Source organism: Anomalospiza imberbis, chromosome 3 (assembly GCF_031753505.1).
Source record: "Anomalospiza imberbis isolate Cuckoo-Finch-1a 21T00152 chromosome 3, ASM3175350v1, whole genome shotgun sequence".
Classification (NCBI taxonomy): Eukaryota; Metazoa; Chordata; class Aves; order Passeriformes; family Viduidae; genus Anomalospiza; species Anomalospiza imberbis.
Window position 1 is genome coordinate 4,823,190 of NC_089683.1, and position 72,089 is coordinate 4,895,278.

General features: G+C 42.3%; 1 protein-coding gene across 5 annotated transcripts; it reads right to left on the reverse strand.

Annotated features, from left to right (window-relative positions):
- Positions 1-17,286: 17,286 nt before the first annotated feature.
- On the reverse strand, positions 17,287-50,809 carry TFAP2B (transcription factor AP-2 beta). Of its 5 annotated transcripts, XM_068183213.1 has the most exons (10): positions 50,584-50,809; positions 44,952-45,410; positions 39,845-39,905; positions 32,158-32,232; positions 31,674-31,893; positions 29,008-29,126; positions 26,138-26,279; positions 23,936-24,195; positions 22,458-22,520; positions 17,287-17,466 (listed from the first exon to the last, which is right to left on the reverse strand). In XM_068183213.1, exons 1-9 carry the CDS (start codon positions 50,662-50,664, stop codon positions 22,480-22,482), a joined length of 1,458 nt encoding a protein of 485 aa, XP_068039314.1. In that variant the 5' UTR covers positions 50,665-50,809; the 3' UTR covers positions 17,287-17,466; positions 22,458-22,479. The 5 variants fall into 5 exon arrangements, with proteins under 5 accessions (XP_068039314.1, XP_068039319.1, XP_068039316.1 ...); XM_068183218.1 differs by lacking the exons at positions 17,287-17,466; positions 22,458-22,520; positions 32,158-32,232 and adding an exon at positions 46,751-46,777 and having other exon boundaries at positions 22,888-24,195; positions 50,584-50,801; XM_068183215.1 differs by lacking the exons at positions 17,287-17,466; positions 22,458-22,520; positions 50,584-50,809 and adding an exon at positions 46,751-47,414 and having other exon boundaries at positions 22,888-24,195.
- Between the last annotated feature and the right edge of the window lie 21,280 nt (positions 50,810-72,089).

Sequence of the window (72,089 nt, forward strand, 5' to 3'; positions counted from 1 at the left end):
AGTCTTCCATCCCAGCACACAAGCCAGCTGCAAAGTAATTTTGCGTCTTTTTTCCCTGGTCCCATAAAATTTACATTCCTCCCTGCAGAACAGCCTGTGCCTCATGTTAGGAATGAAGGATAAGTCCCTGTTTCCTTCATTTTCCTCCTTTGCCCCAAATATCCTGCTCTAGAATAGATTTTGATGTGGAAGTTGCCTTCTGGACAAGGCAAAGCATGTGTTCTTCAGGACCATGATGTTTTAGCTGAACTCACTCTGGCAGAGTTAGGAACAGCCTGTGCAAGCGTGGCTTGGACACCTGACACCATGGATCAGGCACAACAGCTGACTCAGCAGGGACACACAGCCCCAGGTACATTTAGGGATAAATGAGATATGGACAGGTGGGAGGAGCTTCATAAACTTGGCTACAGCTGCGAGTGCAGGGTCAGGGGTGGGACAAAACCACCTACATTTTTCCTCTCAACTTCAACTTTTGGGGTTTCTGACTAGAACAAAATATAAGAGGGAGCTGGCACCCTCTCTCTTCTCCACTGACAGTGTTGGCTACTTCCCATAGCAGGATATTTAATACTTGGAGAGCCATAGGCACCTGTATGCTGAAAACAACACTGAAGTGCCTTTACTTCTAACTGAAAACCACTTCCCTTTATCTCTGAGTGACACTTTATGTATTTGCTTGCTTGGCTTCATCTGGCATTGCCAAAATACAGGCAATAGGATTTAGGTATTATCCAAGTGGTGGGAATTGGCCTCCTGCTCCAAGATTTTGCCTAATAGTGACAGCAAAAGGACAGATGATGGAGGACACTGTAGCAACATAAATAATGCTTAAAAACTTCAGGTGTACTAAAGTCTGAACAGGTCAAAGCCTTTGGCTTCTTTATATTTAGATTAGCAATCTAAAGTAATAAATCTCAAATGCTGCAGAAATTTATTCAGATTGGAGGTGTTCACCACAGGAAGAATGAATTTATCTCACCCAGCTTTAACCACCAGAAAGTCAGACATTCATCTACACTGTTTCATCAGTTCCTCTTACAGCCAGTGGAGAGACACGCAAACCTCCAGAAATGGTCTAATCCGTCCTACTATAAGGGAGATGAGCTGCTCTCCGGAGGATTCTGTCTGCTTCCATTGACTACTGAGAGATGATCATCAGCTTAGACAACCAGCTTGGATTTGGAAGCTGCCATCTAGACATGTGACATTCCATGAGACTCATCTCCCCCCCAGATATTCAGGATCCCTTTAAAAATCTCATCATGGGTGTTGCTGCAGTAACAAATACTGTTTTTTCATATTTATGCTTCCCAGAAGCAAGTTTTGATTTCAAGTGCATGTCTTTTTCTCCAACAATGATTTAGTCATTCTCCTCTTCCCCTGTTTAAACACACATATATGTGCATATATATGCATATGCACACTCTATAGATTAATTAACTGTATTTCATGCGTAATGCAACATGCATGCATTTTATGGCATTTGATTACACATGAAGGGAAATCTAACAAAGTCTCCAAATTTCTGCACTGAATTCCAGGCATGGAATACTTTTTGTATTAACTATTCATGGAATCATGGAATGGTTTTAGTTGGAAGGGTCATTAAAGCTCATCCAGTTCCAAATCCCCTGCCATGGGCAGCAACACCTTCCACTTATACAGGTTGCTCAGACCAGAGCAAGCTGCTGGAAATAAAAGCCTTACAAAATTATTATTAATTTTATATACTCAAGAGTTATTTTTAAACCACCTTCCCCCAGGTGCTGTAGTTGGGTTGTTCTGGGATACTTAAGTCATGTAAAATTTTGAACCACTCTCATCTCTTCTTCCAAACTAAAGTCAGCTGAAGCTTTTAAAGTTCACACTTAAAATTAACTTCTTGTCTGTTGAGTCTTATAAATGTTCTAATGTATAGCTTGTTCTTCTGATCTATAGACAGTGACTGTCAGATGCACAGTTAAAATAATCAGCTTTTATCATCATTTGAAGCCAGAAAGAAAAACAAACAAAACAAAACAACAACAAAATCCATACAATGACAAAAACAAAACAAAAAAAAAAAAAAGAGAAAAGAAAAAAATAAGAAAATACATACTCACTTTGTTCATATCCTAATAATATCAGATGGAGTTTTTATTTTTTTTACAGGAAAATAAATTACCAGATAAATAGCTTACTTGGATACTAATCAGATTGGCCCTTCATGCCATTTAAAGGGAGAAAACTACTATGTAACAGGAAAATTATTTTTGTATCTCCTATCTCACCTGGTGCATTTCCCTTCCATTCTACTGATAATCCCAACATAGTTTTTATTAAGAGCAATTCCAGACCCCATTATTGTTCCAAGTTCTGACATTCACATAGGAAATTAAAAACTGCCCTAACCTTCCTTCCTGCTCATAAAGTCCTGGAAGAGGTGGATAAGACTGCAGAATCTTTTGACTTAGGGTAGAGGGCTGGTTTTTTTTCTACATTTGCATAAATCCCCCAGGCAGGCAGGAAGAGACAATATTTCAAACTCAATCCCAAATATTTCATTTGGAGCGGTTATCTCATAATTACAGAGCTGCAGCCAATTAGCAAAAATAGAAACTTGTGGAATAATTCTGTGCTGTTAGAGATGGAGGAAGGGATGGAGCTTTTGGGCTTTAACATGTATTATATGCAGATCTACAGTCCTGGACAAAACCAGGCAGTCTCACAGAGTGACCAGTAATTCCTTTGCCTGGAGGGTACACACACCCTGGACACATTGATCCAAACACCTTTTCCTTGTGGAGTTTTCTGTTGTGAGACAGCCACTGCTGCCATGGTGATTTAATAAAACAATGAAATGTTATGGGCAATCTGAGACATTGGCTTTATTTGCCCACCAAAAATGCACTGAGAATTTGGAGAGAATATAATTGTCTTTGGCAGAGAATTAGTGTCCACATGCAGAACTTCCCTGGAAGCCTGAAAATTTGGGGGAGGTGGGGGGGGGGGGGGGGTGCAGGGGAAGCCTTTTCTTTGACATCACCTGACCCTCAGAATCTGCAATAACAAGAACTCCCAGTGTCGTGTGGGCCCAGAATGCAGTGAGGTGAAGATGGAACTCTGGGTGTCGGCAACTCCTGCTGGGAAACTTCCTCTGAAAACCCCTCAGTGTCCTCGCTCCTGCACTAGCAGATTGTACTTGGTGGTTCAAGGTTATTCCTGTCTCATGTCTTATTCTTGAAGGTTTCCAACCACTAATTTGCTGCTCAGCCACATGCTACTTCTGTTTGTAGGACACAGACTGCTCAAGTGTTGTACAGGTGAGTACTGGAGGCCATGGTGAAGAGGGGATGGAGGCAGAACTTTTCCATCTTCATTATATATTTCTCATTTTGAATCAGAAATATCTTGTGGTAACTCTCTAAATAAACAAACCTTAGGAGTTGGACTTGATAATCCTTGTTAGTCCCTTTCAACTCAGGATGTTCTATGATTCTAACCTCTGCAGCATTTTTTGCAAGTGAAAATTTGTGTATGTTTTTCCTTACCTTAACATCAGACCCTGTCCCTGAGTATAACAACAATCTCAGGGTTCCTTGTGATTAATGGCCTTTTGGCCAAACAAAAGTGTAAGAGATTATCTCATACAGTCTAAAAGGTCCCCTCACCACTTCCCAGGCTCAGGAATGAGTCTCAAAGCTTGGCTGTGTCAACAGTAGGTTACAAGCAGAACTGCCACAAGCACGGGATGTTTCCTATTCTCTGCCATACAAACAGCTCCACTGAAAGCCTCTTGTAGATCACTTATAAGGTCTCTGGGGAGAACTTAGAGCACCTTCTAGTGCCTGAAGGGACTCCAAGAGAGCTGGAGAGGGACTTCGGATGAGGGCTGGAGTGACAGGACAGGGGGGGATAGCTTTCCACTGACAGAGGGCAGGGTTAGATAAAATACAGGGAGAAATTCTTCCCTGTGAGGGTGATGAGGTGTGCCCAGATAAGCTATGCCTGCCCCTGGATCCCTGGAAGTGTCCAAGGCCAGGCTGGACAGGGCTTGGAGCAACCTGGGATAGTGGAAAGTGTCCCTGCCCATGGCAGTGGGGTGAAATGAGATGAGATTTAACGTCCCTTCCAAACCAAACTGTCCTATGATGCCATGGCTAATGTCTTGAAGTGACTTTCCTAAATCACATACATCCAAGTATGTGGATCCCTGCTTTGCACAGAGATTTTATGTAAAAGGATGAGCAAATTTACCCTTCTGTGTCAGCTCAAGGCCAGCTGAAACAAGCAATCCAAATTATCAGCTGTGTCTATATGAGATCCCTGATGTAGAAGTGCTATGTCACCACTGCTGGCAGTCTATCACTTTATGTCTCGGTCCCCTTGAAATAAGCTGGATCTCTGGATGTAGTTGGATAAGAGGTAGGGAAAATCTGCAGTTTCTTGGATACTGCACAGTGTAGAACTAAGTAGGTTTATTCCTGAAAGAGGTAAAGATACAGAAGGTCATGTCCAGTACAAATATGTCTAAGCAGGGAGGATAAAATGCTCCTGCCCATCAGCTTTCCTCAGCTGTAGGAAGTCCACCTGTGGGTGTTTCCAGCCCTGTCTACACTGATGGTGTTTCTGCCTGCTAATAAATTGTCCCTGTGTGGTTAACATCAGAATTTGACTTTGATGCTTCCAAATTTTGCTTTTTTTTCCCCCCCATATAGGTACTACAAGGAAAGTTATTTACACAAGGCTAATAAAATCACATCCTTGAAGGAGGTCCTGTGTTGCATTGGTTTTAGCCTATCTCAAATGGCATGATTGGGTGCTTTGCTATGAAAATTTAAGGAATATTCTATGTTGCATCAGAAGGCAAAAAATGTTAATCAATTACTTTACAGTGGACAGCATTGAAAAAATTAAGGCCAGGCCTTTTTTTCTACTGAATCACTTATAATTTTGCTCCTGATTGAATTAAAAGCTGAATTAGACTTCATAACTACTTCCATGAGTACTTTAATAGCCAACCCTGTGTCTTTATAATGCCTGTATTTAAATGGCTTATTCATTTAATTACATCCTTTCCCCTTCATTTATGTTACAAATAAACAGAAATCACTGAGCTGATGCCTAAAAAAAATGAAAATATTTGCTACAGTAACAACTAAAAAATAGGATTCTCCTCTGGCCCTGCATTTATTAAGGATAAATTTGGTCCAGTAATTTTTATTACACTCATTATAAAACAGACCACACACTAGTTTCTTTTAGAAATGTTTAATCGGGGTTTTAAAATTATTAGCACGGCTCCTAGGACCTGTAGCACCTTGGGATATACAGAGGGTATCTACTGAAGTGTCTCACCATTTCCCCTCCTGATTTGTTCCAAAAAAATGCATTTACTGGTGTGATTGTAAAGAGGTGGATATGGGAGCATTGTGTGCTGCAGCCTGACACCAGAAGGTGTGATATTGTCTATTTTTGCATCAAAGTCACCCAAATGAAGAATAATCTGCCCCATATGGATACTGATATGACTCGATTGTGCCATTTGGGCCAGATGCCAAGGAAGTGGGGTCTGATAGCTCCAAGCTGTCTGCTGTGGAGGATGGACTTACAACTCCTTATGTTACAAATATTTGAGTTTCCCACTGTTTCAGTCTTTTTTTTTTCCTTCTTTTTCTGAAGTCCAGGAAGGCTCACCAGAATGGACAAAACCTGGCATATTTTTCTTCTTTCTTGTGAAGCTTTTCTTATGTTCCTTCCACAACTTCAAGCAAAATGACAGTTGGCTAAATGCCACCCGGCTTAAAAAAATAAAATGTGAAAGTAAATAAAAAATGGAGCTGATTAAAAAAAAAAAAGAGGGTAGAACAATGAAATTGGGAAAAATTAAGGTCTAGAATAACATAATTAACAAAGTGAGAAGATTCAGAAATTACTAGAACAGCCTGTATTTTTTTCACATTTAATTTTAAGGTAGTAGAAAGAAAGAGGAATCAAGACAGAAAGGCCAAGTAATCCTTACAGATGACCTTACTGGTTTTCCTCAAATCCAGGTCACACTTCAACTCTTCCTTGCGCACTGCATCATGTCATTCTGCTACCTGGCAGAGCAATGAGTGAGTTGACCTTTAAAAGCAAGCCAAAAAGGTGTTGCTCTACACAAATGCTAAACGTTGTTGTTATCATGTGAAAACTGCTGCTCTATCCATCTCACAGGGTGAAAAGGGAGCCTGGTGTGCCTCTGGCTAGGGACACAGCCAGACCAGGCTGAAGTCACACTCAGACTGTTGTGTAGGTGCCTCAGGACCCTGCCAAAACAAGGTCTATAAATGCAATATATGGTTTCAAATCATGGATCATGGCCAGCCCATGGAAAAGTTGTTCGTGTTTCGCCCTGCAGGTTAACCAGGGAAATTTGATGGAAGGAGGGACTCCTGCCCCCGTTTCTGGTGGGGCTGCCAGAAGATCCTGCTGCACTTTACATCCCCAGAGACCATGGGGAAGGGGAAAAAGACCCCACAAATTTTCCGCTGGTGAATGCATCAGAAAAGCCTCTCCCTCTCTTGCTGCCACCATGAACACCCAGAGTTACATTCTCTAATAACCTTTCACATGGCCTGAGAAAGGCCTGGCCAGTTCCTCTCTTTTCCCCATAATAAGAAAGAGCAGAAGAAACTTTGCAGTTTATGGACGCAATAATCTCATTAAAGCTTCACCATGGCTTCCAGAAGTTTTAATAAACCAGCTGGCTAATCACAATAATCTCCCTCCCCCCCTCCACTTTATGGAAAGATCCTGCGGTCAGGAAATATAAAACTCTCAACACATTGACCACAGCAAGGATTACAGCCTCATGCAGTGACACTTTTCCAACTGGAGATCTTGTGTGCTGCACAAACCTCAAACAACCTCATAAACAAGTTTGAGGCAGACCTAAAGCCAGGCTTGCCAAGGAGAACATCAAGAGTGATTCTGTTAATGAGGTCTGGCTGGAGCTGAAACACCTCTCCTAAGTGTGTTATTTTTAATCAAGTCATTTCCAAAAGGAACCTTTATGGGAGTGCGCACTGATTCATTCCTTAAAATTTACACTTGAAGGCCCCAGTCTTGGGCCACTGATGTCACCAAAGGCTGTGGCGGTGACGGGTGGGTGTTGAAGCAGACACCACGCTCAGTGACTCAACACCCACAGCTCAGACCTGAATCTGTGTCCTCAGACTCTCATACCACAGAGAAGGCTGGGAACATAATCCAAGGGCCTGCCTCTACAACACAGAAGAACGTTAATCACAAATCAGAGAACTATCAAAGGCCTGTGGAGACAGACTGGGGGAGCTGGGATTGTTCAGCTTGGAGAAAGGAAAGCTTCAGGAGGACTTCATTTCAGCCTTCCAGTACTTGAATGGGGCTTATAAGAGAGGGAGAGAGACTTTTCACATGGACAGATAATGACAGGACAAGAGGCAATGGGTTTAAAACCATTATGTCTCCTAAAAGGTGAGAGATGGTGTCACTTCCAGTCCATAGCTGCTACTATTCAAAGTGAACCTGAAATAAGGGTTGTTTTTTTCCAGAAAAAAAGGACATTTAGGGTTAGTGTCCTGCTCCACTTGAAAGATTTCAGGCTCCTGTCTCCCAGTAAAGCTCCTTAAAGCACCAGGCTACCTTAGGAAAAAAGAATCTCACCCCCTCATGCTGCAATTGACTGTGAAACTAGGAGTGAGGAAACAGAGGGGAGTCTGATTTCCCTTTGGACAGCTCCTGTGCACCCCTAGACCTGTCTTTGTATTACAGTGGCAAGTGTTAAATGTGGAGACCACATCCAAAGACTCTCTGCTGCTTTAGACATTGTGTGCTCCTCCTGTGGCAGCAGAGAAATGCCAAGCACCTGCAATAGAGTCAGAACAAAGTGTGCCTCTAAAGATGCTGTGAAACTTGAATTCATGTCTTACCTATTAGGCCTCAAAAGCTGAAGCCTCCTAGGTCAAACAAGTTAAATACCCTTGCACAAAAAAGCACAGCACAAGGAAGAAGAAAATTCTGCAGCAGTGACAAGACTACTAGGGAAGTGCAATTTTTTTGTCTGAAGACCTCAAAATTCTTCTCAGCATAAATTAAGTAGGAAAAATCTTTTTGCCACTCATCTCTGCCTAATTTAGTAACTTATCAGATACAGCCTCTTGGTTCATTGAGAGCATCACTAAGCAGAAAAGGCAATTCATAATATCTTCTTTGAGTCCTCTGGATGTCTGTAAAGTCCACTGAGAAACAAAGATGTAGAAATTATGTTCTTCCAGCCAATCTAGGTACTCAGGTCAGGGTGACACGAGGCACCCACTGGAAGATATTTCTATCCATGTAGAGGCAACCTTTGCAATATTTACAGGAATCTCCTTATAGTCAAGTAAAATCTAGTGAGATTAACTTCAGTGTTTAGATGAAGGACTTAGCCTTAGAATGTGTCTCTCTATCCTCATTTATGAACATTAAAAATGAGGGTTAAAGCAGCTGTTCAGGTGGAGCTGAGAAAATACAGCATTTTTTCCTCATTCCCATGCCATGTCTCTCACTCAGCCACATTGTTTCTCTAAAGGTTTTCTACTCCTGGAAATTTACTATTTCTGGATAATGGTTCCCAAGTAGTTGCTTAATTAAAGCCCCCATGTAGCCTGTTTTATTCCAGAATTCTGGAATAGCTATTCTGGTAAATTCTGAAGTGTCAAGAAGCCCTAAGGCATGAGAAGAGAAGTGTGTGCCTGTCTCAATGAGAGGCTGTTAAAAGGAAGGTGAAAATAATAGGAAACTTTCATATATTGGTAAAAGCCAAAGAGTGTGTTGCTGGTAACATCACTTTAAATCATTCTGGCACACAAACAACTGGAGCTGCACAACTAGTTTGGAGGGGAAAAGAAGGATTGAATTAATGCACCTTTTTTTTTTTTATTCACACGTGGTCCTCAAGGTTGCAGTTTAGTCATTATCTGAATTAACATTCCAAATAATTTCTTGGAGGCATCTCACTCTCAGGTCTACAAGCTGTTGATTGTGTGTGTTTAATACATGAAAATCAAGCTGTGATAATTAGTTTTGATTTTACATATAGTTTATGATGTGTTAGCTCTTTGCCTTGACTGGATCAATGCAGCTCTCAGAATCACATATTACACATGACAAAAAAAAAGTATCTTCAAGTACCTCTGACACAAATATCCTCCAACAGACATTGGGAATTCCTTGTTTGTGCAAATTTTCCTGCAGTAAACTCACAGATTAAACTGTACATTAAAAAAACTATGCACTTGGGAGAATGAAGAGGGGGAAAAATACATGCAGTATTTTATTTGACAAGAAGTCAATGTTTTGTAGACTAGCCCAGCACTGTTCACTACTAGGTTCACTAATTGCATCCACTAGTTTTGTAGCCCTTGTTCCTAGCACTGAGAGTCCTCTGCTCACACACGAGCCCCATCACACACACACACACTCACACACTGACCTTCAGCTTCAATCATGCCCTCCTGCCTGCACTAACATGTACTCACTCAGACACTTTCACATTGGGTTACGTGCCCAACTCCTGGCACTCACATTCAGTTATGTTCAGAGTGTTACACCCACACTTAATTACAATCACACCCTCACACTCCCCGTCCAGTTACACCACCAGCGCTGCCCACCTCCCCCCATGGTCAATTATCATCAGATGTGATTAAACCTGCAGCTCTGCACCTACAATCCTCCGCTGACATTCACATCCACTTACGCTCAACAGCCCTCCCTGGGATGCACGTCTGCTCGTCACATCCATGCACACATGGAAACACCAGGTTTCTTCTTTCATTCTGACAGTGGAGTGTTTTTGGGGTTTTTTTTTAGTTTTCCTTTCAGTGGCACAAAGAGCACCCACTTCCTACTGAGGAAAAGAAAGGCTTGCTGTTCTGTAGACTGTTGCCCTCTCAGAAAATCACCTTGAATTCTTATTTTTTACTCCTGAAGAATATATGAAGTGGTGGTTTTTATTTTAGTTTCTGGCAGGACTTTAAACCAAGGCACTATTATACAAAATGCTGTGTACTTGAAACAAAAAGCAGTACCAGCACTGTAAATTCAAGGCTGTACCTTTCATCTAGGGAGAGTGATGGAGTTTCTTACGGAGGAATATAGTCACCTCCTCAATCCCCTGCTGCATCCATGGGAATGTTACAAAAGCAAATTCCTGATGTTCCCTGGCACACGGACAAGAACCCATCAAGCAGCCTGCAGGCACCTGAGGTGGTCCAGACAAATAATCCCTTCTGCATGGCTGTGTGGCCTTCCTGAGGAGTTGGTGATGAGCAGGTGAAATCCTTCTTCTCCCAAATTCAGCAAAAGTGTTTTTAAGTGACCACAGACCCAGAAGTGTCCAAGGCCAGGTTGGATGGGACTCCCAGTAACATGGTCTGGTGGAACATTCCCTGCCCATGGCAGGGGAGTTGGAACAACATAACCTTCAAGACCACTTCCAAACCAAACCATTCTATGATTCTTTGCCTCTATGACCTCACTCTTAAGCTTATCATGTCTTCATGAAGACAAGACCCACTTCAGGGGTCTGTGAAGCCCACACAAATGTTAACAAAAAATCTGCGAGGCAATGGGACTGGTTTCACCAGGTGCATTCAATTCCAGGAACACTAGCCACAGCCATGAATATTAACAAAAGATCAGTAAGAAAAGCAGATAGAAGAAAATGTTGTGCTCAGACACTTCAGAGGCATAAAGAGAGAAAGCTTATCTGTACCAACCCATGTGCACCCACATGCACAGACATCACACTATTTTTTTCAGTATTTAAAACCCACAATCTGAACCAGACTTAAGAGGAATCTCTGAGAATCTGAGGTAATTTCTAAAGTATGTTTTGATTTAGGAAGATAAGGAAAAACTCTGATTAAGAAGCCAAATTTCCAATTGTATATTTCTGACAGAGACTTGGACTGGAGTTTTTATTAATCAGGACAAGTTCCCAACAAAATTCACTCCTAGAAGTAGTTGCAGGTGGTGGGAGAAAGGAAAAAGAAGAACAAGAAAAGAAAAATAACATAACCAAAACCATCCAAACCTAAAAAATCCTGCAGGACGAGAGAGAGTCTATGGATAAGTGCCTACCACAATAGGATACACATGGCCTGTTCAAAAATGCCTTTGCAGGAAGCCAGGCCACAAATAAAACAAGACATGTGGTGTGGGGTAGAATTGGCCACTTTTTTATTAAATAAACAATTGATCCGCATCAAATAACTCTAAATCATTTAGGAGGTCTTTGTTGATCCTGACCAGAACAAACATGTGCAGATAACCTGCTCTTGGCATTATGATTATCATTCCCTGCACATCTACCACCTGTCAGAAATCCCAATTCTGTGTATGACTTTTATAAGTCAGAGGTATTTTAATCAACATTTTTCCAAGCTGCTGTTGGCTGCTTGCTCCTCATTCTTTTTCAGGACCCCATCTTTTAATCACCATTATTTTAATGCCATGCTAAGTGCCAGCACTCCATAGTCACCACTCACACATCCTACAGAAATGGAAGCATTTTGGAAAATGCAATCCTGATGTAACTGAGATAAAACCTGTGAGGTTTTGCCATACTTTAGGCAAGGTTAAGGCCAAGGGGCAAAGATCTGTGTTCCAAAGAGTCAAAAGCTTTATGGTGACAGTAAGGATTACAATTCAATCATTTGCTGGGAACATTAAAAAAATTTAATTGTCACTCTCTAGGAGGTACATTCTGCTTTTCAGCTGATGATCCATCACTGCCTATTTTGATTTTTCATCAAAATATGAAAAATGCCTTCAGAGTAGAATTTTTCTGGAGGCTTGATCCTCAAAGACTAGACCCAGCCCTGAGGGTCCATCGGGATCTCAACAGAGTTTCTGTGGCACCACTGGCATCCCTGTGCTCAGTTAACTTTCTCTTGAGAGGGTTATTGTGGATTTACACCCAAAATGATCCATGTCTGATGTTTGTAGTGGGCTCATTTCCCATGGAGTAAAGGAAGGCAGAAAAATCATGCAGCACAACATATGCCATTATTAAAACAAAAACTATTATCAGGATAGAGCAGGGAGAGCACCTTTGCAACAAAAAAGATCCCAATCTACATTTTGGGTTCACACCTTTCAAACAGCTTGTGGGAAAATAGTAACAGCGACAACAATAAACACAGGAGCAACAAAAATGTGGAATCCCAATGCCTGTGCCCACAGTGAGAATAAAAAATGCAAAGCCTGGGCCACCTCGCCTTTAATTTCTTAACTGCTGTTTTGTAAGGCTGTGTCATGCTTCTCAGTTCAAACACGCTTTGGCTCTTTATTATTCATGGGCCTTTTTCTCAGTCAGTGGTGTTGAATAATAAAACAGCCCAGGATCAAATGGGCCAATTCTCCACGCCTGACACCAACTGCTACTGTTCGCTGGGCTCTGCCAAGCGTTGCCTCTGATAATGAGTGGGATTTGGTTAAACAGTAAATTAATGAATAATGAAATATCCAGGTTGATCAGTTAGAGAGCACGCTTGCTTTGCCCCCGGCCAAGTGCTCGGGGCAGAAATTACTCTCAAACGGCACTTGCCTGTGTGCTGGGCTGGATAACTATTTTACAGCCTATTGCTTGACAGGATGTTGGGAAGGGGGCGAGGGGAAGGGGGAAAGTCGGGGAAGCAGAGCGGGCAGAGCAATCTCCTTATCACCCTGCATGGAGGGGAGAAGGGGCAGCTTTGGGGTTGTGTTGACCCCCTCTAGAAAGGGATGAGGGTTGCAAGGTTGAAGGAGGTGGTGATGAGGCTGGTAGGACGACCTCCCTCTTAGGTCTTCCTCCCTCTTATCCTGGCTTTTTTATTATTATATCTGTGGTGGTATCATCATCATCATCATCATCATTATTATTATTATTATTATTATTATTATTATCATCATTATTATTATTATTTCCTAGTCAGGATTACCGATATCACTGGGGTTAACCCAAATTTCCTCTCTTCCCCATCACTGTTAATTGTCGCTTTCCATCAGCCCTGTCCGAGCGTGTTTCAGAGCGAGGCCATCCCTCCTGGCAGGGCTTGGAGCCCAGACTACAGAAAGAGCCTCACGGAGCCGTGTGTCAGGTGTTTTGGGAAAATAAAAGAGCCTGTGAAAGGCTCTGCCTGCACGGGATGGGGCACAGAAATAGAGAGACGGAAAAAGCAAGTGCGGAATGGAGGAAACAACCCTGAACCCTTCATTTTAATAACCCCGTACCTTTCATTTTCTGCATCGGGAGAAATAAGTGGCTGTGAAATATCTCCCGCAGGTCAGTAACACAAGCACATGTAAGTACACAAACACACAGGCACGATTTTTACCGCTGGAGAAGGGGAAAACCCTCCTTGACTCGCACACGAGGAACTGTACCCCATCCCAGGGTGTTTATTTGGGGTGCTGGTATTGCTCCACATCAGCGAGAAAACCACTACAATTATCACCTTTTATCCAGACGGGAAACTCTCTGTAACCAACTTGCCTTTTTTTTCTTTTTTTTTTTTTTGGTGTTGGGGTTTTTTTGGGGTTTTTTAATGTTTGTTTGGGTTTGTTTTTTGTTTGTTTGTTTTTTTCATGGTTATTCTTTCCAAACTTTCCAAACAAGCCCAAACTTCTAAGCCAGAGCAAGGAGGGTGAGGAAAAACCACATAGTCATACTCAACTAAAAGAAGGGAGTAGAAAACCCATCTCTTTCCAAAATGCGAGTTTTCAGGTCGGGGCTCAGCTACTTTCGCTCGTCTCATGTCACTCCTGAGTTAAAGTTTAGAGAAACCTGTGAAGCGTAAGGAGAAGGAGGTCTCTGCTCTGCCTCGGCCATCGCCCCCGTCTTCCCCCGGCAGCTGCCGGCGCAAGGAAAAGCCTCCAGGCTCCAGCTGCGATGGCAAAGTCCCGGGAAATCAGGATTGGAGGGGTTTAACCACAGCCTCCTTCAGTATCTCAGTCTCCATTCATGGGCGTTATGTGAGTGCCGGGATGAGCAGGTGGCTCTGGGGCAGCTTAGAGCCAGCGTTGACTTCACTTCTCGAGCGGAACCACCTCTCACATTCACCCTCTCATCTTAATATCAAAATCCAGAACTTTTTGTTTTCAAGTGTTTCTCTGTGTTCCTTCCTGCTCGCAAATTTAAAAAGCATTTTTTATCCAGACTATTTCCCTGAAAACCGTTTACCCAAAAAAATGTTTTCTAGCACCGTTTGCTGTTCTTCCACCACCACCCCCCACCCGCTTCCCATCATTACCAGTTATTATACTATGATTTTCTATACAGAGCTGCTATCAGGCTCCCTTTTTCTCAGCCAAAACAGGTTCCACTCTGCACTGGAATAAAGCGCAGTTTAGGGGTGTCCAGGACTAATTTCACCCATCTCGTTGGTCACAGCTTTCTGCAAAAACTGCAGCTTTCGGTTAAGTTGCTGGGAGTTTCACAGGAGCAAAAAGATTGCCAGGTGTTGCTTTGTGCACGATGATAAACTATTGTGCTGATTTCATGAGGCAAAGAATCTTCCCTGGTACTTTGGCGGATTTTTACAAGGAAAATAAATGTCCACACGCATTTCCTTCACATTGGTGTTTTAAACGAGTAAAACTATGGATATAATTGCAATTGTAGAGAATGCTCCTAGTAAATCTCAACGTGCACCGATTTATCACCTGGAAGGAGCCAGAGGTTTTTGTTTTAAAGGAAGTGTTCCTCTCGACCTGAGGAGAGCATCCTCCTCTCACGCTGTCAGGAGATGCATGAGATTTCGCTGTGTAGTTAACAGGACTAATAATGAAATAATGATACCCAGAGCACCTCCCCACGCTGGGGAACTGTGGACGTCCGGTGTTTGCCTTTGTATTAAAAACACTTTGCAAATGTTAGATTTGGGTGGTTTGGGTGTTATTTTGGTTGAGGGATTTTTAATACGTTTGCCCCATTCGGAGCCTGAGGAGGTAAAAAGATTCTGAAAATTCGGGTGAGAAATACGTGCACAAACACACACACACTTTTTTTATTTTAATTTTAATGTTGTTTGGAGGAGTCTCCAAGTAATTGCGGTTATTTCGCAGTTGCGTGAGATTCTGGGGTTTTTTTCTTCTTCATATAAAGCAGAGGGTATAGAGACACTCTTAACTCGTAAACCCACAGAGATTTATCCTTCCCTGCCCCAGGAAGCGTTCGTAGGCAGAGAAGGGATTTTACTGGAAGGGTAATCGGGGCAGCCCTTCCTCCGCTGGGACACCGGCATGTGCGGAAAGCAGCAGAGCCCAGCCCTGAGGGGAGAGCTCCGAGAAGGACCGGCCCCTTGCACCGGCTGGACTCTCCTGCAAGGGTTAAATTCCGAGGGCAAAGACAAGGCGCATTTTTGTTTTTCCCTTAACTCCTAAAAGCCAGTAGTGGAACCGGCTCTGGAGCTACGTGAAGTTGTGACACGAAATGTAACACAAAGTCCTGGTACAGCTGTGCACAGACACAGATACACTTCCAGCGACGGGGGAAAATATGTGTGGGTGCCTGTTTACGAGACAGACAGAGAAAACGAAGGAATTCGGTGGATATATTGGTCCTGGGGATTACTTAAGACATTTGACTAGTTCCATCATAGGGACACCAGATGTTATTTATGAGGTCTTGTATAAATGTGGGCCATACCATGCAGGTAGGGAGGGAAAAGGCAGGAAAAAAAGCCAAAGTAAGGAAAGAAAGGAGTTCACCCCACAGGGATGAAAGACAAAACTGATGTTTATAACCATATAAATCATGCTGAAGTTTTGTAATGGAAACTAGAACTACCTGGAGTTTAAAGGAAGGGAACGGGGCAAGGCAGGAGAGGTGGAGGAAGGGAAGATCCCTGCTGGTCATGGCTGGGAAAGCAGATGAGAGCCCAGCGCAGTGGGGAGAGGAGGTGCTGCTGAGCTGGGGTACGGCTGGGCTTGCTGGGGTTACTGCGGCTACCCCTGAGTTTATCCTTAGCTGGGGAAGATGCCAGGAGGAAGGTCAGGACATAGGTGGATAGGTAAGAAGAGAGAGAAAGAAAGAGAGAAAGAGAGAAAGAGAGAGAAGAGAGAGAGAAGAGAGAAAGAGAGAAAGAGAGAAAGAGAGAAGAAAGAGAGAAAGAGGGGAAGAAGAGAGAAGAGAGAAAGAGAGAAAGAGAGAAAGAGAGAAAGAGAGAAAGAGAGAAAGAGAGAAAGGGAGAAAGAGAGAAAGAGAGAAAGAGAGAAAGAGAAACATCAATGTGATCTTGTCTTGTTGAAGGTCTCTGGGAAAATGTAGTGAACAGGAGATCAGCAAGAATATTCCTGCTTTCTTGACACCATGTTTCCAGAGCCCAGTGGTCCAGTGCCCGAGCTGGCTGCACGGCCAGGGAGGAGGCAGGACACACCACTGCCTCCCGAAGCAGCAAACTGCACTTTATTATAAACAGACACATAGATGTGCTTTGAATTTGCAACCTTGACACAGTCGCCGGGAGCCTGGGAAACTCGGGGTGAGCCCTTCCTCGTTTCGTCGGGTCCCGTTTCAAAGGGAGCCCTCGGTTTCCACAAGCGGGTGCTTCTGCTGAGCTACAGGAGAGCTTTTCTCGGTGCATTTGTTTTTGTTTTGTTTTGGGGTTTTGTTTTTGGGTTTTTTGTTTTGTTTTGTTTTGTTTTTTTGGTTTTTTTTTTTTTTTTGGTTGGTTGGTTTTTTTAAAACCTTCTTTACATAAGTGTTGCACAGTTCCTGAACAACAGAGAAACTTCCTGATCCCCCCTCTCCCTTCAAACAACCTCCCCCCAGACTCCGCTGGGAACGGCGAGGGCTGTTTTGGAAGGTTTCATGCAAAACATGTGCTCTACTAAAAATAATACTATCGGTGCGATTAAAACAAAAGCAAACTAAACAAACTAAAAAAGCGTGGCATGCAGCCTGGCTTTAGGGAATCGGCTCCAGTGCCGCTGACGTTCCCAGCCCACCGGCATCCACCACCCACCCCCCACCTGCCCGCAGCTCGCCCAGAGGGACTGAGGAGGGGAGGTTTGGGAGTCCCCGCTCCCCGCCCTGCAAAGTGCAGGTAAAAATTAGGAAAGGGAAAGCGGGGGGATTCCCTTTGCTCTTTCTCCCCCACCTCGTTTCCCCCGTGCTCGGACCCCAGGCGCTGCTGTCCCCGTCCCCCCATCCACCCACCCGCCCGCCTCCTCCATCCCGGGCCCCACGAACTTGCTCCGGGCGTTTTTGCCATCACACCACGGAGAGAAAGTAGGTCACGGCTGAGTCCAAGCCTGGCTGAAGCCGAGGCAGCCGAGCCTCGAAAGCTTTCCCATAGAACACACTTTGGGGTCGTCGTTTGCAATGTTGTTTGGTTTTGGTTTTTTTTTGTTTTTTTTTTTTTATTATGATGAAGATGATGATTTATTTTGGACACCATGGGCGATCAGCTGAGCCGGCTCCTGTAGTCCAAGCTGGAAGGAGAGGGAGAAGGGAGGTAGTTTGGGAGATGGAGGTGGGGATGGATTTAATTTTTGCTATTCCCCCATCCCCTCCGAGAGAAATATTAAGTTGCAAAACCGATCCACCGCCTGTCAGGGCTCCTACACCTCTCCGTCTGCCCTCTCCAACCACCGACTGCTCTCTCTAAAAACCAGCAGATAAACCCCAACCCAGACGAGCCTTCAGATCGGGTATTTAACTGAAATAGTTCACCGCAGTAAAAGCGAGGCTTTATACCGGTTTTCTACCCTCAGGGCTCCGTTCCAGCACACGTGTGTGTTTGTTTTCAGGGTGACTGTGAGGAGGGTTAAATTGACAGTCTTTCCAAGAAAAAAAAAAAAAGTGTTTTCTATAATACCAGTAAAAAACAATTAATTAAAAAAACCTGAGGCCCTAATCTGCTCCCCCTCCTCCTTTTCCCAACCGCAGGGTAAACCCAGAGTCACTCCGGAGTGGCTCCGGGTTCGCCCTGGGGATCTGGATCTCCCCTCAGCTCTGCGGCGATTACAAACCTAAATAAATCCGATTTGGGAACGGAGGGGAAAGGAAGGGGGAGAAAGAAGTTTTTGTTTGAATATTTCCTTTTGCTAATTGCTGGTGCCGCAAATGTGACCCAAAGGTAGAAAATAAACCCACGTTGTGAATACGAACATCACTCCCGATCTCTCTATACATAAATATACATCTATTTACAGACATCCAGGTATGCATAAGCGAAATGTACATTTACAATTACATAGCGGTGGGAGGGGAAAAAAAGTTTGCTGAGTTGCAGGCTTACATAAATTTTTCCTTTAATGGCTTATACTTTAGAAAGAAAAAGATTTATTCCGAATTCAGCTGGTTAAAGCAAAATGAAACAAAAGCTCACGTTAACATGACATGAGGTTTATTATAGGTCTGCTTAGAATGAAGAGGTAAGAGTGGGAAAAAATATGGACACTTTTGAGTCAGACAGAAATAAAATACCAACATTTCTGAGAAGCAATATTTATTGTTTTTTTTTTTTTTTTTTTTTTTTTTTTTTTTTTATGTAGAGACATGTCCTGAATTTCCCCAAAGCCTAGACTGGGAAAATAAAGACTTCTTGGTGTTATAAGTAAATCCGTCTGCAGAATTGAAGCAGCACCAACATTCAAAAAAACTGAAGAGGAAAATACAACAAAACACAACAATCTCTTTTTTTTTATTCTTATTCTTATTATTTATGTAAATCAGGTCATCACTGGACAAGAAACCAATTTCTACCCATTACCATAACAGCTTGTCTATAAAGAACAGAAAAGATTCAGATAGGATACTATCTAGTCAAGCGGGATTTTTTTTTTTGTTGGTTTTATTTTTTTTTCTTTCTTTTTTGTTTGGTTTTTTTTATACTTTCATTTTTAAATTCCCCCACCCATTCACAGAGGTATAGAGTCACAGATAAATAACCCAAAAACTACTTGCTCGCCATATTTACACATTCCCGTTAAATTAAGCATAAATAAATATATACAAACTCAATACTGAATGCCTCTCCGCATTTCTTCTCAGGAAGAGTCGATAAACTGATATTTCTCACTGCATGGTCAGATTTTTCAAGAAGAGGAGGTGAAAGGGATCGTTTGGGGCATAAAAGGAGAATTTTTTATTATTTTTTTTCTTTCATCTTTCCAGTTTCTCATTTGCTTTTTCATTGCTTTGCATTTGTTTGGGTCTTTTTTTTTTTTTTTTTTTGCCTTTATTTCTTGCTGGCACACAGTGTTTCATCTCTCTCAAAATGTTCAGGCATTTGCCAGTGTGTTTGGGGATGTTTTCTTTTATTTTTTTTTCCCTTTGTATAAGAAAATATACTATTTGTAAAAAGCCTACGGTCTCTCTCACACAGGGAAGCCGGAGGGGAGGGGGAGGTTGTCTGGGTCGATCTGGTAAATGCTTACGGCAGCTGAAACAAGCACCAAATTCTCCGAGAAATGTATTAAAACAGAGCCGGACAGGTCTGTGTGATAAACCGGTCAGAAAGAGAGGAGCAGGAAAAGGGAATAAGCCCTTTGGGCACAGCTAAAGGTCTTAAAACCATCCTTCCCTGCTCCCTCCCAGCCCCAAATGCAAATTTGGGGATTTGGGGAGAGATTGGTCTGGCATGCAAAGGGACTTTAAACAGCTTCTCACAGAGAATTTCTATTAGGTGGGACAAGACACAACCCGATTTTAAAGAAACCATCGGGTTGTAAAAGGATTCCCATAAAATTGGCTTCTTGTTTCCATCACATCTTGTGTGAATAACAACCAGGAAAACAAAAAGTCAGGGAGCATACAAAAGTAAAGATCTTTCCAACGGCAAATAAAGAACTGTTATTTAAAAAAAAAAAAAAGAGACTAAGAATGAAATAAAATTTACAGCAACCCACCTGTTTGGTTTGAAAACAAACTTTTCATGGTCTCTCCTCAAACTTTTCCCTTGAGTTACAAAGCAAAGCTGCCGTGTTAATCCTCCTGTTTATTGATTTATGATCCCGAGGAAACCAAATCTTTTAATAACTCAATTATCAGATAAACGTCTGAGGTGCCTCGCCAACAGAAGTAGTCAGGTTTGGAAAGCGGAGGGGAGCAGGCAAATACCTTCCAGAGGGAGGCTGAGTTTAGTCTGGGGGGAACCTCTGTACCCAACACGGATAGGAGGCACCAAGCAAGGGATAATTCCCTCTGGGACCAGCACTAGGCTGGGGAGAAGGACAGAGAGATGTGCTCCTCTCCTGTTTCCTGCCTGATTGCATTAAATCATAAACCTTGTGAATTTTGTCTCCACGCTTTGGGGAGCAAATGGGGAGAGGGCATCCCACTGCAATCAGTGGGAATTTGGCTTTATTTTGCCTGAGCACTGCACAGTCTGGCATTTGCACTTTGTCTCCTCCAGGTAGAAGGCACAAGGGACAGACTGAAACTCTTCCCTCAACCTGCTCAAGGTTTGGGTTGTGGTCCAAGTGACCAAACCTGTGTCTAGGGGAGATTTCAACAGCAGCAGGATCAGGCCCTCACACATATAAGTCTTTCCACAAGAAGTTCCAAGGGTTCCCTCTCCCCATTACCCCACAGTGGTGGTGGGATACTGTCCTCTGCAGTTAAAAGGAGAATCCCCTACATTTCCCTAAAGACAAGGAAAGACCATTCCCAACATGGCCCCAAAGCCTTCAGCTGCAAGCTCTGGAGTGGCAGGGGGCAGGTTCCCATGGCCCTGCACATGCAGCTGATTTGGGGTCTCCCCACACCCAGAAGCCTCACTGGGCTGGGCAATGCTGAAGGGCTGAACAGGCTCCTCACAAATCCTATTTGCGGGGGAAGGCAAGGCAACAGCCAACACTTGGTGCTCTGCTCCAATAAACAGGATATTCCCATCAGGCAGAGAAGGGAACTGTGCTTCCAGGTGGGGCCATTGGTTCCTCCTCAGATCCCCTCTTTCCCTTTCCATTGCATTACTGCTGGGCCATGCCCTACACTGGAGCCTGGATTGTCCCTCCCAGAAGCCTGATGAACTTTGGGCTGGTTGGCAAGGGATAAGATTTGGAGGACTGGGAACATTGTTTTTCAGTCTGAGGGTCCCCAGCCTGCTGGTGGGGGTCCCACGGTTTGACCACCACACCTCCTCTGGTGACATCCACAGGGATGTGACAACCCCTGCCACAAACAAACCCACTGGAAGAGACATGCCAGGGTCTAAGACTGCCTCCAACTCATCCAAACAACCCATGGAGAAGGCTTCCTGCCTCAGGTCCCCCATTTTCTCACAGGAGATCCCCCAGTGCCCCAGAAGAACCAAAGGTACATGAGCGAGGAGCAGCTCGGGAGGGGCCAGTGCACCTTGGAGTTGGATGATCCCTGGATTTCTATTGCCACACGAGCCCAAATCACAAGCAGAGAGCAAGAGCTGAGACCTGGCTGCATGAAGATTTGAAAAACAGAGTAGTCTCTCAGCTGTAACCATGTCTCAGAGAGCCAAGGGCATTAAAGGGGACCGTTTGCTCTTTTGTTTTGAGAACATTTCACCAAGGGATGTTGAGAGCATTGCAGAATTATTTCTCCCTCACTATCCACTTTGGAAGGTATCTCAAAATGAAAGGAAGCCTAAGGTTTCTCTCTCTCTCTCTCTCTCTCTTGTTTTGAGTTCAGGTGTGCCTGCTTGGGATGGTGGGACTGAGTCCTGCAGCTTGCACAGGGATCCTAGGGGGAGGCCTGACCCCACTGGAATTTTGCCGGAGACTCCAGGAGATTTACCCACACCCAGTTCTGACATAAATAAAAAGATGTGTTAGTGCACGAGCCCTACCCCACTGAGAAACACATGCAATTACCCAACATGGCAGAATCCAAACATATTCATATCCTTACACTTCAGCGTTATTTTTACCAGAGAAGACAGAGAAATATATGTTGAAAAAAGAAAAAAAAGAGAGAGGAAAGAGATAACACTTCCCCTTCACCCCCACCACCCCAAATCATATGCATAAGACATCCTGTCAGACACCAAACCACCAAAAAACACTGGAGTTAAGTTTTTGCCCCCCTCACCACACTGACTTGTTCTAAAACAAGAGTCACAAGACTTTTTTTAAAAAAAAAAAAAAAATCTTTCTAAGAGAAACAGATTTCCTCAGACTGAGCTCAGAAATCAGGATATTCCCTGGCAAACCCTCCCCACTCCCATCACGAGGAACCAGCTCACATGGCAACTCTTTCCTCCCTGGGTACAAAACCCTAGTGCCAAGCAAGTGCCGTAACATTCAACACAGCTCTTATTCTCTTTGCAACAGTACAGCTCGATTTCAACTTATATTTTTATCTTGTTCAAATTATTCCCTTTGAGCTTCTTTAAAGAAGTGCACCTACAGAATTCAGTAACAACTGGTTTTGATTTGAAAAAGCAAAAAAAGCAAAAAATAAAAAGTATCAGAATATCAGAATTGTGGATTTTTTTTCTCTGTACCTGATATATTGTGTAGGGATCTCTAGTCCTCTTTGAAGAAGCTCATAAGCCAAGCGGGCAAAGCTTTAGGAAACAGAAGAAAATAAAATAGTGCATACTCCTGAGAAAGAATTACATACTCATATCACTCATTTTTTGTTGTTGTTAACAGTTCTTTAAAAATGGGGGAAGAGCTCTTTCACACACACTAGTCAAGGAAATTAAGGACTGAAACATTAGCATAGTTTGGAATATAAAACTCCTTAGAGAAAAAGAGGAGATCTCAGAAAATTAAGAAATCAGATAGCGCTGACATTGTACCAGACCTTACTTCCAAAATTTTGCAACCCATTATAGACAAGGCATTTTACCATCAAAGACAAAATTACTAAATTACAAAGGTATGTTTGCATGCATTAATATGCATGGATACGCACGCATATTTTATATCTATATCCATATATATATATGTATATATCCACATATATACATATATATCCACAAACATACACGGGATACCCGCGCCCCCCTAGGGAGTCGGGTGTGCACATACACAGATGCACACACAGAGGCACACACGCACCCAGACACACCTGTAAACGCTGCCAATCTAAACAGAGAGTCTGTCTAGACCAGGAAAAAACACAAAATAGTTCTTAAAAAACAGAGCTGGCAGATTCAACTGAGCCACGGCAACCTCGAACGTCCTTTCTGGTGGCACCTAAAGTTAAGTTCACGCTGCTGTGAATGCAGCTGGTGCTGATGGCTTGGTGAGGGGTCTGGGAGCTCCCCTCCTTTCCTAGTCTAGACAGAACCAGGGTGGTGAGATGAGGTGGGAAGAGTTGAGGGGAATGAGGCCATAGGGTTGCTCAGAAAGGAACACTCTGGAAGATTGTTTTAGTCTAGGTGGAGACAGGACGTTGTTCAAAATAAAAAGAATAAAATTTAAAAAGAAATAAGAGCAAGACAGACCATGCAGCTCAAGAAATCAAAGCACTGACACCAAAAATGTTTCTCCAATTTCTTCCAATAAGTTATTCATTTCTCTCTTTTATTATTATTATTAATTATTATTATATTCCCCTCCCCCCCAATCATTATTTAAAAAATGTGAAAGAACAGAAGTGGGGGAAAAAATCCTGGTGGTTGTCTTCACATGTTCCTGGCAAGAGACTCTGAACCACTGGTCTTGCGCCATTGTGCTCCTCTGATCTTAAATTATTGTCTTTCTTTTATTATTATTTATTTTATTTTATTATTATTATTATTTTGTCCTACCTAATAGAATTCTTCCAAAGCCCAATCCAGTATTTTTAAAGCTAAAATTAAGACGGTTTTGTTTTAAAAGATTATCTCTCTCTCTCTTCTCCTTTTATTTATTTAACTTTTTTTTTTTCTTTTCCTTTCTTTCATTCTAATTTTTTCCTCTCTCTCTCTCTCTTTCTCTCTCTCTCTCTCTCATTTTCTGTGTTTCTCTTCCTTGTCTCCAGTTTTACTACCTGGTCCTTCGCCAGATGTGTGCCTGTTAGCAGTGTTGTTGTTCAAGAACATCTTGTCCATGCCTTTGAGAGCTTCAGTCAGGTAGTTTTGGAGGGCCGTGAGGGCAGCGCAGATAGCGGGGGCCCCAAAGCCGTGGGTGATGAGGCTGAAGTGAGTCAAGCAGCTCTGAATGCCCGGTTCCAAAATAGGGGTGGGCCGGCTGTTCCCAATGGGCGTTCTGTCCTGGGCCAAGAGATCTGTAAATTCTTTACAAAGTTGCCTGCAGGGAAGAGAGAAAGGCAAAGAGAGGGAGAGAAGAGCTGCTGTTAGGATCATCCAACAATTCTCTGTGACAGCTAAGGGGCAGGTTCAGGCCAAAATTGATCCCAAGACGGGATGGGACCTTTTTGCCACCATCCTTTTTGCCCTCAGAGGCAAGCCAGGGATAGCCAGCAGCTCCCTGCTCAGAATGATGCTCTTCAGGGGATAACACCAGTACTGGAGATTAAAATCTCTCCAGCAGCCACAGGAATGCTTCTGAAGCACTGTGAAAACACAGCTCTGCCTGGTGGCTTCAGAAACAACCAGGCTGAAAGGGAGATGTGCCCTGGACCTGCCAAGCTCCCATCCTTCTGGAGGCCTGACCCTGGCTCAAGGCAGCTCCCAGAAATACTCTTCCTGAAGGAAAGCACAGCCATGCACTGAGAGCTATTGGGTGCCACAGGGGCCTGGTGCAGGGGAGGGCTGAAACAGAGCCTCGGAGACTGCTCAGGCAGGGCCACCTTACTGAGAAAAATCAGGATTTGGGTACTCCATGCTGGCTCGTTCATGTCATGAGAAGAAAAGCAAGCACTTGCTATTTTATTCTGGAGGCATGACACCCCAATTACCACATCAGAGTTGACATCTGGCTCTCAGTTGTTTGTCTGCACCTTTGAACAATCTGATTTGATTTTTCTAATGAATTCACACACATATATTTTATTTTGAATTGCTCTGGTCCATAAGACCCTCAAGTCAACAGGTTCCTGGGCAATGCAGAAACCCTGGAGGCTGGTGGGGTTCCCACAGGAATAGCTTCTTTAAGGATACCCAAAGGAATCAGCTTTTTAAGACAGGTGCCTACCCAGGGACTGGAGATAAAAAAGACCAGAATTAAAAAAAAAAAAAAAAAAAAAAAAAAAAAAGAAAGAAACCCTTAAAAAAGACATTCAGCTCTCATCCTCTGAAATTCCCAGTGGGTTAAAGGTTTCAGAGGGTGAGGAAAGATAAAGGTCTATTTCTATGTGTATTATCCATTAAGAAAGTGCAAGAGAGGAAACTTTGAATTTGGAGAACAAACAGTAATGAGTCCAACATTTTACATCTTCAAAGAGCAAAGCAGGGTCTGTGAGCAATTAAAGTTCTGGGACATTAATATCTTCTGACCCTGCGGAAAAGGGCAATCAAATTCCAATCACGTATAAGAAACATCTGGACAAATTTGAGCAAATGATTTTTCAACCCTCCATATATTTCTTTAAATTACACTGTCATCGGAGGCAAGCCACGTCCCTGAGCATGAAATAAATGAGAGCTGTTTGGGCTGGGATTTTCCTTTATTTTTTTTACCCGCTTTTTATTCCTGGCAGACAAAGATGTGTGAACACTCAGCACCCACTGCCGAGTACCCGAACAAACCATGGAACATCCAGTGAGTAGCCTGGCAGGCACAGCCTGGTGTAAATCATCACATACAGCACACTCAGCGAGGAAGTCCCAAGAAAGAGAGATTGGGGGAGGGGGGAGGGGAGGGAATAGTTTCTTCTTTTTTTCCTTTTTTTTTAATTAAATCCTATGGGAAAGGCAGTTTGGTAACAGACAGACAGGTGTGTGTGAGCAGCAGCAGGAACAGATAAACACACTGTGGAAGCAAAATATTAATTTTTGGTCCACTTTACATAAAAATTATTTAACTGAGGATGGCTTGGAAGCGATGTACAACAGCTAGGGGAGCATCCCCTACAAGCTCTATAGGGGCGGGATCTGTCGGCAGGATCCTCACTGCAAAGGGGTGCAGAGGTCCTTTGGGCGAATTGAGCATCCTTCCATCCCGCGGGGCTGTTGGAATTTAGAGCCTGGAAATTCCGCCTGCTTTCCAAATGGGCTCAGATGAAGAGTTTGAGGACAGGGAGGATTTTTTCCGAGAAGGGCAGAAGGAGATGAGTTAACTCGGCACTCACTTTGTAGCAAGCAGCATGTTTTTCCTGGAGTGGAGGTCGCTGGGGTCCGTGTGCTGTCTGTTCAGGTACTCAGAAACAGCTTTGGCTGGGAACTCCGTTTCACAGATGTACCCAAAATCCCGAGCTAAATGAACGGCCTCACCTGGAGGGAACGAGACGGGATTAACACCTCCGGGCACGGCCGGCCCCGGGCTGGGCTGGCTCCGACCCGCCGGGACACCGGGAGGAGCCCACGGCTCTTCTGGGGACACCAGCTACTTTGCGCCGTGTTTGGAAACCTGTTATCACCCCTCCCACCTCAGGGACAGGCTCCAGTTGTGTGCTTCCCACCCACCAGCCCTATTTTGGGGACAGAAGTCGATGGGACAGATTTGAGCTGATGGGATATTTCTTTGCTACACTGAGCTCGTGTGGGTCTGTACCCATCAGCTGCTTGTGCAGAACGGAGGGAAAAGCTCACACACACACACCACACACACACACATACACACACAACTTTAAAATTAACTGGACCAAAGAAAAATGCAAGAGGAAACTGGTCAAATCCTGAAAAACTAAGGATACAAACTTCTCTGAACAGCAGAGAAACCATTCCTGTTTCAATACCTCAGATCATTGTCCAAAATTTTACAGATGTGGATCTATTATTAATGTTAAGTCTTTGTGGGACGTTATAGACACAATTTATCCACACACAGGGCACTTGCGTCATTATCACAGTTATCACCACATCTGTAAAATTATGGAGATAACTGCATTTAGCCCGATGGCAATTTAAAATTCTGCATTTTTAAATGACCATCATGCAACAAGAACTCTTGTCTGCCGGGTGGAAAGATAACAGCTAATGGTAACTTTTTCTGTGAACAAAGTAATTATTATTCTAACTCTAATTCTAATTCATTTTTCCTCCCTGCCTTGTTTCAGGTTTCTTGCCTACAGAGGTTTGTGTCATCCAACTCCTACTGATGTACTTCATGCCACAAGAAGACAGTAGCTGCAGAATGGAGGAAAAGAGGAGGGGGAAAAAAAACCCTCAGACTCTAGAGGGATTCCACCAGATTATAGCTCAGCCCCTCTAGAATAAAGCGTTAAACCCTTTAAAGCATCGCCCGAGGGACGAGGGGGAAGATTTCCAGCAAGCAGGTATGTCTAATAACTCCAGGACCGCGTTATTTTTAACTATCAGGAGCTGCTTTCCAACGTCATCTCCTGCTCTCCAATGGCTCTCGCTAATCATCAGACCGGTTAATGAAGGCGAGGGCACCCGGCAGAGCCTGGAGGGGGGGTTCCCGAGCCGGGCACGGTCCTCCCAGGCAGCCTTCGGGCAACGCGGGCCGGGGCCGACCGGAGCGCTCCTGTTCCTGGCGATACAGGAGCAGCTATGCTAAACCTGGCTGCTATGCTAAACCTGGCTGCTCGCAGGAAGGAGGAAAAAAGAAAAAAGGAAAAAAAAGGAGATAAAACCTAAAACCCCATCAGGTGCAGTTTCTTCCAAAAGGAGGGAACTCTCTGGAGGCAAACTGTTGATTTGTAAGGGAATCAGAGGAGAGGTGGGGAATGTGCACCTTACTGTACACTTGACACAGATTTTAGCATCACTGCACAACCCCACAGGCTTTTAAACCTCACACCAGCTTCGGGGAGGGGCTGGTGCTGCTGCGATCAGAGCGCACTGTGTTCCACACACACCGTGGGGGTGAAGCTGCACTAACAGGGGCATTTGTGCCCATCGAAATGCTTCACACCTTCTATAGCTATACCCGTAACCCACACTGAGCCTTGCACTCTCGGCATCACCCACATGCGGGTGGAGGAGGAGTTCCCTCCCCTCAGCCCCCGTCTTTTTGCGAGTCTTCCTTCAGCTCTGCAGTCGGCAAGGTCTTGTCGCTCACGTAACTCAATCAAAATAGTTGAAAAGTTAATATCTAGCACAAATATTTGTGCTCGCTTTATACGCAGAAGAGATAAGTGGATTATTTTTATGCCTCTCGGTGTGTATGTATAATGCAGATACATATAATTTATAATTGCATCCATACTATTCTGGTTAGTTTTTTTTTTTTTTTTTTTTTTGGAGGAAGTCCAACTTCTCTTAGCATAAACACGCACATAACCCTAAACTTACTAGTGGCTCTAATTTGTCCTTGTCGATACAGCAGCAACAAATAAAAGAAACACTCTGGCCACCAAAATGACATTAGTTGACTTGAAATGACTTGAAACTTCAGTCTGTCCTTCCCTCTCTCCTTCAGGAGTAGTTGGTCTCTTTGTTCAGCTCCAGCCACCTTAAGGGAAACCGAGCTCTGCTACTCTCAAATTACTCTGCTTTCTTACCAAAAAAAGGGGGAGAAAATAGCTTTTCATTATTTTTCCTCACTGAGCATCTTGTAGTGGCCATAAATCAGCTCAGGAAGAGCGAATTAGCAGGAGGGTGGAGTAGACCTGGAGTCGGAGATCACAGAATGGAAATTAATAGCATGAGGAACGGGACTGCCCTGCAGAGTTACACATGCACACAAATGTACACACATATATCCACACGTACACATGCAGACACGCTCCCTCACTCTTGCCACCAAGTGGGATCAGTGATCCTCCAGCCAGTGACTTCATTTTTGGGAATGGGATTCTTTACCGTGGCGGTGTTCCTCCTAACCCACCCTGATTTTCCCCTCTACAAGGTTTTCCCACCTGATCCCGAAAGTTGGTGGGGTTTTGGTTGTTTTGGGGTTTTTTGTTTGTTTGTTTGTTTTTAGTTTGTTTTGTTTTTGTTTGTTTTGGGGATTTCTTTTTTTTTTTTTTTTTTTGTGAATGTCAGACAGGAGCTCAGAGCAGGGGTGTGAAGGGAGCTGCGACCCTCGGCTTACCTTCCACCAGGGAGGTGAGTAAAGTGACATTTGCGGCCTTGCGCCTGCCGGCTGGTAAATTCAAACCGATTTTTTCTAGCCTTTCTCGCAAAGATCTCCCCCCGTTTTTCGATTTGGCTCTAGAATTGCAAAGACATTAACATCGTGATTAACCCCGCAGTGTTCCTGGAAGAAACGTTTAGTCTGTGCAGTCAGAGAAGCCTGGGAGGGTTTTCACTCGACGTTAAGGACTCTGGGGTGTTGACTTCTGCTCGGGTTTGCTGAGATTTTCTTAATTTCACCCAGGGGTAGAAGTGGGGATGAACCCACTTTTCTCCCGATTTTATCCGGGGAAATCAAATAACGCCAAACAGCAATAATTAATGGAAAGGTTCTGATCTAGAGATCAAGTGGGTATCATACCAACTTGTATTAAGATGTAGAAAAGGGTTGGGCAGGAAGGTAGAGAAGGATTAACCCCTCTGTAATTCCAGGAAAGAGCCAGAATAAGGCTAGGGGATAAAAAAAACCAAATAAATCTGAAAAGTTCGAAGGGAGTATGTGTGCGCCTGTGGATAAATTGTAAAGGAGGGAAATATTTATTAAACTGTTTCCCGCCTGTGAGTGTGTTCTTGTGCGAGGAGGCGATGCTGAGAGGAAGAGCTCACCTGAGGCAGGGTGCGTTATAAAGAGGGAATGGATTGCCTGGGGGAAGATTGGAATATCTGTCGGAGGTTACTGATAAGGGCAATGAAAGGGTGAATGGGAAATTCGGAGCTATTGTTCGAACGCCCATACATATGTAAACCCCCAGGGATGAAATCTTGCCACCTGCGAAGTTAGGGAGAGTTTTGGCACCTAAGAACAAAGTCTATCCCAACTCTCTCCTAATTCTTACTTAAAATTTGCTTAAGAATTAGAAGTCGCACTTAGAGAAAGGAAATCAGGAACTACAGAGAAGCCAGACTGGCTTCCCACTATTTTATATCGAAGTAAATAAGGCTGGGTGGCACAATTGCAAGAGAGCAGCTTTCTACGTCTCATCTGCTCTGAACCAAAATCTTGTTTAAAATTTAGATTCAAGATAGGAACTGAAGTCAGCCGCAGCCAATAATTATGGCTTGGGCCACGTCCAGAAATCTGCTGAAGGTCAGTAATAATGCCTCTTTACCTTGGTAATTATATTTTCTATAGAGCATCTCTCAGATGTTCTCCCTGCTCCATTTGTAGCTGTACAGAAGGAGCAGGCAGGTTAGCATCTGTAAGTAAAAATCTCTCTGCTGCTCGCCCTGGCAGCTGAACAATGATTACAGACATTCACATGGAACAGCAGCTATTTTAGGAGACCCTAATTCTCACGTGGATATTTGGGTGACTGACCGCGTGTAGCAGAACTTTCCCCCTCGTCTCCAGGCACGGAGCCAGAGCCCTTGACGTCATCACAGAATTTTTTGCGGGGACAAGGGGGGAACCCCAAACATCGACTTTATTTTAAAGTGCCTTAGAGCCAGTGTATCCCAGCTGCTGCTATAGGAGTTTTCAAGCTATTTCCTCCTCTAAGATTAGCAACTTTTAAACATGATCTGAAGTTTATTCATTGTCAGTTTGCATGCATCTGTCCCTGTTTAAAGTCATGTTTTTTATTCCAGTCTGGTGTCTACCTCACACGCAGAGAATGAAATCTTGTACCCTCTCAGCCTGAGCGTGTGAACTGGTACTTCATATTGTAACCTCATGGCTTCTCCCCTGTTGTGACTGGAGACAGAGCCTGAGCTCACCTTTCTTACAGACAAGCCGTGCTGACAATTCACAGTCCCTCAGGCACTGCCAAGAAGAAAAAGTCCTTTCTCCCTGGTAGCCTTTCCAGCTAATGGCCTCAAAGCTTAAATTCTTGCTGCTTCTACATAAAAGCACAGTCTCCCACTTGTTATGATGGAGTGTCAACCGAACCTCAGGGTTATTCCTTGCTCCCCACTTTCTTCAGTACCAGAAGTTGGCACTGCCAACTATTTTGAGGTCTTCGTCAAAATTCACCAGGACATTCGTGGGTGATTTGCACAAATATTAAGCAGCAAAGGCCTCGAGACTGGCTGTGAGCTGCAGCAACTTTCTCTGTGTTAAGCACTAAGTTTCTGACTTTCAGAGCTACCTGTTGGTGGCTTTTCTTGAGTCAGGTACTTGCCTACCTTACAGTTTGCCTATCGAATCCCTGCCAATTTCTTGTGTGACACCACGTGTCATAACTGACATAATTGCCGGATCGTTACTGCCATGTAGAGCAAACCTCGTGGTTTTATCTAGAAAATCCCTAGAAATACGTCAGGTCCTGAAATACTCGTAGTTCAGCCTGAAACTCGCCCATCAGGGCATTTTATTTTGTCCACTTTCTAAGAGAGAAGTGTGAGGAGGAGAAAAGAGAGAAAGTGTGTGTGTGCATGGACAAGGAGAAAATCTTTCTGTCTCTGTTCCTTCATTTGTGGCTAAACAAGGCCAAATATTTCCCTACTCTCCATATATTCATCCCAATGTTTGAACACAGCATATTTTTGCCTTATCACCAGCATTACACACACAGGCTCTGACAGTAGGAACAATGCATGTTTGAAATCATCTCCGCTGTTGACCAAGGGTTTCTGGTGCATGCATCAAGGCCCAGACACATCCACACGTTTGCCCCAGCCTCTTACCTTCTAAGTACTCCTCCTAGGAGGGATGCGTTCAGACACTCTGGAGGGGAAAGACGTCTTTGAACTTCTCCCACAGTTACTTTATACTTTGAAGTTGAGCTAAGCAAAGACAAGCGGCCAGGTACAGAGCAAAACACCTCTCCGGTATTGACTGAAATTCCACCCAGGAAGCCATCTTTATTCATCATCAAAGAAGTAACAGATTTTGGAGGAACCGGAACTGGAGAAAGAAAAGGGGAGGAGGGGAGAGAGAAACCATCACGCCATGAAGGAGCACAGGATAACCACAGTCTCTCTGACATGCACAGAACAGCAAAATGAAAGGGAGTTTTGAATCTCTGGCTAACTCCAGCAACCTAAAGGGTGCTGCTCCCCCAACCTCTAGGAAAGTGCTCCATGAATGATGGATGGAGAGAAGGGTGGTACAGTACAGCCTCTATGCAGGGTTTGATCATTGGGAAATAAAATACATATTGGCAAGCACCTGGCAACTTTCGGGTTTGAGCCTGTGTCTCACCCAGAGCCCCCCGATGCCTTTTGTACAACGGACAGCGCCTTTCTGGAGGGGAAAAAAAGAGGAAAATTTACTTTTTTTTTGCTAATGTTTCCATTAGTGCTAAGCTGAGCCAGGAATAAATTCACTACACAAAGGGAGTTGCTGTCTTAAATAAGTATCAAGGCTGGAGGATACAGCAATGAGAAGACAGCTCTGTTATTGCTTTGTGTTTTTATTAAGTCTGGTTTATGAAATAAAATGAGTCTTTTCCTTCAGAAAAATGAACACCAGGAAAAAAGTATCTGGCCTAACCATGGTGCTCTCCACTCTGATCATATTGTGCTGTCCGTGAATTAGAAGGAACTCTCCTACCCCTAAATAAAACTGATTTAGTTACTGCAACACATACTTAAAGGTAGTTATAGGGAAAAGTAAAAAGAGAATGATAAAGTGAAACTAAACAAAATAAAACCATGTTGTTCTCTCCAAGATAAAAATAAGAGTTTCTTTTCTCTGAGAAATCAGTGAGGTTATTTTAAGAGTAACCAAGGGATTATAATGAACAAATTCCTATAATAGCAACCAGACACACTCAGAAATAAACAAAAAAAAAATGGTTGAACTAAAACTGAGAGCAATTCCCCCGTGACAAGAATTTTGTTTACAAATGAACTTAAATAACTCCCTCATAATTGTGTGTAACTGTTATGATTTACAGCAGGTGCTCTAATCAATCACCCAATCACTTTAATTTATAGGGAGTCTCGCTGCATTTTCCCAGTTGTTTCACTTCTGCAAGTAATTGATAACAAACCATACTTAAGGTATGTTTTATGCAGGAGTTAATAAGAGCTGACAGCTGCTACTGCAGCTTCCTCTCGGATCCGCAGCAACACGCATTTCCTTATAGAAAATATACGCTGAAATTGGGGCTTGTGCTGGTGGGAGAGCCCTGGCAGTCCAGCGGGCATGTTTCAGAGGAGAAGACTAATTGATTACACACCCTCTTCAAGCAGATACTGCTCCACAATCTCCCGTTTCCACTCAATCAATTGCAAAACCAATTCGGCAAATAATAAGGTTCTATTATGCACATATGCCAGCTATTGAGGTAGTTATAATACATGTCAGTTAAGTCATAAAAGCCCTGTTTATTTGCAACATATCTGGAGAATCAAACCATTAGGGCTGAGCGGATATTTAAGTTGTCTGGAGCTGCTAAACAATAAGATCGGGTATCCTAATATATTACCAAGTGCTAACTACTGGGCAATTGCCAATTTTATAACCTCAGTGCATGGAATAGACACAACCGTGTTTCACTGTTTTTATTGCAGATCATTTCCTACTGCCAGACCAGACCCCCACAATAAAAGCTCTATAACAGCTAAAAACCAAAAGGCATGTCGATTTTAGATATACATATTGCTTCGTATGCCTTGTATATAGTCTCCAGTATAAACAAATTATTTTGAGTGGCTTGACTTCAGGGAATTGGAAAGTAAAATGGATTCCTATTTCTCTATTATTTTTAGTTAGGCACTTTATGCAGCTCATAAAGGCAGTTTCAAATAGTTTGAAAATGGCTCAGAAATAGTTATAAAAGAGTTAGAGGCCCGCTCCTGCTTTCGTTGCTATTATTATGATTTTTTTGCCATTGATTCTATAGGAAAAGACTCGTTTGTATATCAGAGGCAGTACCAACAGACCAAAAAATTGTATTTGTATTTTCCCCCTCATTATATATAAATATATCTCTTATTTCATGCACAATGATCGGTCTGAGTGAAGCATCAGGTAGAAAAAAATAGAAATAAAATTAAAAAAAAAAAAAAGTTGAAATAAAGCAGTGCCACCAGACAGATTTTCATGATTTTTTTTCTTGGGACAAACACATGGGCTCTGTGTTTCGAGTACACCTTTACCGTGGCTATATTTAGTGACCAGTTTATCAGGTCACTGTCCACTGAACTGAGAAATTAAACAAGAGGCAGCAATTCCACAAACATCTGATCTTAGTCCAAACTCACTAAAGAGAGAAGGACCCGTGCAATGCTTAAATGTGCCTCACCCCGCTCGCTTTGGCCTTTTGGAGCACTCATTACATTAGTTAACCTTTGAATTATGGATTTTCACGTGCTCGGTGGTTTTTTTTTTTCCCCTTGCAAATTGCTTTTGGGAAGAAGGCTGGCTCCCTTCCCTGCTATGCTGAGAGCTCCTCAGCGTCTTTTCCTAGCAATGTTTCCCTGAAAAGGACGGCATGAACAAACCCATCAGCTGGAGCCTGATAGCTCTGAACCCGTTTGAGAGGCTTGCCAGGCGGTGTAAGCATATCTATTGCGATTTCATAGCTTCAGAGAGATCTATTCTATCTAGGCTCTATATCTTCTGTAAATTACCTAATGCTGCCTCAAAAAAGTGTTTGCCATGGAATGAATTATCTCTATCTATATCATATCTATATGTTTATCATGGCTGGAGCTTTTCAGACACAGCCCAGACACCAGCAGAGATAACAGAACGTGGAGCTTTTGTGGGTGAGATCTCCACGTCCCTGCGTGCAGCTGCATGTGTCAAATCCCTGCGTGTATGTAAATAAACCCGAATGCAGAGTGTATTTTTAGCCAATGTCAACTTCCCCAGTTGGTCAGGGACTGCCACAACTGCTGAAATGACACAGAATAACACTCACGTATCCACACAGCGTCCCCACCACTCCTGCTTTCACTTTATCCCATTTAGTTCTTGTCATCCCTAGCAGAAACTGTTCGATTTTCTTTCACTCCCAAACTCTACTTGCTGCGTGTGTGTGAGCACTCACAAATACATAATCCCTCCTTTCAAAATCTCTGCTTTCTCCTTTCTTTTATTTTTCCTTATTTACCTCCTTTGTCTCTTTTTTTCCCCTCTCCTTTTCCATCCCTTTATCTATTTTTCTCCCCTCTTTTTTTTTTTTTCTTTCTCTCCTCCTGTGGTTACTCCCAGCCTCTTTGTCATTTCTCCCCCTTCCATTTCTCTTCAGCTTATCAATAAACCGAGAGAGCAACAGTAGCCGCTTGATTTGTTAGTAATTATAAGCATACTGTTCCTGCAAACGGGATCTCTAGATGAGTGAGATCGCTTTAGAACGACAGCAGGAAATGGTGGGGAAATGGAGCATGGCGAAACTCAGCGTGAAGCTTTCAGTTCTTTACATGTTTACAATTTTCTGTGCATACATTAAGTCTTAGGCTTTTTCTTTCCCTTTTTTTTTTTTTTTTTTTTTTTTTTTTTTTTGGTGGTGGTGGATTTCTGTTGGGCTGCTCGCCGCAAACGTGTGAAAATGTGCACAAATGTGAACGCACAAGTGGAGGTGGGGTGAAAAAAGCTGTTTTGACGACAGTAAAACTAAAGAAATATTAGACTTATGTCCTGCAAACAGCTGTTCAATAAGGGTTTAAACTATGGCTATCATTGCAATAACCCAGCTAAATAATATCGTAGTCAAACAGTCAGTTAAATTATCAATCAGAAGAAATATTTCTTGTATTACTTACTAAAAAAAGGCGTGGACAACTTAATTACTAATAAACTATCAAACTACTTTCAATTTTTTTTTACTCTGCCGGGGCTTTAAATGAGTAAGAAGTTCTTTGTCCATGCTAACAGCAGGACTTTGCTGTAAGTGGTGATTCGGTCTGACTCAGTAGCCAAGCCTAAAACGTCCGGGAGCAGCGTCTTAGAGACTGAAACTAGAGACCCGGGTTTTATCTTAATTTTAAGGAACAAACACAAAAAGTGCGCGTTCATCTCGCATTTCCTTCTGTCCTCCTCGTCCCTTCCTCTCCTCCCGCCCCTCTCCCCCTCCGCAGTCCCCGTCCCCTGAAAGCTGGGACTGAATTTCAAGGTGGAATGTATTCCCCCGAAACTGTTTTGCATTTCATTAAAGGGGATCCTCAGGTTCAGTGGGTAACCCGGGAATGAGCACGAAAATGGGTGGCATTGAAGCACCGTCTCTTGAGCCCCAGATCTATCACCTGAAAAGCTGAGGCCAGAGTGATTCTCAGTTAATCATTGATCAGCTGTTCCGAGGGGTGGGAAGGAAACTCTGGATTATTAACAGCTAAAAACAAAAGGTTAAGACACCTTCTCTCATGTGTTTCCTTAAAACAGGAGGAACAACGGAGCGTGTTTGCAAGACCATGAATTAAGGTCTTCAAGTTAAAATGGCCTTTCATGATAAATCAGATGTGAGTGTGCAGGCGATCGTCAGAAACAGCTGAAAGTAAATAAATACATCAGAATAATTTTAAGGTCACCGACTGTGCCCCAGAGTCACAAAAAATTAACTTAGGACTCAGGCCATGCAAGGTTTTGCAGGAAGACAACTTCTTTCACCATAGAAAGTGCCAAGGAAATTTCAGATGAGCATTTGACAAGGAGACCCGATCTTTTACTCCTGACACATGGCAAACCTTCTCTTCATTTCAGCAAAAATAGAGAGAAAGGCCTCAAAACGTGCAGCCGGTAAGCTCTGAAAGCTGAGTTAAATCTGATATTAATGTTTCTGGTGATTATTATCATCTTGATGATTTATCTGGCTCCCTCCCTCCCACTTCCACCACCCAAATCTTAATGGAAGTGGGAGTTAAAGATGATTTTTTAATGTCTTGTTGGATTTTTAGACTGTTAATGTACCGCATCCTTCTCATTATTAGTTTATTGATTGTTCATTGACCAGCCCCCTTCAAATCGTATTAACCACCCTCTGCCAGTTTAGATTAAGGGAGTTTAAAAAGCACCTTTCATTATTTCAGCGCCACCACCACCACGGTGGAGTTCAGGCTTGGTAGCTTAATGCTTGCTCTAATGGGGCAGCTAAGAGACAAGGGGCCACGGTCCCTGCCTATTGCATTAATAGCTCAAAGGGGGCTAATACAGAAAATTAGCCTTAAACGAGCTCTGGAGATCTCCAAATGAAAGAGCCATTTATCACGCTGGCTACCTTCACTCCACTCGTTTGCTCTCTCTACTGGGAACAACTCATTTCCTCTTAACTAAATTACTTCAGAAATGTCAAGTAAGCTCAGATAGCAAACATAACAAGAGCCTGGGTATATGTAAGCTGTTGTGTGGGATCGATACGTGAGATAAATCAATAGCTGTGTATGAATCCCTATATAATTTCCTTAATATTTTGGCAAAGCTTTTGCATAGAGTGATAATTCCCTCTGCAGGCCTCAGAGGCCATAAAGGAACAGACACAGCCTGGGTGATATAATTAAGTTTAGGCTTCAAGTCCCCATCACACTTTTCCCACTACTTTGCAATGAAAGAATTTTAGGCACTGAACTAGGATTGGGTGAAGCAGACCCCCTGCAACCCTCGTCTACCGAATATGAGTCACAGGACTGTTCCACTGCACAAAAATCTGTCAATACCTGTATGTCTGTCTATCTATCTGTGCCATCTGCTTGCAAGAACGACCCATAGAGTTTAAATATCTTGTTCTTGTTTTAAAGTACACCCTCACAGCTACAAACTGCAGGGAACAAAACAAAATTGATACTGAACACTATGTTGCTCCTTCCCTCGTCCTGATTAAATATTGACTACCACAAATGTGACCTGCTATTTATTACCCATTTCTCTTCCTCTGCACCCAGGAAACTCGCTATGGGGAAAAAAAAAAAAGGAATGAAAAAATAATACAATATTCCTTTATGCTGGAAAGTTTCTTGGATCTCAGCCTTGCTTCTAAGGAAGAAAATACTACCACAGTGACTTTGAAACAGTTGCAAATGCATCTCAAGCTCATTCTTAGTAACCTTATTTCCAAAGAGCATGTGTCTCCTGTTCATCATGTGTTAACTCAGAGTATCTCTTCTGGCTGCAAATAGGCACCAGTAATCCCACCTAGATGGGACTGGGTCTCTTTAGGCAGCAGCTGCTCCATCTGGGGCCATTGCAATGCCCACACACACGAAGCACACCTAAATATATGCCTAATGCATATAAAAACCTCTACCTAATACGTAATAATTGCAGGCATTCACATTCTAGTGCTACTCGCTGTCTAATTGCACCACCCAGCACGCACATGGAATGTCTCCGCTGTCCTCGTCAGCTGAAGGAGGGAGAGACACAGGCGTGCTGTGTGTTAAAAGAAAAAAGAAAAAAAAAAAAAAAAAAAAGAAAAAGAGTGTTTTGGATTATGTATTCTGCGAAAGACCATCATGGAATAACCTTAGAAAAGAGTCTCTCGACCACAAATCAAGTGCCAATTAATCAAATGCACCCAAGAGGGAGTGTATGAGGTGTCAAGAGGGGGTGGGGAAGAGGGAGGAGAGTGAGGAAAAAAAAGTTAAAAATGCAACCAGAAACCATCAGGTTACAGACCTTGAGTATAAACCCCACCAAACATTCAAACTGAACCAAAACAACACAAACACACAAGCCTTCTTTTTTTTTTTCCTTTTTAAAGTTAAGTAACTTTCTATTTCTTAAAAAAACCCCAAACCTTTCGACCTTTCAACCAATAGTCATAAATGGTGCTGTCAAATGGTCTTCAAGTTTTCATTAGTCCTCGCTCAAATAACCAGACCTTGATCTTGTGTGTGAAAGAGAGACCGTACATGGATATTTAAATTAAAAAGAAAAAATCAAAACCCCAAACAACCAGCAACAAAACAAACAATAAATACACGGAAAGACCTCATGCTGCCTTCAACACATTTTAGATAAAAACCCTCCCTGTTATTTTGCTTTACATCCTAGAAAATCGTCACTGTTAAACTATTTGTGCGCATTTGACAAATAACAAGGTCCTGGAGATAACTGCCGTTGATAGTAAGCATAAGGGACAGCGTTTTTAAACCTCATCTCTGGTTCTTAAAATTGAATCTAGAAATAGAAACTCCTTAGATAATTAAAGATAGCTTTCCCTCCATTTGCAGCGTGTGATCTGTTTAATGTCTACCAGCATAACACAACACTAATCGCCAAGCATCTTCGAGTGACTGTCAGAGAAATGTAAAAAAATTAAGCAGCTGCAATACGCCCAAAATGAGTTATTGTAATTACATTTAATTAGTTTAATTAGTTAATTATTTTGCTTACAGCTGTACAAGAGACTGCAAACATTTGTTAATATCACATTCGCTTTAACAGTATGGGGTGATTCTGCAGTTACACTAAATCATGGGCGCATATGTAGAAAGATGTAAAAAATGGGCATGGGGAAGGGGGGAATCTTGGAGGGAGCAGGAAGGGGGCTGAGTCTGCCTTTCCATGGGCATCTCTTTCTCTCCTCTCCGCGTTTGATTCGCCTGGGAAATGCATTTAAGCCCCAAAGGGAATCAACACCTTCCCCATTAAAAGCCAAGGGGTCCCCACCGAAGACTATCGGGGGGAGAAGGGGAGGGAAGGGGGACGGTGGAAACTGCATTGGAGCACGGGGTGCCCCATTAGAGAGCATTCGTGTAATTAAACCCTTTGAAGGGCAGGGGAGGCGGGGATATAAATTTTTCCTTTCTCATGTCTTATCCCTTCACTCTATCCGCTGATCCAATCAACTATTCATTTGCTGCCGTGGGTGCCTGCTTCCCGGAGAAATTCATTGCCCCAAAGTCAAAATATATCATGAAGATATCGCTACACAGTAAAAGTTTGTCTAGCTTGTTGGAATAATCCATACCTTTTTTAATGACAGACTGGTCCAATAAGTTCATACCGCTGTTATTGGCATCTTCAACTGACTGTGGATATAAAAACATCACTATTCAAATTGACTGGATATTAAAGAATCACGTACATAAATCATGTCATTCCAAACTGGAGTCCCTGTTATTTCCATTTTTATTAATTCACTAGGGGAGGAGGTATTTTTTTTATTGTTGTTATTATTATTGTTGTTATTATTATTTCCCCCAATCGACAAGGAAATTAAATTCTTACAAATTATATAGTTTTCTAATAAAACAAAAGGAGATGTGAAGCATATGTGGTGCAATACTGGTTTTGTTATCTTATAAAACATAGATATCACATAGACTTCTTTGCATTCCATAAAGCTTTATATTTCTTCCTTTGAAAATGTGGCAATTTGGCAACATCTGCAAGATCTATTGCATCACATAAATGAACACGATTAAGGACAACTTAAATGCTCCCTCCCCTTTCCTCCCCCTCCTCCTTTTTTTTTTTTTCTTTTTTTTTTTTTTGGTTTGTTTGTTTGTTTAACCCTGCTACATCTTACTAATTCAAGGGCCATTTACTTTTTATATATCAGAGTTTACATTATGGACTTTTAATTAAAGCCTGAGCCTTTCGGAGCGCAGTGCAACGCCCACATTGTACAGGGGACGAGCAGAAAGAGATTTACAGCTCCCGCGGTTGCTTCCATGTCCGGAATTAGTGGGGACGGGGAGGGAGGAGCAGGAATACACATTATCAAAAGTATGAACCATCACATTGATTGCCTAGGAAAAAACAGTCTCCGAATTTCAAAGTCTTGTTTCCCCCTTTTTTTCCCCTTTCTTTTCCAGCCTGCCGAGGAACACACCTGTTATTATGGCATTAACTTCTTTAGCAGGGAAGAGAACAAAGACGGGCACAGAGGACATAGCAAATGTTGGGTTTCGTTTCTCAAAATGAAAGTGGGATACACAACCCCCCCCCCCCCCCCCCAACAAACCAAAATTACTGCTGAATCTGCTTTTGGTACAGTAAAGACATGTCCGGAATAAAAGAGGTGTCATAAGAAAAATTTATAGCAGATTACTGACAGGTTCCGTTTTAGGGTAACTTCTGAGGTGAAGGGGCACCTTTAGGTTTCTTGGCTTTATTATTTTATTTTTCCCACTACTTTTACTAAAGAGTTTGGATTTTTCAGTGTTATTGCATATCTGGGGAGTTGTCACGTTTTTCCTTGATAAGCAAAGCACCTTTACAGCAATGCAATGATTTACTTCACCACGATTTTAACTTTATCTTTGCTATGCCGAGAAGCTGAGCTTATTCGGATCCGGCCCTTATCTCCGTCTCTGTGCTCAGCGGAGACATTCCGGATGGAATGTGGTTTAGTTGAAAATTGCATTTCCCCAAAATACGATGGAACAATATTTTCTATGAGAGCTTTCCTTTCATTTTCCTTGAATCCACCCTCAAACGGAGGGTGCCTTATGTGCTGTGTTTGGGCATGGCTGTGTCTCTCTCTCATAATCAATAGGCTACATACCTAAAGGGCACAAAATAAAATTACAAAGTCTTCCCTCCTTTCCCTGAACAGCTCCCAACGAGGGATGATGAGCAAATTCTGCAGCCTGCTGGAGTACAGCGTGGTGCACCTCGATGGCACAGAAACGGAGGTAAACGTGAAACATCACCTCCCCTTTTTCTTTTTTTTCCTCTTTTCCTCATCTTTCCTTCTTATCTCGCCTTATCTCTGGAGTCGATGGTTGCCCGCACCATTTATGCGTGTGCGTGCACTCAGCTCGCTCCATCAGCAACGTGGGTTAGTTGTTGTAGTTAATGAGAAGACTCCTGTCTGATTTTCTATCTAATTACGCCCTCCTGCTGGGTTTTTGTACAGGATATTCGCTCAGCATGCTGGCAGTTAATAGTCACAGAGAGGATCGTAAAGATTTAATTAGGACTGCATGCGGAAACGTGGAAAAACAACTCAGACTTTTAATTACTAGACTTCTTTAGTTAAAAGTGATACCAGGGGTTACTTTATAAGAGACTTGGGTGTTTTGGTGCAACTTAACTTTCCGTGTCTCTAGCTAGTACGTAGTAACAGCGTGAGTAAGGAGGAGGAGGAGCGGAGGTGTGTGTGCAGGGAGGGGAAAGGTGATGAGTTTCCAGATATACTTGGAAAATCTGGAGAGGAAGATTCCCCTCCCTTCCCTCCTCCAATAATCTGATAGCATGAAGCTTCCTAAGTACTACCTATAACCACCTTATTCAACTTCTGTGGATACGTCTGAGTGAAAACCTTAAAAACTGAGCTCTATTTTTTCCCTCAAAGAGTCTACAGAATCTGAATTTCCCCCTCCATTTTTCATTCATCGAATCCTCTATTACTGTAACCCTATTTTCACCCAGACGGTGGGAAAAATATCTGGGAGTGCAATGGTGGATTTTTTTCCGGAGTCCCTATTAGATGATGCAAATTTTTGTTCAATGAGTAGGTATTGGCTTCTCTGTTCCCTTTCTGTAAATCGTGGATTGAAAATTCCTCTCGAGAGGGGCAGCAATAGCAATACAGTGTGTCCTGTTTACAATAACAGAGCGCTATCATGTTACAATCACTTAATTCTAGCCCTGGACAATGGCTCACACATGGACTGGATTTGGTGTTTATAAAATAACCACTGTTTCTTTCTGTCACGCATTCTCTGTCTCCTTCTCCTCAGCCCAGCCCATTCTCATGGCACATATTTGATCAGACATGCATAAGCTACAGCAAAGAGAAACATCTTTATCCAACTGCACATCTAGATATCCGTTCAACTTTTTTGGACTACTGAAATAAGAAAAACCCAGTATTTGAAACCCTTCCTGAAAATTATATATAGTGATGGTGGATAATGAGTATACATCGCCTGAATAAAAATTCCTGTTACTAGAAAAGGTTCCTCGAATCTAGAATAAATCCATGTTAAATATCAAGATGGAAAAGTGCCCAACTTCATCTGTCACTAGTGGAGGGGCAAGAATAGAAAGTGCTGAGTGGCAGCAGCGAGTTCTGGGCTGCTTTCCCTCCTGCCTGCTTTAACTTGCAGTTGGACACATCTTCCTTCACGTGTTTCTCCTTGGGATACCCTCCTCTCCCCCTTCCCCTCCTCCACCAACCTGGGAACAAACTTTCAGAAATAAAGGGCCTGTTTAATTTCCTGCTGTCTCAGTACCCCAAACCAAGAACCCCATCCTGCAGGTCCACAGCCTCGCCTGTCCCATCCTATCCCCATCCAGGCCCCACCAGCCCCGGCGAGCAGGTTGCGGGTGGCCGCGGGTGGCTCCGATGCTCCCAGGGCATCGAGGGGAGGCACTTTCCACCGGTGCAGTGCCCTTCCCGCAGAAGGGATGTTTTATGGGGAGACGGATGGAGAACTGCTTTATTTGAGCTCCTTCTTTTCTATTATTTCTTCTCTCCCTTCTCTTCTTTATGTCTTTCTTTCTTTCCTTCCCTATCTTTCCCCCTCCTTTCCCTCTCTCCTCTATCTCCTCTTCTTTTCCTCTCTCCTTTCGTCATTTCTGCATTTTATCTTTTTCTTCTTTTCATCTCTTTCTTTCCCTCTCCTCTGTTTTACTCTCACAAAAGCACAACAATTACCAGCCATTCTTTGGGGAAAGTGTAAATATCCAGGCACAAACAGTAGCTAACACCTCTCGGTTGCAGAGACGAAGGAGGAGGGCGATCTGCTTTCTGCATTCACAGAGGTAAAACTCGCCTTGACTTGCAAACCACTTTGTCTGAGCCAGGAATGCGAGACGAGACCTGCGCATCGCACCCGCGGCGGCCAGGGGCTGCCCCCAGGTCTCAAAGCCACCTCGGAAACCCGCAGAAAGCAGCGACCCGACGGTCACCGAGCTCGGAGGCAGGAGCATATCCAAAGAGCAAAACCTTTCGTTTTCGAAAACATTTCGCCCCAGCAAAGCTCGGGGATTTTCTCGTGCAGCCCTAAGACAAGCCTCAAGCCAAAGCAATGCATCCCCTCCGCTTTCCTGCCGCTGATTCCTCTCATGTTCAGCAACATCCTTCTTCACGGCTATTTTTTATCTTCCCAGTTCCTCTTTCCCCCTTTCTTTTTCCCTTTCTGTAACTTTGAAGTCGTTATTTTATTCAGTGGTCCATACCTTTATCTATCCCAAGACTAAATGCATATACAGATATGATATATGATAAAGAAATTTTGGGTAGGAAAAAAATAAAAACGCATGGAGGGCAACCCCAAAATCCCGATTAGGAGAGCCTGAGACAGGACTTGGACCCTGGAGGCTCCAATCGCCGCCTCGGGTGTCCCCACGGGCTGGCCATGTCCTGCTCCAGCAAGGTGTAGACCGCCCCAGCAGCGAAGCTGTTAAGGGTCCTTCTGTTTTTAGGGAATAACACGTGATGATGAGTTTCGCGTGGGATGGAAGAAAACTGGGAAATACTGTGCTTTGAGCCCGGCGAAACTCCTTTGTTATCCAAAAGAGGGCATGAAACTACTTAAAATCAGCGTTACCTTACCAAGCAACTTAACAAATGAAGGGGTGAGGGGACGGACAAGGGACTTGTTCCTGATCACCAGTTATTGCTTTTGATTTGGGTTTTGTTTATAATTTCCCTCCCTCACAGATGAAAAATGTAGTAATTCGACAGTTTCATCAAAATCTCTGAACGGCAGGAAATTGGTTGGGGGGAGGAGGGGGAGGGTGGAGGGGAGTGGAAGATGAGATTGCATGGGAAATAACTGGAATTTGAAAAGCCAAGCTTGAACTCTGCCAGCTTTTGAAACACGTGGAATATTTAGAGCAGCATGTCTGCCTTCCCCCTGCACTTTGCTGCTTTGCCATGTAGGGGAGGGTTTATAAAGGAGAGCCTGTGCGTGACAGCGAGGAAATAAATTCTCTTATTAAAAAAAAAAAAATAGAGGGAGAGGGAGAAGGAGGGGGAGTACCACAGTTACAAACGCGGTGTGGAAAAAGAATGGCAACCCACAGCAATATTGCTGGAAATCCCTCAGTGACCATTCCCAGCCCAGGGACGGGGGCTGCAGCTGCACTGCCCAGGAGAAAGAAGCGCGGTGCCTTACCTGGACCTCCTCCATCCCTGGGTGTCCGATGCCATGCAGAGAAAGGCTGTCCCCCATGCCGGAGTCAAGGCCATGGTGAGCTGAGTGCAGGAGGACATCTGGCCTCCGTACTGAGTGGTAGTCCCGCCTGGGGTCCAGTCCCGAGAGCTGGGGCAGGGCGGCCCGAGGCTGTGGCAGCAGTGACCCGGTTTCTGATCCCACCTCTTGCCTCTGCCTCTGTCCCCAGGGGTGCTGCTGGGGCTGATGCAAGGGGTTTAGGGAGTAGGGGTCATTGACATGGGAGTAAGGGTCCTGGCTTTGGTGGTAAGGAAGAGGCTGGTAGGGGGGTGGGAAATAAGGCGGCTGGAAATCCGAGGATGGGGTGTGAGAGAGCGGAGGAGCGCTGGAGTAGGGTCCCTGCGAGACGGATCCCAGCTGGGACAGCCTGGAACTGTGGCTGGGCACTCCATCATGCCGGTCCTACAAGCGAAATGACATACAAACAACAAAAAAAAGAGGACTTTTTTTAGAAAAAAAAAAAAAAAAAAAAAAACAAACAACAAACCAAAAGCAACCAAAAAAACTCCCACGAAAAATCAAACAGAGCACAAACCCACCCCGGAGCTAAATAAAATAAAATAGGAAATAAACAGCTGGAAAGTGGGATTCAGATGTGCCCCCTTCTCCCTCTACTTATTAGAAATGTTCCGATGTTTTGCACCCACGTCTTGTCTATTCCCAGGAACTATCAAGGAAGGGGGAAGGGGAGGGGGTGTGAGGGAGAATTGCTAAATGTCATAATTAAAAATGTAGGACTAGTGCTCCAAATACATGTACGATCTGCAATTTCAGACCAGTAGTATAATTCCCAATCCACAGCCCCCTCAAATCAAACCAAAGGGGGAAAAGAAAACATTAAAAAGTAAGAGCACCAAACCACCCGTCTATCCAGACAACCCACCCCTTCTCCTGCCTAAAGTTTCCCAACATCTGTTTATTCCCTCTGCTCAAGTCCTGTAACTCAAAATCACCAACCCATTTTCACGTGGAAAAGCCCAAAAAGAAAGTTGCACTTCTCGGAAGACTCCGAGGTGAGAAGTTGTGTGAAAAAGGACTTGGAAAAAAAAAAAAAAAAAAAAAAAAAAAAAAAGGAAAAGAAAAAAAAAAAAAAAAGAAAGCCAAAAATAAAAATTACAGGGAATCTTTGTTTCAAGGGAGTCTACCTCTTAAAAATAAATTAAAATAAAATAAAATAAAATAAAAATGAAACATCGGTGTTGAACAAATCCTGGCGCTATGATTTCTGCAGCAACTTCCAGTGTCTTTTGTTTCCTTTTCCAATATTATATTCCGGAGAATGGGGTGGGGGTTAATTGTAATGAAAAGTCTTTGGGGTGTGGGGGATAGGGGGTGGGGGGAGTGTGTGGAGGCTTCAGAGAAAAGGTGGGAGAGGAGTTTTGTCCAACTCCAACGCACTGAAGCTGTGAGGTTAAAGTAAACAAGAAAAATATCTATTCCACAAAGTGTAGTTCAAACCCCCACAAGCAATGGCACACATGGCATTAAAAAAAAAAAAAAAAAGAAAAACAACAATGAAAAAAAGTTCTTTTTCCCCCTGCTCTCCCCCCCAGACTCCCCTGGCTGAAATCGGGAACACACAATGCAAAAAGGGAGAAGCAGCTGCAAGCCTCCTCCAATTATTGTGCTAAATTACCAAGCCAAAGGCGTTTAAAAAGACAGAGAGAGGGAGAGAGAGACACAACAGATCGAGAGAGAGAGAGAGAACATGCAATTCTAGTACAACATGGATCCAAACTCACCATGGCGGAATAGGTGTGGACTAACATCTGGAAATAAAAAAAGTCTTGTAATAGCTAAAAATAAAATAATGGTGATAATACTAACAATTGGAGGGAAAAATATCAAGGAGATCTGCAAAGGGACGTGTTGGACACAGGAGAGCAGCTTGAGATATTTCGAAGTCTATCCATCAAAAAAAAAAAAAAAAGGTTAAGAAAAAAAAAGAAAAAAAAAAAGACCAGTGCCCCCAAAACCGAGCCTGAAAACCTCTATCTACATATATGATTTACCCCTCCCTCTCGGGTTTTTTTTTTCCTCCTTTTTTTTGTTTTTGTTGGTTTTGTTTTTTTGGTTGGTTTTTTTTTTTTTTTTTTTGCCTTTGAGCTCCCAAATACAATCCTCTTCAACCCAAGGCTAGGCTCAGACTGCTCCGCTACCCCTTCCTCCCTTTCCTTCTCTACACCGCCTCATAATAATTGATATTCATGACTATTAATATTACACGACTACTTTAAAGGGAGAATGCAGGACCAAATGGAGCGTGAAGCTGGCAGCCAGCTCGAGAGCTCCCCTACTATTGTAAATGACGTTCATTCAGTGGAGAATTACTAGATGTAATCAGACGAGGGGGGCTGGCAGAGGCAGAGTTTGGGGAGAGGGAGAGGGGGGGAAAAAGTTTAGCGAGTAAGAGGCAGAACTTCAATTAACTCGAGCGGAGGAAGATGCGGAAAGTAGACACTGCTGAGCTGGAGCAAGGAAGCGCGATGAAGCAATGCTTGAGGCAAGGGAAAAGAAGAAGAAGAAGAAGAAGAAGAAGAAGAAGAAGAAGAAGAAGAAGAAGAAGAAGAAGAAGAAGAAGAAGAAGTATATTTCCTTTCCGTTTTAATATATATTTAATTATACATTCCTAATACGAGGAATTGATTGCCTTTGGTGCTTTTGTTCTTACATTTTGTTGTTGGGGTTTTTAAGCAAAAAGAGGCTTTTCTTTTCTTTTTTTTAATTGGTAATTTTGAAGGAATGGAAGAAGAAACATGTAGTCTCTGTAACATATATATATATTTACAGTGAAGATTAAGCCTTTCTGGTGCGTGTTACAGATCGTATTTATTTGCAATAGCCAAATAAATACTTGAATCTGCATTGTTGGGCTCCACTTTTTTTTTTTATTTTTTTTGTCTGAATCATCTTTCTACCTCCCGATATGAAAAAAAAAAAAAAAACCAAAACGTATATATATCTCCCGATTTCCCCCCAAATGTAAAATGCATGGAGTGAATTTTAAAGGATAGTAAATTTATAGTTTTGAGGCAAAGCCAGGGGCGATATAAAACCTTTTTGATGTTGCAGGAACCCGTTCAACTGGACTGTCTGCCATTTCTGTTAAAGTTCAACTTACGTTCCTTCCTAAATAGACTCACACTTCCCAGAGCTGCCCCCCCTGCACGCACACGCACACACACACACACACACACACACACACACTTTTGTTTTAAGAACAGATTCAGTTTAAGTGGCTGAGACGCCTCTACCATGCTGTTGTTAATTATAAATCGGAAAGAAGAGAAAGAAAATTTTTTTACATAAATCTAGAAGGTTTCAGCTCTTAAAAAAAAGACAACTTTTTTTTTTTTTTTTTTTTTTTTTTTTTTTTTTTTGGCAAGGCTACACGTTACAAAATGCCCTGGAGCTCATCCCCAAGTTAGGATAGACTCTGCCTGCAGCCAAATCCCACCCAACCGCTCCCCCAACTCTTCTCTCCCACGGCAATCTACAAACGTGGGTGTCCGTAAATCCACAGCGCCTTATAACCCCCTTTCAAAAGCAGGGTGGAAAAAAAGCCCTCATCCCTCGGCAGCAGGGACGGGAGATGTTTTGTCGCCTGCTGCTGCGGGCAGAGACAATGGCCGGGCTGTGCCGGGAGATGGGGAGGGAAAAGCAGCGAGGGCTTAGCGGGCTGGGGACACGCGGGGACACGCACACACACACACACGCACACTCACACGCACACACACACACGTTTGTGTGCTCATTCTCTGCTCCTTCTGCAAATGCTGGATTTTGCCGATAATAATTAGCCTGACGGCAGCTTTTGGGAGTGGAGCCTTTTCTCCCGTGCGGCCGGCGGGTCCCCTCCCCGCTTCCCTCCATCCCGTCCTTTCTCCGGCCGGGAGCAGCCGGAGCTGTACCTTCCCTCGGTCTCTTTCTGCGCTTTTCCCGGGAGTTTCCCCTCTGTAAGTGCCAAGGCGCTCCCGGAGGGGAGGGCTGCGGGCGGCGCGGCGGGGCTGGGGATGGGGATGGGGCGGCCCCGACGGCGCTTCCCCGGGGGCTGCGGCCGCTTCCCGATCCCCAACCCTGCCCTGCTCCTGCCCGTCCGCTTCCCAGTACACGTCCGCTGCCCGATCCCTGGTCCCTGCCCAGTAGCCAGCCCCTCGCTCGATATCCCTTCTGTCCTTGGTACCCAACCCCTGCCCGGTCCTTTCGCGGTCCCCGGTTGCTGCCCGGTCCGCCCCCGGCTCCTGTCCGGTTTCAGTCCCTGCCCTGTCTCCGGTCCCGGCTCAGTGCTCAGTCCTCTCCCGGCCTCTGTTCAGTCCCCGCTCCCTGCCCCGACGCTGGTCCCTGTTCGATCCCCAGCCCCTTCCTAGACCCTGCCACGTCCCTGACCAGCCCCTGCTCGGTCCCCAGTCCCTGCTCAGAGCACAGTCCATTCCCGGCCCTTGTCCTGTGCCCGGTCCCTTCCTTGTCCCCGACCCCTTCCCGGCCGCCTCCCCTCGGAGCAGCTCCCGCGGATTGCGCCCTTCTGAAAATCTCCCCCCTTGATCGCCGTGCAAACGCCTCCCACTCAATTGAAAAATAAAAACAATACAAAAAAATATTTAAATATTATTTTGTGGAGCGCCATCCTCACTCATCTTTTCAGTTTTTTTATTTTCTTTTTTTTCCCTCCCCTCGTTTCTGAGAAAATCCCGCACGCCCGTTTAACTTACAGGGAATACTTTCGCGGAGCCCGTTTGGGAAAGATCCGGCTCAGGAAAACGTGCAAAATTAAGAAAGGTTTCGCAGTGTTTGAGCTGTGATTTTTTTTTCCCTCCCCCCTTGGTTTGCTTTTTGACCTCGAAAATAAGGTCTGGATAAAGCTTACAACTTTTCGTGTCCGCAGACTATGCGGAGCTGCCTCTGTATCGGTTCGGGTGTGTGAACTCACACACGCACAAGAATGTATGTGCCGCTTAATTAATGCCGGTATATGTACACATGCACATCTTATCTGTTGGTGTAGAGGTATTAAAAAGTCGTAAAAAACGTATCCGATTGTGAAAACAAGAAAAAAACAATAATAAAAAAAATCCATATTCGAGTTGATCTGAGCTTGGAATTGCAAAATATAAAACAAAAGAAAGAAATGCATCCAGTCCCTGAATACCGGATTGTGTTTCTTTTCTGTTTTTTCTCTCTTTAAAAAATTTTCCTCAACATTTGTCCATATTTAATCGAATTATATATAATTGGAGGTCTAAACAATCAAACTCTTGCCTTTAAGTTGCCTCATTTGAATCCCCAGATCATTTCTTTGATGTATTAAATCGCATCAAACAGCTTTTCCATGAAAAAAAAAAAATTAAAAGTTTAGGACTCGGCATGCTGAATACAAATATGCAAATAAATAAGCATTTAAGCATTTACTCTCAGTTTCCCGTCTCTATATTCTTGTGTGCTGGTATATGTCTCTATTTCTGCCTGGATGTATATGTAGAACTATATATGCATTATATAGCCATGCCTGTATCTATATGCTAGATGTATATTTAAATATACATATACTCTCTTACTTATATGCATATTATATACTCACCTCATAGATATCTTCATACTTGACATTTTCAACCAGTTTCCAGAGCATGATGGCAGGCTGTTCTCTAGGAGGTGAGTGCATTCATGTGAAGAGCAGATGTCTGGATTCTCAGTACTTCTCTGTCTGTAATGATCCATCTATAATTGGAAATGGGGGACAGACACCAAATCCGACGTTCCTCTTCCATCGCAACTTATATCTGTTGTCTGAAACAATAGGCTGCAGAAGCCTACCTCAATCGGATAGTAAAAAACATTATCTGTTACATAGTTACATATAGCTACAGACATATATGTGACTAGATATAGACATATACACACATATAGAGACTTATATGCAGGCATATAAAATATATGCATACACAGAGCTGCACGATCACAGATTTACACATACAGGCACCCATACACACGTACATCTCTGATCAGGCAACTTTTCCCCATGTATAGACATATTAGTTGCCACATTTAGATATGTAAATTATATATATTTTTCCACATGTAGGCACATGGAGACTGCATGTTACATATGCACATGTGCACACAAACCTGGTTAGTTTATATAGGAGAGTATTTAAATGCATATATGTGAATCTAGTTATACATTTACACATATATATGTTGGTATAGAGGGATTAAATGCACACATTATGCAGTGCATATATCTACTATTTTAGTAGATGGTTGGATGGATGCATAGATAGATAGATGAAATTAAATTAATATTTTTTCAATCCTCCCTTGATAAAATAAAGGATAAGTTGCCTCTGCGCTAAGTGATTCATCATTTACAACAAGATATGATGCTTTTCCCCACATGCAAGATGCTTTTATTTACATGTCCAGAAATTATCCTCTCATATGCAGTTAAACACCAAAACAGCGTCTCATCAAAGCACATTCAAGCAAATCTAAAAGGAGCAAATTTAGATCAATGATTTCCACTGGAAAGCCTTAGACTTCAGGCTTGGACTGTATATTTTATAACTTAGAAATACTTTATATGGGGAAAAATAAAGGGAAAAAATAGGAGTTTTGCAAACCCTTCTGTGCACACATTTGAATAGCGTTTACTACTTTCAGAAAACGATTAAAAATAGAGTTGGATTTGTGCATTTCCCGGGTAGCCCTCGGTTTAGAAGGGGAGAGGAGGAGTTAGACCAGTTTTAACCTTTATTTTTTTTTCCCCAGGCAAACCTTCCTTCGCATTGTCCGATTTTTTTAACACTTTGCGCAGCAAAGAGCCGACACAGGCAGCAGAGCCCATCTCTGCCTTTGAAAGGAAACAAATGAGCTTTGCAGTGGGCTGGTGCACCAGGAGGGGAAAAAAATGGGAACAAAAAATGAGGCACAGAGGCAGAGAGACAGAGAGAAAGAAGGTGTTTCTAAATTCAAGGTCCTGTCTCTGGAAATTTCAAGCTCTACCTATAAGGTTCCTACGAATCTTTGTTATTCTGCACGGGATCCTATGGGAAAGTGCACAGTGTCCTTTGTACTTTCAAAGGTCCTACAGGTAAAGATGCTTTTATGTATATATATATATATATATATATATATATATATATATAATCTCGGAAACGAGGAGAACTTCATCAGGAGACACATTTGCTGGTGTGTGGTTGGCTGGTGGGAAGGGTGGGCTTTACTTTTTCTGTTCACTTTGGCCGCAAATTAAGGCAGAAAGTATAAATTCATCCATTTCCCCTCAACCTCTACACCACCCTGCCAACCCTCCTCATTTTGCAGTGTGTGGCATCTTTTCCTAAAATCTCAACCCACAAAAGGCAAGAGGCAAATAGCGGCCAGATATTACAGCAGGAGCTGGACAACGGTCTTGCTAGAAGTTACTAAAGCAGATACGAGGTTTTGTTCTCAGCACAGCCAGTGCTGCACTGAGGAGGAGCAGAAAAAGGGCACATCTTTGAGTGGGTTGGACTGATCATTTCAACTGAGGCAATAGGGTAAAAATGCTGAAAAAAGAGAAAGGATGTGAGCTGTTTGCATGGGGATGTGCGGAGATACCCACGCAGCCACCTTTACGCACCTATAAATCTGAATGACCCTCTTAGAAAAATACCAAGCTCATAAAGGGACAGTTTGCCATCACTTTTGTGGAAGTCTTTGAGTCATGAAGGCTGGCACAGGGCAGAGTGAATGAGCTTCGTGACGGCTAATGCTTCACAATTCCGTGGCACCCTGAATTAAATATGTTCTGTGAGCTGGGGGAGGGGAGAGGAGGGGAGTGAAAAAAAGAAGACTCTAAAATAGAATTGACGTCCACTGTCTCCTTGCTAACATATTGGTATAGACAGTAAATTCTGACTTTTAACCTCCACTTTTATTACATTTGTCTTAGATTTGCAAAACATGACAAACGAACAAGCGCTCATTTGGAAAAGTAAGGTTCTTCGCATTTTATTTTTGCGCTTGTTTTGCACCCCCACCCCCGCAGCTGCCTCCAGTTTAATTCAGCAATTCCATGCAGCAACACTTGCACCGATTTATCCCTCAAACGTGCAATGAACCCTGCGTCCAAAAGGCGACACACATGCCCTAAACTGACCACTACAACCCATACTTTCAAAAGTAAAAAAAAAAAAAAAAAAGGGGGGGGATGGGGGGGAAACCAGTCGTTTCCCGGCAGTTTTGGTAGCGCTTTTCCAATCTTTTCTAAGGAAAACACAGGTTTGTTTTTTTTTTGGTTTTTTTTTTTTTTTTTTTTTCCCGCGGTGAGCTGGGCGCTGCAGCATCAGCCTGGCAGCTGCGACGGCAAAGGAATATGTTGTAATTTGTTGTTGTTGCTGTTGTTAAGGATATGGTTTTATGTGGCCGTGCCCAGGGCGGAGGAAGCCCCGCTCCCCCGGCGCCCGCGGGGCTCGGAGCTCGGAGCGCGTTGCGCGGGGCAGCGGCGCCCTCTGATGGGGACTCGCTTCCCGCAGCGGCGCCGCGGAACGGCTTGGCTCGGAACGGAGCTGAAAGACCGTCCCGTTCCAGCCCCCTGCCATGGGCAGAGACACCTTCCACTATCCCAGCTTGCTCTAAGCCCTGTCCAACCTGCCCTTGGACACTTCCAGGGATGGGGCAGCCACAGCTTCTCTGGGCACCCTGTGCCAGGGCCTCCCCACCCTCAGAGGGAACAATTCCTTCCCAATATCCATTTTAATTCTCCTCTCTTTCAGTTTAAAGCCATTCTCCCTTGTCCTGTCCCTCCAGGCCCTTATCCAAAGTCCCTCTCCAGCTCTTCTGGAGCTCCTTGAGGCACTGGAAGGGGCTTTAAGGTCTCCCTGGAGTCTTCTCTTCTCTCAGCCTGTCTGCTCCAATCCTCAGAGCATCTTTGTGTTATACTCTGTACTTGCTCCAAGATGTCCAAGTCCATATTTGGGAATTACAAACACCCAAATATTTCCTCTGCTAGAAATGATGTTGGTAGGAATCTTTCCTCTTTAATGATAAAGTTGCAGGTTCTTATTTACATTGATTTTTTATTAACAAGCCATTCGCTGTTTCAACGTCTACCATAAAATCAGAATAAATCTTCTATACCCTGTGTTCAATTCCCTGAATATTACTCAGAAGAATACAGACTAGGTTGAATATCCTAATTATCCCAATGAAATATCTGTTAATGGCCCTGAGAGGGAGACAACCCACAATAACAGGATATCGACTTTGTTGAAAACTCGACAAAAATTAATTTTAATTCAGTAAGTTATGCTACCTTTATCTCATATTCCTTTTCCAGAATTATGGTTTGTTGTTTTTTTTGTTTTTTTTTTTTTTTTTTTTTTTTTTTTAATTTTGCCTGACCCTAATCACGGCCCTGTTTTAGAAATGGGCTTTAAATCTAGCATGGATCTCTATAAATAAAAGTCTATCTCCCTCAGTATCCAACTCCCAGCAAATCCGTATTGTGGGCTGGAGTTTAAAAGAAATCCGTTTATCCCAGCGCCCTCTGCTGCTCGCTGAGCTCACAGAAAGGCAGATTTCCTAGTTCTGGTAAAATCCAAGAATTTTGAACGTGTTTGGTACCTTTTCCTCCAAACCAGCTCTTTTTTTCTCCTCATATTTTTCTTCTGTATGTTCTCATGTGTATTTCAGAAGTCAGTACTTTTTATCAAAAAGTTTATTTTTTGATGATAAAGCTTTTAATTTGCATTGCAGATGCCTTGAAATTTACTGCCAGCCTACTAATGGATTTACAAAATCATTGCTTTGGTGACCACTTTAGATCTTTTCTTTGTGAATAATACCAAGACTCTTCTCTTAAAAATCCAGATTTCCATAATGTTTGCTGTTAAATCTGTGTTTCCTACTACATCTCCAGACAAAACCAGGGTTTTTTCACAGAATCATACCATTGTGGGATGATAGAACAATTTGGATTGGAGAGAGACTTTAAAGGGCATCTAGTCCAACCCCCTGCCTTGAGCAGGGACATCTTCAACTATGTCAGGTTGCTCACAACCCTGTCCAACCTGGTCTTGAACATTTCCAGAAATGAGGCATCCATCACCTCTCTGTGTAACCTGTGCCAGTGTTTTACCATCCTCATTGAAAAATTCCTTCATTATATCAGTCCAAATCTGTCTTTTTTTCAGTTTAAAACCCTTGCTCTGTCATTACAGGCCCTGTTAAAAATGCTGCTCCATTATTTTGCATTTTCCTGAATCTACCAGTGCTTTCTTCAAGGAAGGGCATCTCCAAACCTAGCAGCAAGAAAGATACCTTGATCAGCTTTTTACAAGGCAGTAAAGCTCAGCCACATGTGTTGAACCCTTATGGACAGGTCCAAACTGTTTGCCACATTTAATACCCCCAGGTCCCTCAGAACAAGACAGGTTCTCTTCATCCTTCACCAGATTCATTTCCCTACTCTGGACCCATTCCAGCACCTTTTTTTAGTGAGGAGACCAACACTGAAGACACTGATTTTGTCTAATTGTGATAAAAAATTAGCTCAAATGTTACTCACTTTTCTCCGGTACCCATTTAGTGACCAATTTTAGATGTCAGGAACCCCAGCTGGTGAACCCTCACATTGATGGGTCAGGTCCAGTTTCTCCCAGACCAAACCTCACACAGTCTGTGGACTCTTTGGAAAATGGAGCCCCTCCAAGAGTTTGTGGCATTACTATACTGAGGAGAACTCTTGCATCCAAAATTAATTTTCTTTGCAATCCATGTGTTTTATCCCTCTATACTGCCTGGGTTTTTTTCCCACAGGAAATCCAGGTACATGATGCCAACAAGGACCCCGACCTCGAGGCAATGTGGGGTGGGATGCAGCTTTGGCATCCCCTCTTCAGAACTGTTCTGCAGACCCCAAACCCTCTGGAGCTGAAACAGCAATCAGATCTCCCAGGTTAAGAATGAAGAACATTTCAGGCCTTTTTTTTCTCATTCCACTATCCTTTAATCTTTGTTTTGATCTGATGTGGGTACTCAGCTCAGGCTGAGTGAACTTCAGAAGTGCTTGGCTCCCTCAGACAGGGAGCTCAAAGCCCTGCTCAGGTTGTACTGCCCCACCAGCTGAGCTTGTTTCCTTGTCTTAGGACCAAAACCTCTTTGAAATAGGCACTCAGGAATACTGAGTGCCAACCTCCCAGCTTTCCATGACTGACAGGAAAAGCAGGAGTTAGCTGATAGGGCATTAAACTGAAGACATTATGGATGATTTATCCCTCGGAACACAAAGAGGAGGCTGGGAACTCTCAAGAGCTGCTCTCTCTGCTGCATGGTTATCCTTTGTCTCCACATCCACCTTTTGAAAGTGAATTAATCCTTTCTAAACCTTCTTCTTCCTAGAAGCCAAACAAAACACACTGAAAAGTTGCTGAACTTGTTTCCTTGGAAAATTTGAAATCAGTCATATCAGGTTATCTTTCATTTTTTCTCAGCTGGGATATGGACCATCACTGAAATTAGCTTGTGTATCTGAATAAAACATAACCTTTTTGTTTCTCTATTTTTTCCATTCCCAAACAATCCCCCTATAACTAAATAGAGTCACAAAATTAAGAATGGGCAAACTGCACCCATTAAAGGGAGATCTTAGTTTTAGTAAATATTAAAAATGTCAGGAAGTCAGGAGATTCCATTTTTATTAGTTTAATTTAGTTCAGCTATGTTCATGTGGCTAAAAAGTATTTGTATGTGATTTAGCAAAAAAAATTTAAATTATATTAATGTGAGGAAACACACTTTTCCCATTTTAGGATGTAAGCAATAAAGCAAATTATATATTTAAATTTCATGGCAGGAGAAAGTTAATCAGTTTTAAGAGGAGAGAAGAAAAGTTAAGACCTGGCCCATTATCTGTTTTGAGAATATAACTTTTTTCCTTCAGTATCACTCCTAGCCCACTTGCTTTTTAATTTTTCCACTCTCTTAACTTGCTTTCTTTCAGTAGGCACTCAGAAAATATGACCACAGGCAATGCTTTAGGGAGAGAAAAAATTCTGAATACATGAAAGAGGACATAGCAAAGTCAGCAAACTGCATCTATAGGGGAAATGCATTTCAAGCTCCTAAAATTGCTCATAATGTATCTGGAGTTACACCATTCCCTGGATTCTCCCTCCACTTTGTTCATACACCACAATGTGGCTTTTCCCTTCCCTTCCCTTCCCTTCCCTTCCCTTCCCTTCCCTTCCCTTCCCTTCCCTTCCCTTCCCTTCCCTTCCCTTCCCTTCCCTTCCCTTCCCTTCCCTTCCCTTCCCTTCCCTTCCCTTCCCTTCCCTTCCCTTCCCTTCCCTTCCCTTCCCTTCCCTTCCCTTCCCTTCCCTTCCCTTCCCTTCCCTTCCCTTCCCTTCCCTTCCCTTCCCTTCCCTTCCCTTCCCTTCCCTTCCCTTCCCTTCCCTTCCCTTCCCTTCCCTTCCCTTCCCTTCCCTTCCCTTCCCTTCCCTTCCCTTCCCTTCCCTTCCCTTCCCTTCCCTTCCCTTCCCTTCCCTTCCCTTCCCTTCCCTTCCCTTCCCTTCCCTTCCCTTCCCTTCCCTTCCCTTCCCTTCCCTTCCCTTCCCTTCCCTTCCCTTCCCTTCCCTTCCCTTCCCTTCCCTTCCCTTCCCTTCCCTTCCCCTCCCTTCCCTTCCCTTCCCTTCCCTTCCCTTCCCTTCCCTTCCCCTCCCTTCCCTTCCCCTCCCCTCCCTTCCCTTCCCTTCCCTTCCCTTCCCTTCCCTTCCCTTCCCTTCCCTTCCCTTCCCTTCCCTTCCCTTCCCTTCCCTTCCCTTCCCTTCCCTTCCCTTCCCTTCCCTTCCCTTCCCTTCCCTTCCCTTCCCTTCCCTTCCCTTCCCTTCCCTTCCCTTCCCTTCCCTTCCCTTCCCTTCCCTTCCCTTCCCTTCCCTTCCCTTCCCTTCCCTTCCCTTCCCTTCCCTTCCCTTCCCTTCCCTTCCCTTCCCTTCCCTTCCCTTCCCTTCCCTTCCCTTCCCTTCCCTTCCCTTCCCTTCCCTTCCCTTCCCTTCCCTTCCCTTCCCTTCCCTTCCCTTCCCTTCCCTTCCCTTCCCTTCCCTTCCCTTGCCTTCCCTTGCCTTCCCTTGCCTTCCCTTGCCTTCCCTTGCCTTCCCTTGCCTTCCCTTCCCATCTAACAAGGAATATTTCTGATTACTCAATTTTCCTATTCCCCAGAAGTTCACGGGATCCTGACATGGTTTTGTCTCATATCAGAAGTTTCAGGCAGTTTCCAGGCACAGTTTGAGGGAAGGAAAGAGCAGACACCATTCCCAGGAGTCTGAATCAATATGATCACTTTGATTTAGAGTCCATTCAGTCACTTAAAGTTTACTAATATAGGTATAAACTACTCTGTGCTAGTTAAGTCATGGCAAATAATTCAGATATAACCTAAAAAATTAGGAACAAACTTGTTTAATTTAGGTTAACTGCATCCTCACTGCTTTCCATGAAATATTCATTCCAGTTATAGAACATGATATTAATATTAAAATAAAAATGCAATTTAGAATTGTATTCCTAAGGTAATTGTATATCATTGCTTTCATATTATAAATGCAGAAACAAAATAAAAGTCAATGTTTCCTGCCTAACAGGCATAAGAATGTGCAAGTGTAAATGAATCATTTTTAACAGTTCTGAAATTAAACATTTTGTTCTCCACTACCAAAATGAAAAATTTGAAAATTCAAATTTTAGCTTTTCTCCCACTCCTAGTTTTGAAATGAACATCCAAGAATTTGATTTGGCTACCAGAAGAGCACAATGCAAAAACCATGAAAATCTCCACTTCGATAAACAGATTTGTTTATGGAATTTCAGAATACTTTTTCTAAAGATGTAATGACAATGCTTCTTAAACAATGCCACTCAGAATTGCTGTTCCATTTTGACAACATTGGTCTTTGTTATTAGGATTCATCATGGTCAATTTTTTTCACCAACAAGGTAATCACTAATTTTTTTGGGGTCCACTTTTTTTACAGGGGCTTTACCTGAGTTTTCTTGCATGCTGGAATCACAAGAGCAGTGTCAGAGTTCCCTGAATGATCAACCTTGTTTACATCTTTTTTTCTTTTAATAAAACCCCTCTTGTAACCAGTGTTGATTATAAGTAAATGATGAATCTGTAAAACTTCAGGGAAAACATAAAGCAGAAATACTCTTAAAAGCATGTGGGGTATAAACAAAGGGACCTTAATCAGTGTAGTGGAGAGGGGGACGGGAATTAAGGAGAATGCTTCCCTTCCCCAGCCCTACTTGGATTGCTCCTGTGTGCATGACCTTGTCCACAGCAATTTCTTTACTGAAACTACATTTTGACTTACCTTTGTTAATCATCATTTGTAGAATGATAGAATCCCAGAATAGTTTGGGTTGGGAGGGACCTTAAAAACCCATCTCATTCCAAGCCTCTACCATGGGCAAGAACACCTTCCACAACTGCATGTTGCTCCAAGCCCTGTCCAACCTGGCCTTGAACACAATTAATCAAAACCAGCCTGATCACATCCCAGAGGCAGGAACATCAGGAAGATGCCTGGCTGACAAAAAATAAAAGGGATCAATGTTGCAGCACCAAGAACAACATCCAGCAAAATTCCCTACGATGTCAACATTCCTTATGCCATGTAGGATCTCTAGTGCAAATGAAGGGTGCTGCTGTTTGGTCAGCTTCTCTCATTCCCTAGGGGATTCCATTTGTATATTCTCTGAAGATGGAATTAGTCTAAAGTAGAGCAGCAAATCTATTTTGTGCAGGTCATGAAAATAGCCACAAGATAGACCAGGAACCGTGGGATGATCACAGCTTTGTGGAAACAAAAGCTGCAATTGCTCAGTTAATGTAACTCATGCAGAACACGGGCCAGAAAATCTGCACGGAACAACTGTTGGATGAGCCACAGTGTTCCTGCAGAAGCACTAATAATAACACTGTCTTGGCTTTACTCTTTAAGGCCATGGACATAAAATCTTTGCCTAATTTAATAAATTATATATTTCTTAATCACTACATCTGATAAAGATATAAATCCTTTTTCCATTCAGGGTTTTATTGAAGCTGAATACTTGAACAGTAAAATCTTTTGATAGAGTGTATCTGTTAACTCTTGCAGTTAGTTTCCTGTTTCAGCTTGCTGTTAAGATGAATAAATTAAGCTTGTTTTGTCTTACATTATATGACAGATTCTCTTATACTTCACAGAATGGTTGACGTTGGAAGGGACCTCTGGTGGCTCAAGCAGGGCCACCCAGCCCTGGTGCCCAGGACCACATCTAGATGACTTCCAATAGCTCCAGGGAGGGAAGTCCACAACCTTCCTGGGCAACCTGTGACAGTGCTGGGCCAGCTTCACAATAAAAATATGTTTCCTGCTGTTTAGAGGAATCTCCTGTGGATCAGTAAGTGCACTTGACCTCTGGTCCTTTCACTGGACACCACTGAGAGGAGCCTGGCTCTGCTCTCTTTGCATTGTCCCTTCAGGGATTTAGGTACATGGATAAAATCCCCCTTGGGCCTTCTCTTCTCAAGTCTGAACTGCCACAGCTTTCTCAGCCTTCCCCCATGAGAGATGCTCCAGAATCTGAATCACCTCAGGGGTCCTTTGCTGGACTCTCTGAAGTCTGTGCATGTGCCTCTGGCACCAAGAAGCCTTGAACTGGACACAGCTGTGAGCTCACCAGTGATGAGTAGAGGGGAATGATCCCCTCACAGCTGCTCCCAACACCTCCAGTGCAGCGCAGGACACCCCTTTTCCACTTGGGTGTGAAGGACATATTGCTGGCTCACATCCAACTAGGTGTTCACCAGGACTCCAGGTATTTTCTGTAAAGATTCAGACAATATTTTGATGACACCAGGGATGCCACATCACTTTATTCAGCTCACCAATAGCTTTACGAAAGAGATGTGTCAGAAATGAGCTTCATAGTCATGTGTGCTGTTGCTTCATACCTGTGACAGATGCAGCATGACCTTCATGGATAAGTACATTATATCCTTTTGTTTAGTCAGACACAAGACACTTGGCCTTCTGCCCTCAAGTTCAAGCTCATGCTTGGTGGATCATACCCTACAACCAAAAACTCCCTTTCAGAGCTGCTGCTTTCCAGAGCAGACTCCACCATTTCATAGGGAAAAAAATTACATATTTTCTTCTAAGATGTAGAAATTCCTTTTTCATATTTTAATAAGTTGATTACTGACATCCAGCTTGTTGAGTAATCCAGATAATTATACATTTTTCCCCTTAACCAGTATTTCTGCAATCTCTCAGTCAAATTACAAACATTATCATCAATGGTATTATGTATTCTCATAAATGAGAATATAAACTATTGTCAGGGCAGGAACTGAAACCTGAAACTCTTTTAGGAATTTACATGTTTAATCCATTTCTTTTTCATCCATTTCTGAATCAATTAGATAGATTTATATCCACTTATGGCATTTAGTATTTTGATGGATTGTTATATTTGTAGTCAACTTCCTTGTGGTTGCAAGTTAGATGTGCTCTAGAACTTGATCAAATTTGTCATCTCATTAAAAGGAAGAAAAACAAGTTTATTTGACAGCATTTATTTTCTGTAAACCAATATTGATTAGTGCTAATTACATTATCATCCTTTAACTTTTTTTATTAATTGAGTCCTTAGTCAGATAATTCATTAGTGGGAACAGAACTGATGCCAGACTGTTAAGTATCTAATTATGTATATTTTCTTTTTAATATTTTGAAAATTTTATCAACAAATTATCTTCTGTGTTTCACCAAATTATAAAGAAAGAAATATTTATTTTCCAGACAGCTGATCATATCTTTGAAAGATCCCTAAGTTGTCATATTGTAAGATATTGTGCAACCACAGATGAAATTATTCCTTTGTTTTTATCCATAGCATTTGTTTTCTTCTTTCGAGGCACTAGTTAACAATTGCTGTGAGAGGTTACAGGGGCCTGCTGCTCTGGTTGGATTATTAGAGTGATCCCTGCTATTAAAATCTCCCCTCTCCCTTTTTTCTCATTCTTGAAATTTCAAAAACCTGGAAATAGTGGCTTTCCATGATTTCAGAAGGAGTATAGTAAAAAACACCATGTGTTAGATGGAAGAAAGCAAAAAATCCCCTGAAAAAGCCCAAAACATTTCCACTCCTTGTGCCACATCGTCTCCTCAACATGGGTATGAAAACAGAACAATCGCTTATAATAATCTGACAGATTCTCTGCAGAGCAGAAACTGGAATGCAGGGAACAATATCCTTGTGTGGATAACACACACTTCTAAATATATACAGATAATACACATTGAAATCAGACCAGTAACTATATGTGGGCTTGTGTGCATTCCTCCCTGAAGCAGGCTGAGTGCTGTTCAGCTGTGCAGTGGACACACACTGTGGTTGTAGGATGGGTTTTTGGTGGGACAGGAGATGTTTGGGGACAGCCACCTGGATTTCAGGGGCTAAAGAGAATCCAGCTGTGTTGTCATTGTTATTTTTGAGAATGAGAATTTTGGGGAGTCATGAAGGAATAATAAAACAGCAAATAGCTTGAGCATTGCTCTGCCATCTCTACTGATCTCTCATACTCTTCTAATGCTAGAAGAGCTCCTGGAAAAGTTTTGGCTTGGATTAGCTAACAGTCTCCCAGCAATGAGGAAAAAGGGGTAGCACACATTAGAGATCTTTCCTCTTGTGGAGTCTGGATGCAGCCACCTCATCTAAAGGGGAGAAGCCATACTGTATTGCTTTTGTGAGGAATACCAGAAGTGCCATAGAATAAGGGGAAAAAATATTGCTAATAAACAGAGCTCTCTGGAATTAATCCTGGCCCTATTGAAGTCCATGGGGATTTTGTTATTGACTCAAGTAAAGGCTGAACAGGGTCATTGAGATAGCCCCAAGGTACTTGAGTACCAGAAATCAAGGATGTAGTGTGATATTGGAAAATAAAATGAATTATCATTCTTTAGGGCTATTCTGTAACTAGGTGAAAGGAGGAAACTAGGAGGTTCTCTTTTAACTGGTATTTAGAGGACATTGTTCTCCTTGGTAAATAATAGACACACTTTATCTAATAATCTTGAAATATTATTCAGTGGATCAGACTTTTGTTTGTCATCCCAAGAACTATTAGAGTGCCGCTAATATTAGAAGAAAGATTTACCATTTAGGGATATAAACAGACTGCCTATATAATAATAGTAGTAGTAGTAGTTGTAGTAATAATAATAATTAAATAATAATAATAATAATAATAATATACACAGATAATCTTAATTGACACACATTATTATCATTTGAATAATATAGCTGTTTATTTTGTCTACAAGGTGTGACTTTTACTTTGATCCTGGGGTCATTCAGCAGCTAGAGTCAATGCAGCCTTTGAGTTGGAGGCTGGGAATGCTCACCTCACTAAGGTTTCCTCTGATCCTGACAAGACTCCCTGAAATATGGGGCTGACAGATATAACACAGGAGCTGCAGGAGATGCACATCATAATTCTTTACCACTTGTTTCAAAATTATGAAATGAAAAATGTACCTTACTCCAAAAGCTAATTTGTGATTGACTTCTTCTGGCTTTGGCTTCGGCTTCATCTTTGGCTCTCTCCCCACATGGTCCTTGTTGATAGTTGCCGTGGCACATTTGTCTGATCTGAATTATGTGCAGATATTTTATAGAATATTTTTAATGACCTTCCTGAAGGCAGGCTGTCTTTACTGCACTTTGCACAAAGTTCAAGATGATCTGGGTGTCAGAAGTAGCTGATAGGAACATTTTATGTAGTGAAAATAATTAATTACTCAAAAGAAGCAGCTAAGTGGCAAGAAGACTTACAGACTCCTGAGAAATTCTACCCACAAGTTACTAACAGCAGCTGAGACTGAAAAGTCAAAATCCATCTTCTATCATAATTGAATGAGTAATGAATGAGATGCAGATTAAGTTTTGGCAGGCAATTAACAAAAAAAAAATGCACAGAGCTGAACTGTACTAATAAATAAAGAGTGAAATATATTCACTGCCCCAAATATTGGTTTTTCTGATTGAAATAGCTGGAAGAGCACATAGATAGTCCTGCTGCCTGTGTGCCTTGCAGAACACATCATGTGTCAGGGAACTTACCACATCCTTGGTTATGTGGTAGAAACACCTTTAAAGCAGTCTAAGGATCAATTCCCTGTCTGGTTTCCAGCTGAAGTTTAATTGTAGAGGTGTGACCATGCTGTGACAATTGGCCTCAGGACCAGAGATAATCTGTTTAGAAACACTAATGAAAAAAAAAAAAAAAAAAAAAAAAAAACAAACAAAAAAACCCAAACAAAACTGCAAAAACCCCAACTAACTAATAAACCAAATTATTCAAAACTTCATCTGTGACTGCTTGGTTTCCCACTGGTGTAGTCTTTCTATGACCCTTTTGATTTCCATGAGGAATATTCTTCCTATGCTCATTCTTGCTTGTCTATGCAGTGGCCATTTTTGAGGTGCTCTGATTCTTTTTTATTCCTCAAGACAACAACCTTGAGTCAACTCATCAGGTTAGTAACAGTGCAGAATCTGGAGCAGAGTCTGTAACACCAGGAAACTGACTGTGACTGGAAACACTGTCCAGTCTGAATTAATTGAACCTGAAAAACTTGAGGACAGGATGGAGAACAGATAAGGTTGCTGAAACTCTTCCTTCAGTAGCACCAATTTCAGTGCTGAGCTGAACTAGTGGTGATTAGAAATTCCTCTCATTTATTTTTAACTCAAGGTAAGTTTAGTGTGGGTTTTTTCCCCTTCTACTTAAAAGGTGTTTAATCAAGCTAACTTCCTTTAAAGTCAATGGAGTTGCTCTAACCAACCTGTCTAAATTTATGCCTGATTTCTGTGTCTAAAATTAGAGATTTGGGCAAAGCTGTGCTTTTGTTTAGGGGTTCAGTGAAAAGCAGACTCAATGGAGTTAAAAACTAATTGTATGGTAACAATGAAAAGTACGAAAAGGCCAGTGGTGCCTCTCAATTTATTTTACTACAAAAGTAGAAGAGTGGGTCCACAAAAGCTTCTGCTGCCACAGTGCGCTTGCCTTGTTAATCAGGCATGAAAGATTTTTTTACTCAAAACAGTTGGTGTCACCACAAATATCTCTCCCCAATTAAGTTTTCAAATGTGGTTTTGCCACACAGGATTTCTGGTTTCTGTTTTAATTGATAGGAATAAAGGGGAAGAAACATAAACTTTTAATGTGATTCAAAAATAATAATTTTTAATCTGTTTTCCTCATACACCTGTCCATAGCTCATTGTATAAAATTTTGTTTGCTCATCTTTCATTTTTATTTTCACATCATAGGCAATTTAAGGGAAAGCTTTCCCACTTATTTCTCAGATCCAAATTTGACAAATAAGGAGATAATATTTTGGCATACTTCCAGCAGTTTATTCACAGAGAATCCAGTTCCACTAACATGCTCTCTACTGGCCATTCCTAATTTTCTGTGTAGTTTTATTACTGACTTCACACTGCATGTTAATTGGCAAAGACTCAGTGCTTTGATAACACCTTAATTTATCTGACCATAATGATGGCCCAGAGTGGTTCATTAATATTTGTGTTAAATGCATTAATTAATATTAAAAAAAAATACACATGTGAAAAATAGATAGCTCTGGGTGATAGCACTAATGGGATTATCTTCCTGCCATCACATGACCAGTCTAAGACTTTGGATCGCAGAATTACAGAATGGTTAAGGTTGGAAAAGATCTTTATGATCACCATGGCCATGAGCATGGCCATGTTCACTTTTAACCCATGTCCTCAGGTGACACTTCCACATCTTATTTTCCCCGTGTCCCTGGGCAGCCTGTTCCAATGCTTTACAACACTTTCCATGATGAAAATTTTCTAAATATCTAATCCAAATCTCCTCTGGTGCAACTGGAAGCTATTTCCTCTCTTCTTGTCACTTGTTACTTGGGAGAAGACTGACAGCCACCTCACTATTACCTTATTTCAGGTAGTTGAAGAGACTAATAAGGTCTTCCCTCAGCTTCCTTTTCTCCAAATTAAGATGGAGATTAAAATGAGGGCCTCTGAACTAAAATATTACTACTGTGCATGTAGACAGACAAATGCAATGTACGTTCATTCTTGCTGAGAGATGATGCTCACCAGCATTTCAGATTTCCTTGAAAATACAAAGTATACAGAATGGATTTTCAGATACAGGTCAGATGAGACCCTGGTCCTTCTAGAGGAGCAGTGGGAGTCAGACAGGGTAGACATGGCCAGTCTCCAAATCTTGATATTTTCAGTTGCTTCAGGAGATGCATTTATATATCACTAATTCAAATATCTTTCCATTAAAAAACTCCACAACATACACTCTGCCCAGAGCAAAATGCCCTTTCCATTAAGTCTTGAATTTCCCATTAATTTCTTATTCATGTTCTTTTATGGGAAGGTGAACCTGAACAGGAGTTAAGAGGTTAGATTTTGTTAGATTAGGCTTTTGGTCCCTGCCTAGAAACTAAACTGTACTTTCCAGCAAAGTATAAATACCCAGCCTTTATAACAAGTGAGATCTCTGCTGTTGAAATAAAGGATAATATTACCATACATACTTGAACAACTCTGCTGTTTCCTGGAGTTCAGGACACTCAGTTTTTTACAGATTTGATCCATTTTTTGCCTGATCACTTATTCTGAATGCAAATTTGCCCAAGCTCTCTGTATGCAGTTTGTATATAAAATCTGACAGAGATTAATTTTTTTCTATTACTTTTTTCCTTTTCATCTTGTATGGTGCACTATCTACAACTCAGAGGCTACTTTTGCACATTGACTTGTACTTTGGCACTGTACCCCTGCAAATCTCTGTGGAACTGTCTTATTTTTGTTTTAATGTATTGAGTGGAAAAATTAACACACCAAAGTGAAGAGAGATAGGAAAGGCAGCCTCATGTGACTGTGTTTAAAATACTGATGAATTTGTCACAGTTGCATTTCCTCTGATTTTGGAGAAGAGCACATACAGAACTGGTTAGAGGTATTCACTGTAGCACCTGGGGAATTGTATTTCCTAGAAGATTACAGGGGTACTATTAATTATTGAGAGTTCATTTGTTAGGGAACAGAGGTGATAGTTGGATAAAACAAGTTTAAATATGTGGGAACTTCCTCCCAATGCATTTCCTTTTCTATCTGAAACTCTTCTGAAGCTTTTCTCACTACAGCTTTGCCCTTGGTGAGTGGTCTAGAATTGCTCAGAAAGTCAGTTCTGAAAGATGCACTGAAACAACACAAAATGAAGGATTGTCATCAGGTTCCCAAACAGTTGTGAATATGTCTAAAAAAATTGCTGCTAAAACCACATCATTTTGCTTTTTGAAAATTTTTTAGTAAAAATTTTAGATCCATTTTTTCTTGGAAAGCTTGGCTAAACCTCTGAGCTAGAGTTGCTTTAAGTCATACCTGAAAGAGGAAATGGTTTACATCTAAAGACTTTTTTTATTACTGTTGTTTCTTCCTGGAAAGAGTCAAACCTTGTGCCACAATATTGGAATCGAAATCTCGAGTGGGAGCAGTGGCAGTTAGCCCAGACCCTTGGCTGAAGTAGCACTTGGAAATAAACTGTTGTAAATTTTCTGGGAGAAGATCAAATAATTAGTTTGAAGCTGTGGGGATGAGGATTTAATTGCCAGCATTGTCACAACCTTTCCCGCAGTTATGGGAAAAGCACATATGAGGGCCTCTAAATATTAAATATCAAGGGTTAGTAAATTTTCTAGGGTGCATCCATTGGGAGTTAATAGACATGAGGACTCCTGCTACTTTTCCTAATCTAACCTACCACTTATCTAGTATAAATCATCCTAACCAGTTTGGATTCCTTCTTTAGGACAATACGAATTGCCTTGCATTAGATCTTCCTCTTTACACAAAAACATTAAATCTGGGTAACAGATTCTAGACCAGATAACTATTTAACACAATCACATTTAGGTGGAATAAATCCAAACTTTAATCTCTGTATAAATTGATTTCCTTGCTGTAATTTCAGAATAATATTTTTATTGTTTCTCTGCTTTGTATATCTTACCTTTTGGATGAAAATTCTAGGTCTTGAAATGTCACAGATCTGGTTCCTGGTCAAGTTTGGTAATCTTTTTTCAGAGATGGAAATTATTTTGAAGCACCAGACAGATCAGGGTTAAATCAACATAGATTTTATTGCCGTGAAATGTTTGATCAAATGTGGTCATTATCTTCATAGACTCATGTAAAACAGGTAGCTTGTATAGGAAATAGAAATATAAAAGATTATGTTTTTCACCACTGAATTATAAATTAAATTAAATGGAAGGAAAAAACCAAACCAAAACTCCAAAGCAATAAGTAAGACATTGTTTGTTGGTGACTAAGTGCGCACTCACATTTAAATACAATCACAACAGCTGCTGTACAGAACAGAATTAATTGTACAAAATAAAGTAAAGAATAGCAATAAAAAAGGTTAGACCTCTCCAAATGACCTTCACCTGGCAAAGGAAAATTACTTTATCTTCCTCCCTCATTCCCCACACAGCTGTATGTGAATTCTTTTTAAACCTGAAATGAGGGCAGAGGCAAAGGATACTTTTATAAACACAGTTCCTGTATAATTTATTGATTCTTCCTTGTGTTGCAGGCTTGTGTCTTCTACTAATGCTGTTTTTTCTTGTCCTTAGAAATAAAGAATCAGAGCAGCAGAACTGTTTCTCCAAAGGATAAATGAAAGTCATCAAATGACCTTGGAATTCACCAGCATCCCTTTTGGATACCTAAGACATCTAAGACCAAAAATACTTGTTGGTATTAGGAAACAAACAAACAAACAAAAAATAGCAGTTAGAGATTGTAAAGTTAAAACTGGCTCTTAGGACAATAAACAGCCCTTCTTGAGCCTGGCTGCAAAATTGTGAGTTGCGCCTGTGCCACTGAGTCACGTCCAAAGGAAGAGATGAACTGGGGAAATATTTACACAGAGATCCAGGATTTGGAAGGACTATACATTGTGCCTGCTTTGTAGCAGATTTTTCTGGTTTTAGGAAAAGTCAAAGAGAAACTTCAAAGAGCAGATTCCATGTTGATTTGGAGAGCTGAAGTCTTTTCCCAACAAATGTTGGCATTTATCTTTAAAAAGGAAGCAAATGAAAGGTCTAAATTCACCCCTTCTGCCAGTTCTCCAAGGCAACAGAATGACACTTAGAAGGAGTTAGGGTTAAAGATGGCAGCACAAAGGACAAAGTTCTTGACAGTCTTCAGTTGTAGGTGGCAGAGTCATCACTGCTTGTCTGTGGTTCCCTCCCCTTAACAGGCCACATGAGCTCTGTTCCAGTTCTCATCGTCTGATAAAACTCTCTCTTTACTGCATTACCTGTTGTCATGTAATGGTGCTAAATGAGGGCTGTGTGAACAGAGAACCAAATCTCAGGGCAAAGTTGAGAATGTTGCTTCTACTCTGCCAGACTCACCAGCTAAGCTTAATCAGCACAAGAGCTGTTTGTACTCACAGTGAGTAACCCCTTGGTCTAGAAAAATAAATGTGTAGTTAGTCAGTGTGTTTGCTCCATGAGTAATTTGCTAATAAATCCAAGAGTCAAAAGCTGCTCTTTGTGAGTCAAACGTGCCAGGACTTAGGGTAAGGAGTAAGTTCAATGTTAAAATGTTTTGAGATTGGTGGTGGAAAGGTGTAACTCATACAGAGCTGAGCAATGGGCTGAAGCACAACTACTCAAAAAGCACTTGGGTTATGAATCAATTTTTGGGGTCCAACAATCATAATGACTCATTGTCCTGACCATGAAACTTTGGAGATTTTTCTTTACTCCTTTAATGGTTTCGACATTGAATAAACACTTCCATAATCTCTTAAAGGAAGATTTTTTTCCTTTTTCTGATTAGATAAATTTCCAAGTCAAAGTATACTCCAATCTGACACCAGAGAGCACCCACTAACTTCAAATCATGAACTTCCTTCAGGTTTATCTAGGTCATGAATGTGTTTTGAGATAGTAATATTTCCACAGAGACAAGGACTAAGAAAACAATAAAACCCCTGAACTTACCACATGAGAACATGGCCATGTTCCCATGGACAGCACGGGAATGTAAGTGGGAACCTAGGCTGAGATTTTAACAGGAACATCAGTGAATTCATTGCTTAAAACCTCAGTGAAAGTACCGATGTCAAAAACGAAAGGTATTTTGACATCAAACTGCTCAGATAGCTCGTTCAGCAGAAAAGGCGGTGATAATGATTGTTTGCTCAATAAAATTATTAAGTGCAATTAAAAAAAAAAATAGAGAGCCTGCCAATGTCAGCAAAATTGTAGCCACATTTTACAAAGAGCTTTGCTTTTAAAATGTGTTAATGCACTAAGGGAAAAAATAGATGTTTGTCATGGAAATAGAAACAACTTCTTAATGGTAAGAACATATAGCAGTTCAATCTGGTAGAATCAGATCTGTATAGACCATTAACAAAAATACACAGGGGTCATTTAGCCAAAAACTGGAAGTTCTGGGGCTTGAAGTGTGCTCAGATTTATTAAAAGATCAAAGGGTAATCCAGGCCAAAAATAATCTGTTCCCTGTGGAGCAGACACTCATAATGATTATGTAACAGTGAGAGACACAAGTCTCGAAATAAATTATTGTTGGGACCTTGGACCATATCCTGATTAGGCAAATATTTCATATAAGGCTGTATACATATTATTTGCAATGTTAAGCATTTTAATTAGATGGTAATAAAATGCTGCTTTCCCAACAGTTTCACAGATTTATTTGCCCAACCATTTAGTTCTCCTTCTCCAAAAAGTTGATATTTTAGTGGAAAAAACTGAAGAGGATTTAAAAAACAGCTTCCTTATATTTTTTTTGCCCAAACAAAATCTAATTTAAATTTATCCACAACTTGAAATAGAGGTTTAAATTAAATTGCTTTACAGCACATATTTTACCGATGTGGCATATCTGCATATTTGACACAATCAAACTTTTGATTTTTCCCTTTCCTCTCACTCAGTTTGGGCAATAGAAAAAGCAGAATGAGTTTCCTTTTCACTTTTAATCATGGTTACCTACTTTCACACTCAAGTATTTAACGTTCTAGGACAGTTCCACAACGTTTCTGCTGACGACGTCTCTGAGGATTGTTCATTTGATTTTAGCATTTCACCAGAAGTACCAGTACAAATTCATTAAATTAATTAAATAAAGTTAATTTTTTGAGGCACTTATCTGATCTTGGTGTGTTAAGGAGATGGAGTCCTATGGAGATACACCCATTTCCCTCAGTCCAGGAGGGTGACTGGATAGCACTAAAGCAGGTATCTGAGTTATACACCTACCCTGAGCAAGGACAACTCTGGGCAAAAGCATAGTATTTTTTTTTTCCAGATTTCTTTAAATAAACAATCAAGGACTCCTTACTTTCTAGAGTGTTTTCTCATGGTGATGGCAATGTACTTAGTGACCTTGAGAAGAGCAGCATCATGCCATCATCACTCTATTGCCTTCCATAATTTGAAAGGTGAGGGTGATTATGTTAATTAAGTTTGATTCCTTGCATCTGGCTCTAAACACTGCAGCTATTTGTTGCAGTCCCTAGGTTTAGTCTAAACTGATCATCCAAGGTGTAATCCATGCTAACAACTTCTAGAAAGTAAAAATATGTGTAAGAGCTTTTGTCACCCACAGTTATCTACTGCTGTCTCTGGGATTCTCCAGCTCTTCCTCCAGATGAGTCCAGTTCTCCTAAAAGTTTCATGTCATAACTGTCAAAACTCTGTCTTGGATACCTAAAACATCTCAAATGGCTCTAAACATTTACACATGGACAACTATAGATTTTCCTACCACAGAAAGAGTTGAATTGTCCCTTGGAAGAAAAGGTCTGGTTCTGCTGATCTGGAGTAGAGTTTAGATGGACAACACCAAGCCCTCCCAGTAATACCATTCCTTTCCAACTTTCTCAATAAGGTGATGTTAGAGAAACAAGAAAAATGATGGAATAAAGGTCTT

Coding starts and splice junctions, on each gene's coding strand:
- TFAP2B (XM_068183213.1), bottom strand. CDS start 50,664: ATGCACTCACCTCCTAGAGAACAGCCTGCCATCATGCTCTGGAAACTG. Junction 32,233..39,844: donor CCAGTCTGTCATTAAAAAAG/GTATGGATTATT, acceptor TTTCCCCTCCAG/AAAGGCGCTGTCCGTTGTAC. Junction 22,521..23,935: donor CACATCTGGCGAAGGACCAG/GTAGTAAAACTG, acceptor TGTTTCCTAAAG/CTTTGCCCGCTTGGCTTATG.